At 39.2% G+C, this 72,089-nt stretch overlaps 1 long non-coding RNA gene across 1 annotated transcript; it reads right to left on the bottom strand.

Annotated features, from left to right (window-relative positions):
* Positions 1-31,329: 31,329 nt before the first annotated feature.
* Positions 31,330-35,906, bottom strand: LOC107780284 (uncharacterized). The gene is made up of 4 exons (XR_001646782.2): positions 35,230-35,906; positions 34,395-34,514; positions 32,717-32,846; positions 31,330-31,600 (listed from the first exon to the last, which is right to left on the bottom strand). It is a non-coding gene; the product is annotated as an uncharacterized LOC107780284 (long non-coding RNA).
* Between the last annotated feature and the right edge of the window lie 36,183 nt (positions 35,907-72,089).

Here is a 72,089-nt window from a genome sequence, read left to right as displayed (position 1 = left end):
TTTGTTAAATGGAAGGGGGCTAATGTGGTGGCCAAAGGTAGGTTTATTCCTTACCTTAAGGCCACAAAGATGATAACAAGGAGTGTATCTATCATTTGGTCCAGGTCACGGACACCGATGTTGAGACACCTACACTTGAGTCTGCGCCTGTTGTGAATGAATTTTCGGATGAGTTCCCTGGGATCCCTCCAGACAGGGAGATTGATTTTGGAAGTGATGTGATGCCAGATACGTAGACTAAAACTATTCCACCTTTACAGAATGGCATCGACAGAATTGGAGGAGCGAAAGGAACAATTGAAGGATTTGTTAGAGAAGGGCTTGATCCGACCGAGTGTGTCACCTTGGGGCGCACTGATTCTCTTTGTAAGAAAGAAAGATGGGTCGCTACGGAAATGTATTGACTACTAGCAGATCAACAAAATTACAATAAAAAATAAGAACCCACTACTAAGGATAAATGATTTGTTTGATCAATTACAGGGTTCTAGGTACTTCTCAAAAATTGATTTGCAGTCCGGGTATCACCAATTGAAGATCAGGGAGCAGGATATTTCCAAAAACAACTTTTAGGACCTGGTATGGTCACTTTGAATTTTTGGTAATGTCTTTTAGGCTAACAAATGCCCCGGTGGCTTTCATGGATCTTATGAATCGAGTCTTCAAGCTTTTTCTTGACATATCTATGATAATGTTCATTGACGATATTCTTGTGTATTCATGAAGTCGAGAGGACCATGGCGATCATCTCAGGGCAGTTCTGCAGACTCTTCATCGGCACCAATTGTATGCGAAGTTTTCAAAATGTGAATTTTGGCTTGAATCTATTACATTCTTGGGTCATGTCATCTCTAGAGAAGGAATTAGGGTTGATCCTCAAAAGATTGCAGCATTGAAGAATTGTCCTAGACCGACAACTCCAGTAGAGATTCACAATTTCTTGGTCTTACCATGGTATTATAGGAAGTTTGTGGAGGAGTTCTCTACTCTTCCCTCTCCGTTGACTAAATTTGCACATAAAGCGGTTAAGTTCCAATTATCTGATACTTGTGAAAGGGCTTCTAGGAGTTGAAATCAAGAATTACTATGGCACCCATGTTGACCCTGCCAGAGGGTACATGTGGCATATTGCGATGCTTCAAGGATCGGGCTTTGGTATGTATTAATGCAACATGCCAAGGTTATAGCTTATGCTTCCAGGAAAGTCAAGAATCATGAAAAGAACTATCTAACACAAGATTTAGAACATGCGCGGGTAGTTTTTGCATTGAAGATTTAACGTCATTATTTGTATGGAGTCCATGTGGATGTATTCACGGACCACAAGAGCCTTCAATATATTTTAAAATAGAAGAAATTGAATTTGAGGGAGAGAAGATGGCAAGAGTTACTCAAAGATTACGGCATCGATATTCTATCACCCAAGAAAAGCCAATGTTGTGGCGGATGCTCTTAGCCAAAAATATATGGATAGTTTGGCTCACTTGGAGACATATCAAAGGTCGTTGACCAGGGAGGTTCATTGTTTGGCTATATTGGGAGTTCATCTTGCATACTCTAGTGAAGGTGGGGTGATTGTGCAAAATAGGGCTGAATCATTGCTTGTGGTGGAGGTCAAGAGAAGCTATGCAATGATTCATTGTTGGTGCAGTTGAAGGAGGGGATTCATAAATATAAGACCACAACGTTTTTTTGGCATGGATGATGGTACACTACACTACCAAGGGAGACTATGTGTTCCAAATGTAGATGGTCTTCGAAAAAAAAAACATGGCTGAAGCTCACAGTTCTATGTATTTCGTGCATCCGGGTTCTATGAAGATGTATCATGATCTCAAGGAAGTCTACTGGTGGAATGACATGAAGAGGTATGTAGCGGACTTTGTGGCAAAATGACCAAATTGTCAGCAAGTGAAGGCCGAGCAACAAAGGCCCTGTGGGTTGGCACAGAACATAGAAATTTCAATGTGGAAGTGGGAAATGATTAACATGGACTTTGAAGTGGGATTACCATGAACTCCGTGCAAGTTTGACTCAATTTGGGTAATTGTGGATCGACTCACGAATCATCACACTTCTTGCTGGTTAAATCTACCGACACAGGGGAATAACATGCTTAGTTGTATATCAAGGAAATAGTCAGGTTGCACAAAACTCCAGTTTCTATCATTATGTATCGGGGAGAAAAGTTCACAACTAACTTTTGGAAGAAATTTCAGCAAGGGTTGGGTACCCAGGTGAATCTTAGTATAGCTTTCCATCCACATACCGATGGGCAAGCAGAGGGGACCATTCAGACGCTTGAGGATATATTGCGTGCTTATGTTCTTAACTTCAACGGTAACTGGGATAATCATTTTCCACTCATAGAATTCACCTACAAGAACAATTATCATGCTAGTATTCAGATGGCACCATTCGAGGTATTATATGATAAGGGATGTATATCTCTCATTGGGTGGTTCGAGATTAAGAAAGCTGGATTGATAGGACCAGACCTCATGCATCAGGCTATGGAAAAGGTTAAGATCATTAAGGAGTAGTTGAAAACTGCTCAGAGTTGTCAGAAGTCCTGCTTGGATGTTTGTCGTAGGGATTTGGAGTTCAAAGAAGATGATTGGGTATTCATTAAAGTCTCCCCCATGAAGGGTATAATGCGGTTTGGAAAGAAAGGAAAATTGAGTATGAGGTATATCGGAATGTACAGAATCATTCAAAGGATTGGTCAGGTGGCATACAAGCTTGAGCTACCACCTGAGATGTCATTAGTGCACCAGGTATTTCATGTGTCTATATTGAAGAAAGTAGTCGGAGATCCGTAGCTTATCGTGCTAGTTGAGATTATTGAAGCTAATGAAGAACTGTCATATGAAGAAATTCCAGTTGTATTCTTGATAGGCAAGTCCGAAAGTTGAGGAATAAAGAAATTGCTTTCGTGAAAGTGCTATAGTGAAACCAACAAGTTGAAGAGGCTACTTGGGAGGCCGAGAAAGAGATGAAGAATAAGTATCCTTACTTGTTTGAATAGTTGTGTAATCCTTTTTATGAAATTATTGCCTATGAATTTCGTATCACTTGTTCAGTTGATGTAAATGTGTACCTTTTGGATTATATGTTGCTTATGAGGCCACAGTTAGTGTTTTGTGTTATGTTACATCATCAGATCATGAATATGTTGTGAGGATGTGTTCCTGGGGTTTTCTGATAGGTGGATAGGCCCAGTTACAAAGAAAAAATTTTGGATCAATTCGCAGTCCATTATGAGGCCGCACAACGATTTCGCGGGCCGCACACCGACCGCATATTTAGCATGAAATATTTGTTGGAGGGATGTTCTGCAGCGCATTATGCAGCCACAAAATAGGTCTGCGGACCGCAGACTAATCACAGAGTGAAGCAGAAAAAGCCAGTTCTGGAGGGCCATTATGCAGGCCATTTTGCGAAATAGAGAAGCATGCGACCTTAGACATGTGTCGGGGCACCTATTTTTCTAATTTTTGAACCTGAACTCATTCTAATATAACACCCTTGGGGATCATTTTAGAAAGAAAAAACATGCACTTTTAGAGAAAGGGAGTGTTTGAGTGAGAAAGGGAGTTCCTAAGATCCATCCACCAATTCTTTCTCAAACATTGGAAGATTATCAAGTAAAACTTACTAGGTCTTCATCCTAAAGGTAAGATTCTACACCATAGCCCTTAATTCCGAAATTTAACTAAAAATGGGTAATTAGCAAGTTAATTCTTGGGCACGAGAGTTGTTTATTTTCCATGCATGTGTTAACAAAGGGTGTAGGAAGATTGTGAGCTAAAAATGGCAAATAATGGGTTGTGGGATGATGGAATCCTCCATAGAAAGGGTCTTGAAAACTTAATGCACACCTAGTTATTGATAAAATGCTCAAATAAGCTAGAAGCAAGATCATCTTCCTAATTCTAGTTCAATTTGTTATATTTCTAAAATAGATTGAAGTTGCTAAGAATTCCGGAACATTTTAGAGTTTAAAGAAGCTCAATTAAGGCCTATTGGCTAAACCCCTTCTTCTTAGAATTGAATCCCACGGTGTTCATGTAATTGGTGTAAGTCCTAGATTAATCATTATTGAATTGACTATTTCGAATACGCTTGTGTTGAAAGATATATGTTCAATATATATTCCAAATGCTTTTAGCATGTTATCTTATCATTTGAGGATGTGTTTAAAATATGGGATGTGTGCTAAAAATGTTAAGACTTCAAGTCAAGTTCAAATGAAGTTTGTTATGCCAAATTTTGTGAAAAGTCTCTATGTGCCTAAGATTCTCAATCGTTCACATGTGTAATTATAGTCTTGAATGGAAAGCCTTATTGTTGTTCATGATGATAATGATGTTTGAATATGGAAAAAGGAACTTGAATTATGAAATACGGCAAAGTGCCAAGAATGAATTTACAATTGTGGCCACTAGTGCCAATGAATTAAAAAGAGATGTGAAAGAAGAATGAAGTGAGATGATTGATAGAAAAGGGTAATGTCTCGGGTGAGACGGCCTAGCCGGCCATGATCGGACGCCATGCCGCACAAATGGTGATGACTATGCTGGAAATATGTAATTGAAATTGTGATTGTGGTTCATGTCTTGAATGAGGCAGCATATCCAATTGGGCCACGATCGAACTCTGTGTAAAAGTACGATGCTATTGTGAATGATGGTATATCGGTACTAAAGATCTTCCAACCTAAAAACATGGAGATTTACTTTAAAACATATGTGGTTCTTAACTTTGATGTTTTGATGTTGTTTGAGGCTTCAATTGATTTCATGATTATTCTCCCATGTATTACTATTCATTCTATTGAGATGGTGTTTAGTTATATATACTAGTACTATTCGACAGTACTAACGCCCCTTTTGTCGGGGGTGCTGCATCTTTAATGGACGCATGTGGTTTCACAATAGGCATCATTGATCAGTGATAGCAGTACACCCTCCTCCCAGCAGACTTGGTGAACCCCACTTCATTCCGGGGTTTTACATCTTTTTTTATCATATTATCATATTTTGAGGTATAGTCGGAGCCTTGTTGCCGATGCTAATATTGTACTATTTGTAATTATTAAAGTCTCCATAGATATAGTGTGGGTTGTATGTCGGTATTGGGGAAAGTCAAACAATTCATGTTATGTGAGAATCACTTGTTCTACTTCAGACCATGAAAGTGCGTGTATTTCGAGATACAAAGTGAAGCAACTAATGAAATGATTTTGGTATTGTATACATGATCTCCCTACTGTCTAATTAATGAAAATATGTCTTCTTTTGATTATAGGTGAGTTGGGTAGAAAGTATCTAACAGGCTTGCTTGACACTTATGGACCAAATCTTCAAATTGCTTACATTCAACATCTAAGGAAAAATCAATCTAGAAGCCTCCAAATTCGAATTCAGACATACGATTAAGTGCAAAATAACAATACGAACCTATTCGAACAATCAAAATACCAATCCGAGGTCATTTATGCAAAAGTCAAACCTTAGTTATCTCTTACAACTTAAGCTCACTCATGCAACTAAGTGTTCGAATTCACTCCAAAACCTCCCCAAAATCAGACCAACCATCCCCACAAGTCGCATAACACCAAATAGAAATATGGGAAGCACAAATAGGGGAACGTGGCTAAAATACACAAAACGTTCAGCCTAGCTGTTACTATTCCATATTTAAAATCAACTCAAAATCATCCATATGAACACACAGAAGATCAACTCTAGTCTCATAACCTCCAATATTCACCACATAAGAATGATACAGACGATCAGCCACAATAGAATCTCCACCAGGTGTAGATACATAAATACGAATATCCATAGAATCACAAGGCATATCTAAATATGACGCAAAATAGGATGACACATGGGAATAAGTAGAACCCAAATCAAATAACACTAAAGCATTTCAATTGCATAACAAAACAATACATGTAATGACTACGTTTGGTGGAACCTCCTCAGGCCTACTAGAGAAAGCATAACAATGGGTATGCCATCCACTTCTAAGACAACCTCTACCCACTTGTCCTCCACCTCTAGCTGGTTGTGCAGGTGGTGTAGCTACTAGCTAAGGGATCATATTTTGGTTACCCTACTAAGGTACACTTGTCCTTATGTACCTCAATTCACCATACCCAAAACAAGCTCTCCGCTGACATGGCTGCTGGTATTGAGCCTACCCCGGACGGCTAGAATAACAACTATAAGAACCACGTGTGATAGGTGCAATGAATGATGACTTTCCTTGACAAATGCTTTGAAATCTATGGCTAGCTGGAGCACCACATGGAATCTGAAGTACTGAGTAAACTGGTCTACTGGAATAGCATCTATCATGATAACCCTTGCCCCCTGAGTAGTCACCACTACATAGTACTACTTATTAACCACCCTGTCCTCAGTCTCTAGTTTGGTAATGTATACTTGATATATATATAGCCTAATTAATGGTAGTCCTACTCTCTATCTCTCATGCCATCCTAAACCTAATACTTTAGCTGAGTCCTTCAAAAAATCTACAAACTCTCTTCTTCTTAGTATGAATAATAAAAGCTAAATACCGTAACAATTCTGTGAACCTCATCCCATACTTGGTCACAGTGATACCCTCTTGGCCTAAATTCTCAAATTCACTAAGTAGCTCATCCCTACGAGTATATGAACTAAACTCCTCTAAGAAGACAACTGAGAAATGAGACCATGTGAGTGGTGTTGTGCCAACGGATCTACTCGATTCATAAATCTGCAACCATTTGTATGTTGACCCAGACAATTAGAAGGTATTAAAGTCAACCATGTTCATGTCCACATGACCCAAAGTGCGATGACTCCATTGACACTAACCAAGAAAATCGTGTGCATCCTCAGTAGGATCTCTATTGCATTGGGGACTCAAAGTGTTAAGAAAATTTCCATCATCTTCTGCTCCACAGTAGTCAAGGCTAGCATAATCTCGGCTGAACTGCAATGACTGGCCACACCGGCAGAACCCAAGGTGTCATATAACCACGAGCCACATGATTGGGTGTGCGTGTTATGGGAGTCTGATCTCCTCCCCAAGCCTTTAAATTAGCAGACGTAGTCGAGATCATTCCCTCCTGGGTCAAACTCTCAAACATGCTTAAAACAAGGCATCCTGAACGGATGGCATAGCAAATAAACCCTAGGGAACCTGAGCTGGTCCCTTCAGCTCAACATAATCATGAATCTAATCCTCAACGGGAGCAACCGATAGATCCACTTTGGCTGATATAGCAGGTCCCCTAACTACAATGCATGCTCCACCTCAGCCTCTTCCTGGGCCCTGATCTTTCGTGGCTCTAACCTAGGGTACCAACGCCTACTAAGCTACTTAAGAAGAATGTGTAATCATCATCTGTGAGAGAATACAAGAGCAAAGATTCAAAATTCGAGATAAACAAATCCGCACTATAGGGAATGAAAGAAAGAGAAGTTTTTCTAATAGTCTTGCAGCCTCTCGAAGAAAGGTACAAATGTCTCTGTACCATTCTGCAAGACTCTACTAGACTTGCTCATTGACCCGTAGAATCTATGAACTAGTGCTCTAAAGAAACTTTGTCATGACCCAAAATCCCATCAAAGGTCGTGATGACACCTAACTTCAAAGACTAAGTAAGCCAAATACATGGATACCATAACATCATATAAGATCAAATCCTAGGTAAGCCAAATAATCTCGTTACCTTGCTACATCGCTTTCCACAATTTTCAATTAGACAAATAAGTTCAAATCCTAAGCGGTATTCTCTCACACAAGATTAGATAAGATACTTACCTTAACAAGCCCAAATAAACTTTCCAAAATTTCCTTTCCCTTAGACATAACCTCTAAACAGCTCGAACCTAGTCAGTATGACTTAATAACATCAAACAAAGTTATAGGAATCAATTACAGAAAATAAAACTTCAATATTTAATCAATTCTCAAAAAGTCAACACATGGTTAAAACCCGAGCCAATAGGGTTGATCCTAACAATCCATAACCCCACGAGTCCAAATACAGACTTGGTTTTCAAATCCAAGTCCAAATCATAGCTCAAACCTCAATATTCACTTTTTAAAGTTGTAGGGAAAAACCCCAAAATTTCATCCTAAAATTTAATGTTTAGGTGTTAATAATCATGTAGATTCTTGAAATAATATAAAAAATAAGTATAAATTACTTACCCCAAAGTCTTGTATAAATATCTCCAAGCAAAATTACTCATCTCCAAGTCTATGAGAGAATTAGCTAAAATTCCAATTAATAAACCAGCAACAGATATTGCATTTGTTACCTGGTGCTTGCAAAGACCCTCGCAATTGCGAGCTAAACCCCTCACCAATAGAAGTCGCAAATGCGACATAAAATCTCCCAAATCCGATACTACCCTCACAAATGCGACACTCCAATCACATGTGTGATTGTCGCAAATGCAACACCAGCTTGGCAATTGCAAAGATGGACTTTCCAGCCCCCTATTGCAAATGCGATCTCAAGTCTGCAAATGTGGACCTTGTATTTGCAAGTAGAACGTCGCAAATGCCATGACTACAGCACCAGTAAATCCCAAACATAGCAAAAAATTATATACCAATTTGAAACAAACGCTAGCCCCTCGGGTCCCATTCGAAACATCAACAAAATTATATCCATCTAACATCTACAATAAAAAATCAAGCATCAATCCACAAGTTTCACACCTCTTAAGTTCAAGAACTTCTTCAAATTTAGCGTATGATTCATGCCTAACCAATTCGAATCGCAACCAAACCTCGCACACAAGCTCCAAAAAAAAATGAACCTCTTCCAAGTTTCGGAACAACAATCGAAGTCTGATATCATCAAAGTCAACTATCGGCCAAACTTAAGAACTCACCAATTTTTTAAATTTTCAACTTTCGTCAAATAGGCTGAAAACGTCTAGGGACCGCCAAATCAAAATTCGAACATACGCCTAAGTCCAAAATCACCATATGAACCTATTGAAACCATCAAATCACCAATCCGATGTTTTAATCCAAAAATCAAACTTTGCTTTCAACTCTTCCAATTTAAGGCTTAAAAATAAAGCTAAGAGTTCCAATTCACTCCTAAACCCCGTGAAGACCAAACCACTAATCCCCACAAGTCAGAAATCACCAAATACACATATGGGTAGCATCAAATAAGGAAATAGGTCTCAAAACATTCGGTCAGGTCCATATATTTAACTAGAGGATTGGTCGAATGGGAAGTAACCCATAGGATTTTGTATCGCGACTCAGGTGTCAAATTTGTGTCATAACGGTTTCTTTAAAAAGATTTTATTTCATTTTGAGAATTTTTAATGCTTTTTAACCCTGACCATTTTTTTCTAATAACTCTTATGTTAGGATGTCATGTAACTCCACCGTTCATTTTTAGCGATCCATTTTTTACTTTGCACTCCTTTTTGAAAAAAATAAATGAAGTATGTTTACCCTAAAAAATGGATAGCAACTAAATTTATACGCAGTGTTAAGGATACATGATTTAACTTGATACAAAGTGAGAAACAGTTTAATATTGAAATCAATGACAGAAAAGTGAATGCAAACCACACAAATTGAACAGTGTTAGTTATGAAGGTTGGTCACCCTCGAGTCAAGAAATGCCTCAATCGAGAACAAAATAACAAGATAACAAGAACTAGAAATAATAGTGTATTTCTTTTGGATGCGTATTACAATGTGTATTACAAAGAATCAGACCCCCTTTATATAGTAGGGGAATACTACTTTAGGTACAATCCTATAAAAGTTAAGGAATCTCATGATTTGTTAATTAATTTGTACTCCATTGATACGTGCTGAGATTCCCGCCGTGATATCAGACCGGTCACATATATTTCAACCTACAGTTACTTGGTGCAATAATGTTTCCTCGAGATTAATTGAAATCAGGGTCGATTGTGGAAGCTTCCAGGGGCTCAATGGTTTTTGCTGACGTATGTTTTTACTTCGTACTCATGTTCACTGGAACCTGAGGTTAATCTACAATCCATCATGCCTCGGTCTCGATTTGTCACGCAATAGATGAACCCGGTCCCGACCGTATATAGATAGTCCTCTTATTTTTTGGAGAGTAAATGAAGAGAAATGATATGACCCCTCGATCTTCGTCCTGATACATTGCGCCAAAAAATGACAAAATTGACGGAATGTCTAGCCACATCTTAATGACATTAAATGTGTGTCAGTTGTCAGTCGGCCATTACAGGTTTTTGAACCATCGTTTGGAAATTATAATTACCTCCTCATTCATTCATTGAAACTTTACCTTCCTAGCTTTTTCTACTCTTGTTCTTTAAGAATCTCTTCACTCTCCAACTCTCGTACCCAAATTTCTTGAGCTTTTTGCAAACCATTAAGAGTAATCTTCCCACTTCCTCTTATTTACCTCTATTTAGAAAAAAAATGGCGAAAACATCTAAATAGTTCTACAAAAGGAAACTACTTCATTATCACAGTCGGCCGGCGACGAACCAGTGGCGGAGCCTCCTCTCGAGGAGTTTATTCCTTGTGGGTGCTCGACCGGTGCTGATTTCAAGGTCGAAAAGAATTCCTCGGTGCTGGGTCGATGCGAGCCGATCTCGAGATACATATGTTAGATCACCGATAGTTTTCTCTCCAAGGTCAATGAGGATTGGAACTTGGTTGATAATCACATGGTGGTTGATGCGCCTAAGGAAATGATTACTACACACGTGGAGGATTTTTTAAGTGTTTACACTTATCCCGTCATGTTGGGCCCCTTGGGCCTGGTCATCATAATCTTTCGTAAAAGGTACGAGGTGGCCTCCGTTCAAATCCATCCTTCTTTTTGGAGGATAGTAATTCTCCTCCGCGTCTTTGTACGCAAAATTGAGGGGTGTTCCTTCACCCTCGACCATTTTATGCGCCTGTACAGTCCCCGACTCTACCGAGGGGGATTAATAAAACTTGTCGGTCGGGCCAGTAGGGCCCCATTCTCGAGTATAGACGAGGACTAGGACCGAGGCTAGTTGGGCCAATTCATTTATATAAGGACCTAGGACTTAATTCCGACCGAGGACATGCCATTTCTCGAGAAATGGAACATGAAACATAAGTACATCCTTGCCTTTTTGTATTAAGTTTCCCTTTTTCCCCCCTTCTTATCAGCGTTTTGTGGTGCAACTATTGCTCAGATGCCGGAAGCAGTTCCTTGAATCAAGGAGTGGGTTGAGGCCTCGTGTCATAGAATCCATATTCCGAGCGTGCGGGGAGAGTACTGTCAAAGGGGCGGTGGGAGGCCCGTTCTCATGGTAAGTTTTCTTTTTAAATTTAATATTTTTTGATTTTCTCCTCGTGTTGTCGAGTTCTCATAAGTTCTGTTTTCTTTTGTAGGTCTCCCCAAGGATCTCACTTTGAGGCCTCCATCCAATGACGAGGATGCACCTCTCGAGTCCCCTGCTCCAAGGCATGGTGGTGAGAAGAAAAGGAAGAGGGCCTCGAGTTCTCTCATCTCGAAAAAGAAGAAAACATAAAGAAGCCTGGTGCATAAAACTAAGTGTAGTACCAGTGCTCTGGTACCCTCTTCGGACTCACTCCATCGTCTGAGGGATGAGTTAGAAGAAGAAGAAGAAGAAAAAGAACTCTTTGAGCTGGTGGCTCGTGTAGGGTCAGCGCTGGAGGTATGCATGATCCCCGAGCATGTGAGAGCTAAAACCGAATTGCCTCGACTTGGGGCGGTCGATGAGGGAGCTTCAACCGAAGCTTTCTAACTAGAAGGAGGCGAGGCCTCCTTGGTTTGAGGTAGGGAGGCTGATAACAAGATCATAGCTGGGTCTTTATGGTCAGCGGATAACGCTCTGAAGGGAATACCTAGAGTAATAGACCTTTCCAGTTTGTCATTATTTATCGAGTCTATGATTATCAATGCCCTGCTGAGAGAACGTCCAATCAAAGAGCCACAAGGAGCGATAAACTCCATTCAAAACATTTTTGATGGTGTAGACTCTACTGCTATGGAGGATGTTACCGGGTTGGGTGATATACCGGTACCAAAGAGGAGTACATCATCGGGGATGAGCGGACCTACCTCGAGCCCAAAACTACTCAATCAGTTCCCAACCCCGAGTTTGAATTCTGACCCGAAGTGGTCGGTCGTCATATCCATCCCGGAAGATGCACGAGTTCTTTCTGCGCATGTGTGGTTGGCCAATTACCTTCGAATCTTAGTGACCGAGGAGGATTAGGAAAAGATGATGAACGAGGCAGAGATGCCCTGCCTGTTCAATGAATCTCATCAGGAGGTAAATCGGTAATTTCAGACACTTGTTGATAATTCTTGGTTTATACTTAGATTAGTCTATAGGTGACTATAACTTCTTTCTCTATGTTTGTAGGCCGCAGTAATCCATCATGAGATGTTCCTCCGCCATCAGGAAAAGGCGAACCAGTATGAGGTCGAGGTTTAAGAGCTCACCGAGAAAAAAGACACTACCAAGATTCTCAGTGATCAAAGAGAAGATGAGGCTAAGGGCCTTTGGGCTAAGTTGGAGGTGGCTCAGAAAGAGCATGCCGACTTGGCCAAGCAGGTAAGAAGCTTTTTTGCAGTTAGTGATGATGAATCAGAAATGGTGACTAACGGTCCAAACCCGCAGGTCTAACAAAAATCGACAAGATCGAGCAGCTCCGTGAAGAGGTAGATGTGGTAAAGGCTGGGGCCGAAGAATGGAAAGAGACTATGAATCGCCTGGCCTCAGAGAAGGAGATTTCCCGGGCTCAACTGACTTCGGTTGAGGTCCAGTTTTGAGGTATAAAGGAGAAGTCCTTGGCACAAGCCAAGAAGATCAAGGAGCTCCAGTCCCAATTGAGTTCGGCAATCTCTGATGGGGAAAGTCTGGCCACAGAGCTTGAAGTGGCCAAGTCGGAGGCAAAAGTAACTAAGGCCAATGACGATGAGATGGTTGTCGTTTATAAAGCCGATGGTGAGGCGGATCAGGTTTGAGCAAAATACATCACCAAGCATGCTAAGTGGCAAACTCGGAGGGAGGCCCTTGAGGAAATCCATGCTTAGGTTTTGACCTATCAGTGGAGATCAAGAACGCCAAGGAGCTCAAAGCCGAGGCTGAAAGGTTGGCTTATCTCAAGGATGACTCCGGGGGTTTAAGCTAGTCCGAAGGCGGGGAAGATCCCGAGGGTGAAGATGCTTCCCCCGATGAGGACCAAGCCACTTAGGCCTTTAGATGTTTTTATTTCTTATTTTTTGCAATTTCGTTGAGGCTGTTCGGCCTTTGTAAAAAATTTTATTGGGCTGTTTGGCCCTTGTAAAAAGAACTTTATTATAAATATATATAAGGCTTTCTTTCCCTTTCTCGGCTTTCGAATTTTCTCTTTGCTTTCTTATTTATATTCACAAAGATCAAAATGCCTTAGCACGAAATAATCAGGTTATGTTTAAGGGTTTAAACAAATTGTGCCTTTTCAATAAACTGTTTTAAGGCATTTTGGGGTTTCGGTGTTACCAAAAATTTCCTCCCAAAGTAAGTAGCTGAGATTGTAGTTCACCGAGGGAAGCCTTTAGAACCGATTATAAAAAATTTCTTTTCGAAGGCCTTGTTTTTATTACGGGTTTTGGACGTTTCCGAGCCATGTTGATGTGGTCGTAGCTTGTTAGTTCGTGTGTCGTCTAGTGGGCTCGCTTTCCCAAATTATCCAGGCTAGCCTAAGATAACAGTCCCCTAGTAAGGATGGCCCTGGCCTTTAAAATTTGGGGGTTGCCTAATAGGTCTTACGCCCCCGATGTCTAATAGCTTGAACCGTTCGAGTTTATTTTCTGACGACAGTTCCCGAGTGAGAGAGTAACTAATCGATCTCAGGTTAAAGTGGCCCTTGGGCTCCTTACCTTTAGGGGATCGGAAGAAGGGAATTCCTTAAGAGATGTAAATAAGAATTATTTTGAAAGACAAGATGATTCCAAGGAAGATACTTCTCCTTATTCTTGTGTAAAACAATTATAGATGCCTACATGCTTTGTACTAGGGCACAAGCAATTTATGCGGCATAGTTCATTTGACCGTTTTGCTCTTACAATAAATCCTACCTATTGGCCCTTCCGTCACAAAGTGATTTCCTTGCTAAAGTCGATATTCGATGGTAATGCCCCCCAATATTCGAGGTTGATTATAAAGAGAAGCCTCAAATACTGTTGATGCGATCCTTAACATCAATTCATGATCGGTCTTCCATTCTAAGTTAGCATGATCCATTGTTGCCTCATTAAAAACTTGCCGAAAAACTCATTTAGGACAAAATTGGTTCAAGGAAAAAAGAGTGCAATGCATGCTTTAAGACCTAAAACTTGTATGGCTCCTTGTCAGTCACCTACAAGTGTTAGTTCAAAATGAAATAAAAGAAAACGAATGGGGTCGTACCTTAGCAGTAGTATCATTTTAGGTGAGTTACATTCCAATTTCTCGGTAGTTGTTCTTCATTCATCATTTTGTAGGATCCTTTCCCGGTTACATCGAGAATTTGGTACAATCCTTCCCAGTTCGGACCCAACTTCCCTTTGTTCGGATTCTGGGTGTTCAATGTGACCTTCCTTAGAACTAAGTCCCCAATATTAAAGTATCAAAGGTTGGCCCTTCTATTGTAATACCTCTTGATCCGTTGTTTTTGGCCAGCCAACCAAACAAGGGTGGCTTCGTGCCTTTCATCCAACAGTCCCAAGCTCGTATTCATGGCCTCGTCATTTGATTCCTTTGTTGCTTATCGGAATCTGATACTTATCTCACTGACTTCGACAAGTATTAGAGCTTCGACGCCATAAACCAATGAAAACAGAGTGGCCTTGGTACTGGACTTCGAGGTTTTACGATATGCCCATAGGACTTCGGGTAGGATTTCCTTCCATTTTCCTTTGGCATCAGTTAACCTTTTATTAAGGTTTGGAGTATGGTTTTTTTGGTCGATTTGTCTTGTCAGTTCCCGCTAAGGTGATAAGGCGTCGATAACATTCTTTTAAACTTATGATCTTCGAGAAATTTGGTCACCTTGCGGCCAATAAATTATTTCCCGTTGCCACATAAAATTTCAGAGGGCATTCCGAATCGACATATGATGTGGTCTCAAATGAAGTCGATGACTTCTTTCACCCTGATCTTCTCGTACGCTTGTGCTTCGACCTACTTAGAAAAATAATCAGTCATAAATATGATAAATTAAGCCTTACCTGGTGCCCATGGAAGAGGGCTAACAATGTCCATTCCCCACTTAATGAATGGCCATAGTGACAGGATCGAATGTAGCAATTCCCTAGGTTTGTAAATCATTTGAGCATGTCTTTGACATTCGCCATAGTTTTGTACAAACTCCTTCGCATCTTTTTCCATGTCGATCCAGTAATAGCTGGATCTGATTACCTTTCCAACCAATGATTCGGCACCCGAATGATTTCCGTAGGTGCCTTTGTGAACTTCCCTTAGAACGTACTCGGTATCTCCCGGTCCCAAATATATTTATAGTGGGCCATCGAAAATTTTTCTGAACAAGATTCTATCCTCCGACAAGCTGAATCGGGCTGCCTTTGTACGCAGGGCCCTCGATTCTTTTGGATCTGAGGGCAGTTTCTTGGTCTTAAAATACTCTACGTATTTATTTATCTAATCCCCAGTTAGGCTTGTGGAATTTATTTCGGCGTTACCTTTTTCTACTACCGATCTCATGAGTTGTACGACTGCCCCTGAGTTGAGCTCGTCGTCTTCGACCGACGACCCTAACTATTTTGATCTCGAGGTATGTGCTGCAAAGTCCATTCTTTGAACCGATGTAATATACCTACAACTTATCAAGGTAATGTTGCATTCGTTCTTCTCTGACTTCGAATGTTCCATTAACTTGGTTCACCACAAGGAGGGAGTCCCACATAACTTCGATCATCTCCGTCCCCAAGCCTTTGGCTAGTTTGAGACCTGCAATCAAGGCCTCATATTCAGCCTCGTTGTTAGTCAATTTCATAGTTGTAATAGATTGTCTAACTACATTGCATGTGGGTTGTTTTAGTACGATGCCAAGCCCTAACCCCTTTACGTTTGAGGCACCGTCTGTAAAGAGCGTCCAGATTCCCGAAGACATCCCTGCATTTACCAACAACTCTCTTTTAACCTCGGGTATTAGGTTCGGCATAAAGTCGACCACAAAATATGCAAAATTTAAGACTTAATGGTTGTCCAGAGTCGATACTCAATATCGCACTCGCTGGTTTTTACGGCCCATTTGGCCCATCGTCCCGAGAGTTTGGGTTTATGTATTATATTTTGCAATGGGTAAGTTGTCACAACACATATAGGATGGCGTTGAAAATATGATTTCAATTTCCCAGAGGTGCTTAGCAAAGCGAGATCCAATTTATCTAAGTGAGGATATCTAGTTTCGGCCTCACCTAAGGTCCTGATAACGTAATAAATTGGAAATGGCATAACTTGTTCTTCCAAAACAAGGACTTTTCACTTACTGCTATCTCCGATACTGCCAAGTATAGGTATAATTGTTCGTCTACCTTCGGTGTGTGGAGCAGTGGTGGGCTCAGTAGATATCGCTTCAGTATTTCCAAGGCCCGTTGACATTCCGAAGTCCATGTAAAGTTGTTTTTCTTCTTTAGTAAAGAGAAAAATTGATGAGTCTTATCGGTGGACCTCGAGATGAATTGCCCCAGGGCGGTAATGCGCCCGACTAGCCTTTCAATGACATTCGTTGTCTACTACCATGATATACTCGATAGCTTTGATCTTGTCCAGGTTGATCTCGATTCCTTGGTTGGATACCATGAACCCGAGAAATTTACCTGATCCGACTCCAAACGCACATTTTTTTGAATTCAGCTTCATGTTGTATTTCTTCAATATTTTGAAGGTTTTCTGCAAATGCTTTAAATGGTCCTCTGCTCGCATAGACTTAACTAACATATCATCACTGTAAACTTCCATGGATTTCCCTATTTGTTCTTCGAATATCCGGTTTACTAGGCGTTGGTAAGTTGCACCGGTATTTTTTAACCCAAATGGCATTACATTATAGCAGTATGTGCCATAGTGATGAAGGAGGTCTTTTCCTGATAATCTGTGTTCATTCATATTTGGTTATACCTGGAGTAGGCATCGAGAAAACTGAGGATCTCATGGTCGGCCGTGACATTGTTCATGCGATCGCTGTTAGGAAATGGAAAAAAGTCCTTGGGACATGCCTTATTTAAATCTTTATAATCTACACACATTCTCAGTTTGTTTCCTTTTTTAGGGACTACTACTTCCTTTGCTAACCATTCTAGGTATTTGAATTCCCGAATGGAACCTATTTTTAGGAGTTTGGTTACCTCGTCCTTGATGAAAGCATGTTTGATCTCGGACTGGGGCCTCCTTTTCTGCTTGACCAGATGGAATTTCGGGTCTACGCTCAGCTTATGAATGGTGATATCTAGTGGGATCCCTGTCATGTCGAGATGGGACCAAGCAAAACAATATATGTTATCTATGAGAAATTGAATGAGTTTTTACTTAGCTCGGGAGTTAAACCCGTGCCCAGGTATACCTTCCGATCGGGTAGACACACGATCAATGTGACTAGCTCTTCGACCGTATAATTTGTAGCATCAGAATCATCAGGTACCATAAAAGATTTGGGAACCCTGTAATTGCCATCTTCATCGATCCCTTATCTATCCGATTGAGTCATGGTTGGTATCGATAGTTGCTATTTAGTCTCCTGTTTCTATTCGAACTTGGTTCCTTCGATGTCGTCAGTATTGGTACCGGAATTACTTCTTCGACTACAAACATTTCTTTTGCGGCTGGTTGCTCCCTGTAGATCATTTTAATCCCCTCTGGTGTTGGGAATTTTATCACCTAGTGAAGGGTCAAAGGCACTGCCCTCATGTTGTTGATCCATGGTCTCCCGAATAAGGCGTTTTACCTCATGTCCCCTTCGATCACATAAAACTTGGTTTCCTGGATGGTTCCGGCGGCATTTACAGGTAATGTTCTCCTTTAGTAGTTTCACAAGCTATGTTGAATTTGTTTAACACTCGGGATGCAGACATGATTTGGTCCTATAGGCCGAGTTGTTCTACGACCCTCAATCGAATGATATAGGCTGAGCTACTTGGATCAATTAACACACGTTTAACTCGAGACTTATTCATGGGTACAGATATTACTAGTGCATCGTTATGGGGCTGCATGATTCCTTCTGCATCCTCATCGTTGAAAGACAAAGTTCCTTCTGGTATGTAATCTTCGGTCCGTTTCTCCATCGTGATGAGTACTTTGGTGCGCTTTAACATCGGACCTTGAGGAACATCGACCCCTCCGATGATTATGTGAATGATGTGTTGAGGCTCTTCTTGGTCGGTTTGTTTATTGGAGTCCCTATTTCTGAAATGATTCTTGGCTCGGTAGCTCAAGAATTCTCGAAGATGCCCGTTCTTGAATAATCGGGTTACCTCCTCCCTCAATTGTCGGCAATCTTCTGTTATGTGGTCGTGAGTGCCATGATATTTGCACATTTGGTTTGGGTCCCTTTGGGCTAGGTTAGATTGTAGAGGTTGAGGCCATTTGCTATTTTTGATGCGTCCGATAGTCGATACGATAGCAGCAACATCTATGTTAAAGTTGTATTCTTACAACCACAGTGCTTATTTGGGTCTGATAGACCCATTGAAACCATTCTTGCTCATGAGTCCCCGGTTACTTAGGCCTCTGTCATTTCTTCTTTCATTTTGTATAGAACTCTGTCGGGACCCATTGCTTCTTCGAACTTCACTGTACGACTGATATTGATCCCTGTTCGACCTTGGTTCACGATCAATATCTCTCTTGACTCTATCGACAGGTCTAACAGGATAAATGGACCCGGAAGGAGCCCCAAGTTGATCGTCTTCGACTCTGATCTTCGATTGATATCGATTATGCACATCAGCCCAAGTGACAGCCGAATATTCTATCAGATGTTGCTTCAACTATTGTAAAGCCACCGAGCTTCGAACATTGAGTCCTTGGGTAAAAGCTTGAACGTCCCAGTCATCAGTGACCGGCGGCAAGTCTATCCATTGCATTTGGAATCGAGATGCGAACTCTCTGAGTATTTCATTATCCTTTTGCCTTACGTTGAATAGGTCCAATTTCCTGGTTTCGACCTTGATAGCTCCGTTTGCCTTCATAAAAGATTCTACAAGCATAGAAAATGAGTCGATAGAATTAGGGGATAAATTTTGATACCATATCATGGATCATTTTGACAAGGTCTCTCCAAATTGTTTTAATAAGACAGACTCGATCTCATCATCCTCCATGTCGTTTACTTTGATGGCGCATGTGTATGAAGTGACGTGCTCGTTTGGGTCAGTCGTTCCATTGTACATAGGAATCTCGGTCATGCGAAATTTTTTAGGGATCGGCTTTGGAGCTTCTGTACAAACTTCTTGGAGTCCAAGCTTTTCAATATCGGAGGCGCTCCGGGATCTGGTCAACCCTACAATTATAGGTTTCCACCTTTTTGTCGTTTTCTTTGATTTTCTTTTCCCCTGATTCTATTCGTTTTGTCAGTTCCTCGAGCATTTTTATGATCTCGAGGTTACTACCCGGCTCGTTCCAATTCGACCTTTCCGCGACCTGTTCCTCCCTGTGAGTGATCTCACGAGATGGGTATGGCTCGATCCTGCTCGGTGCGTGGCTCTGGTTTTGTAACTGAACTATTGCCGCATGTTGAGCCTGTAACATTCCGAAGATCATCCGTAGATTAGCCTCGTCTCCTTCATTGTTTTGAGTATTCTGTGCCGCTGATCGGGCTCCACCACGAATGCTATTCTCGGGGTCAGCAGGGAGGCTTGTGTCGATAGAAACATGTGAGTTAGCATCCAACGGGTCCGCAACGGGCGGTACCTTGTTACCAGCGCTATGTTATTGTTTTCACCGTGGTGACCAGATTCATCGTCAGTATGTAGAGGTGCTAATTGTGAGTTTGACATTTTGACCTTGAGCCGAAAATCAAAGACACTTCAAAGAACAAGTGAAAAATAGTGTGTGCTATGGAAATTCGTATCAAATAACCACTATTAACCTTAGCCCTGTGGTGGGCGCCAAACTGTTTACCCTAAAAAAGGAGAATAATTGAATTTATACGCGGCTTTAAGGATACGTGATTTAACTTGATACAAAGTGATAGAACAGTTTAATATTGAAATCAATGACAGAAAAGTGAACGCAAACCACACAAGTTGAACAGTGTTAGCCTTGAAGGTTGGTCACCCTCGGGTCAAAAAATGCCTCAATCGAGAACAGAATATTAAGATAACAAGAACTAGAAATAATAGTGTATTGCTTTTGGATGTGTATTACAAAGAATCAGACCCCCTTTATATAGTAGGGGAGTCCTACTTTATGTACAATCCTATAAAAGGCAAGGAATCTCATGATTTGCTAATTAATCGGTGTTCCATTCATACGTGACGAGATTCCCGCCGTGATATCCGACCGATCGCGGATATTTCGGCCTTCAGTTACTTGGTGCCATAATGTTTCCTCGAGCTTAATCGGAAACGGGGTCGATTCTGGAAGCTGTCATAGGCTCGATGATTTTTGACGACATATGTTTTGACTTCGTACTCATGTTCGATGGAATCCGAGGTCAATCTTCAATCCATCACGCCTCGGTCTCGATCTATCACGCAATAGATGAACCTGGTTCCGACCGTATACAAAGTATGTATTTTACAATTTTATCCATAATAATGACATCAATTCAAAAAGTCTTGAAAAATGATTTGAACAATGAATTGTTAATGATAAGGGTAAAATTAAAAAAAAAGAATTATTTTTCTCTCTATTTGCCTAATGAAAAAGTAAAAGTGATAATATATTTTTAAGTATATAAAATCTACGAGTGCACTATTGCTAGTGCTAGCTTGCTCCATATATATCTGCATGGTCATATACCTCCGCCAGCTCAGATTTATATTAAAGGTTCTTTGGTGGGAACCAGGTTGATCATCAATTGACGTATGCTTATCTTTTTCTTTCTATCAAATGGCCCAATTAATTTTCATTAGTCGCTATTTTAGTATACAAACAAATAAAATGAGGAATGTGTCATAATGCGTGGTATCTGGACGGCGGCAGATCCAAAAATGTTCGCGACTTTAGTACTTGAACTCGCACAGTTTTTGGTACAATATATTTGTGAAAAAAATAGCACATATAGATTTAAATATTCAATTTATACAAGAATGTTTGACTGGATTTATAATTTAAGAAAAAATACTTTTATAATTTGCGGCCTTAAAAGTTTAAGGGATAAAAGATTTATAAGATCATAATATTCGTGTGAATATAAAATTTCTCAATATGAGTTTAATAGATGTTTACCCTCAAAATCGGATAACAATTAAATTTGTATGTGGTTTTAAGGACACGCAGATTAATTTGATACAAGACGATAAATTGAGTTACTATGAACAAATAAAGGTATAGTAAATTCAAACCACGCGAAGGGGATCATTCCAACCTTAGTGTAACGTTCACCCTCAGTCCGGGCTCACAGTGGCCGATATTGATGAACAAGAAAAAGAGCCTTTGATAACATTAAAAATTGTAGTATATTGCTTTTGAATACGTGTTACAATGTGTCTCATGAATGATAAGGCCTCCTTCATATAGGGGAGTCCTACTCTCGGTACAACTCTATAAAAGATAAAAATCTTCTGTTTAACTGATTGTCGGATCTTCATTGATATGTGCCGAGATCCACGCTGCGATATTCGGTTGGTCGCGAATATTACGGCCTTCGGTCGGTCGTGCTTGATTGCCTGACAATGTTCTTCGAAGTCTTTCGGGGTTTGGACCGATCCCGGGATGATGACCCCGATATTCTCTAGGGCGGGCGTTATGCCCCCGAATTCTTACTCGATGAGACCCTTTCCTTGATTCCTGTCCCTCGTCATCATGCCTTGAACTCGGTTTATCCTATCGGAGATCGGAGTGTACCATGGGCCTGGTTTTAGCCGTATACAATCGACAAAATAAAAAACTTAAATTAAATTACTTTCAAGTACAAAAATATGTCATTATTATTGCAACATATTAATAAAGAAAGTGTGTCATATAAATAGGATTGATATAACATATCAAACAGTGAATATGAAATAACACCAACTAATCCTAGTGTAACTAATCCCAGCATAAATTATAGCATGTTTGGTCAAGCTAAAAAAATTAGCTTATTTTGAAAAGTGATTTTTCCAAAAGTGCTTTTCGAAAAAATATTTTTGGAGATAACCAGTTTGTGTTTGGCTAATTAAACTAAAAAATACTTTTGAGCAATAATTTTTGTTTGACCAAGCTTTTCAAAAAATATTTTTAGTATCAAATTACAACTAAAGACATTAATAGGTTTACTTAATAGTTAATATTATAAGTAAACAAATAATCTAAAAAATTTATTGTTAAAGGCAATAATTAAATATTTTTATTTTATTTAAGTAAAATATAAGAATAAAATTAAAAAGTACTATAATTCTTTTAAGATGATTTAAATACACTAAAAATCATTCAACCAATATACGAACATTCACCCCTTAAGTCACAATATATTTGAAAGCTATACAAAAAAGAAAAAAATACATATATTAATATTCTAAGTATTAGGTTTAAAAGTAAGGATATTTTGGCATATATTATATCTTGTTAATGGTATTTTTGATAAGAAAAAAAACCAAAATTGAAGTTACTTTTTTTTGCTTCTCAGAAACAGTTTCCGTTTCTTTCCAAAAATATTTTTCTTCCTTCAAAATGCTTGGCCAAATACCGTAAGTTGAGAAAAAAAAAAGTATTTCATGGAAAAAATACTTTTAGCCTTTGAAAAGCTTAGCCAAACAGGCTCTTAGTCTTCAAATCAAACGACCGTATGTTTCATATTTTGTTCTTCTTTAAATATGTGATTAACATTATCTGGTTATCATCAACATTATCTGATGATGTCACACCATTTATAGAATCCTTGAATGCGTAATTACTCTTTCGTTCTATTTTGTGTTCTCATCACTTTATCATGAATACGTTTATCAATCATAATCCAATGTGACTTCATCCTAACAGTAACTGGATTAGAGAATTAGAGAGGATAAGAACTTTTCAGCCTGAGAATTATGCATATGTTTCTTTAAACCATGTGGTGGCTGACATGGAAGAATAATTAGCAGTGGTGGCCATTGCTCAATCCATTCATACTTTCAGATTATAAAAAGAAAATCTTGGATATTTTGTCTTTAATTTAGTCGTCATCCAACGCGTGCTAACAAATTTGGACTTTGTTCAGCAGATTTTTTCTCTTTGAATTCTTACATTGTGTATCCTCTTATAAGAAGTGTAAACTCGAGCCGAAATCGCAGAATTCTTTGCTTGGTGAAAATAGGAAATATTCAAATTAAGAAAAGAATGCAGTGAAATCAAGTTAAACTTTTTATTTAAAGGAAAATTACGTTCCTGTTCATGATATGTGAAAAAGAGGCAAATACAAAAATAAAGAAGATAGAGATTATCAAATTTAACGTGGAAAGCCCTTCAGGTCGAAGGTAAAAATCACGGATCATGATGATCTAAAAAGCTCCACTATAAAAATTAGAGGGTTACAATAATTCTCCAAATTAACTAAATAACAAGTGTCACACAAGGAGCAATAATAGTGTCACGACTCAAAAATCTGACCGGAGTCATGACAGCGCCTAACATCGGTTGCTAGGCAAGCCATCAATTAATAAGCAGAACAAACTTAATTCACAGTATTAAACAGTCTCAACAACGGAATAATCATGAATAGCGGAAGTCAAAAATATTAGGCTCGGCACTTATAGAGTACATGGGTCGGTGGTAATCATACTATACTTTTCACTGCAGATCACAGAGTTGGTCCTAGAGGCACATAATGGAGATCGCTCGGATCAGATCTATCTTATAGACTTGAGGTAGAGCTGCACAACATTCGTAGACCTTGAAGTCCCCTTTCCTTATCTTGTTATACTGTTTATCTTGTTTCGAAAGTTGTATTTTATATTAACTATATCTGTAATATTCTAGTCGCTCAAGTACTTGTGACTCCGGATTTCTGGGATTAGTATAGACAACATTACTTATGGAATTATTTCATGTATTTAAGAGCACTTCATCCTTTAATTAATAATATTTTGCTTTTAAAATCGTTGAACCGGTTAATTCTTTAGCTAATGATGGCTTGCCTAACAAGCGAATGTTAGGTGTCATCATGATCCCGTAGTTGAATTTTGGATTGTGACAAGTTAGTATTAGAGCACTAGGTTTCCTAGGTCTCACGACTCACGAGCAAGCTTAGTTGAGTGTTGAGGTTGTACTGAGACTTTTGTACTTATCTTTTATAGGCTATAAGGCATTAGGAAAATTTCACTTTCTTTCTTTATTGTGCAATTTTATTTTGCCGCCAAGGTTTGAATCATTATTCTCTTAATCTCTTGTAGATGGTGAGGACACATAAAATATCTGTAGCTGATCAGGAGCCGGAGTAGTTGCAGCCACTACAAGGGGTAGGTGCCGGGGCCAGGGTAGAGCCAGAGGCAGAGGCAGAGCTCAGCCTAGAGCATGCGCAGCAACACTAGTTGTCGAGTCTTATACCGAGCAGAATGACAAGATCTTTGTTCCGACCGTGCCATTTGGACTAGCTTAGGTCCTAGAGAGGTTCATTGCTACCCCAGCGCTTGAGGACGCCCTAGTCCGCTTGGTTGGTCTTATAGAGAGTGTGGTCCAGGCCGATGTGTTCCCTATGGCACCAGCCGTCTCTCAGGTTGGGGAGGAGCCTTGACTCCCGCTACTCACACTCCAGAGCTGATGGGTCATGAGTATTATACCCCAGAAGTTCTACCAGTCTGTACTACTCAGCTTGTTGTTGCAACACAGCCTGAGGAGAGGCCCACGATGTCAGCTGAGGACCTGCATAGGTTGGACAAGTTTAAAGTTGTTTCCCCTCGGTTTAGTGGTTCACCTTCTAAGGATCCCCGGGATTTCTTAGACCATTACCATGATATATTGTAATATGGGTATAGTGGAGACCAATGGAGTTGATTTCACAGTGTTTTAGATGACTGACTCTGCCCAGAGGTGGTGGCAGGAGTATGTTCGAGGTAGACCAGTAGGTTTACCTCCTCTCACTTGGACTCAATTCACACAGTTATTCTTGGAAAAGTGTATCTCCTACAATCATAGAGAGGACCTCCGTAGCCAGCTTGACCATCTTCAGCAAGGTAGCATAACCATTAATAAGTATGAGAACAGATTCGTAGATTTTCCCGCAATAAAGCTATCTTGATCGCTACTAAGAGGGAGAGGGTGTGGAGCTTTATAGATAAACTTCCTTATGGTACCATGCTACAGATAGACAGAGAGACCAAGGATGATATTTCGTTCATTCGAGTTTTTGAGATTGCTAGGCAGATCGAGAAGATTCGTGCCCAAGGTAGAGAGGGGACATCTTAGAAGAGGCCTCATCATTTCAGTGGTTTCAATGGTGCCTCATCTAGAGATAGGGATTCATTTGGTAGAGGCCATCCTATCAAAGACCATTTAGTCAGCACTTCAGGTTTCTTATGGTTTTTTAGGTAGTCATGGTGTGTATGGGTCTTGTTCCGAGCAACCAATATTCAATGCACCTTCAGCTCTTATTAGTCCACCACCATTACAAAGTTACTATGATGTTCATTCAGGTCATCAGGGACCGTCTCTGACTCAGAAGTTATGCTAGCTGTGTGGTTACTTTGCGTATGGTGATACAGGTCATATCAGGAGGTACTTTCATAGATTGAGGAGCAATAGGCCACAGCAGAGTACTCGTGCCATGATTACGATACTGCTTACTCCACCACCTGCTCAGCCAACTAGAGGGGGGTCAGGTAGCCTGAGGTGGAGGATAGATAGCTCGAGGTGGAGGCCAATTAGTGAGAGGCCGTCCATGAGGTGGAGATCAGATTGGTATGGCTTAGGCGTGTTGCAATGCATTTCTAGCTGGACTTGAGGCGGAGTCATCGAATGCGGTCATCACAGGTATTGTTCAGGTTTTCCATAGAGATGCATCAATTTATTTGATCTCGGTTTCACTTATTCGTATGTGTCATCCTATTTGGATATGTCTAGTGATTCATTGGATACTCCGTGTCTACACCCATTGGGGACTCTTTTGTGGTGGACCATGTCTATCGCTCTTGTATGGCCACTATTAGGGGCTACGATACTGTAATTGATCTTGTGTTGTTAGATATGGTGGGATTTTGAAGTTATTCTTGGTATGGATTGGTTGTTCCTGTATCATGCTATCTTGATTTGTCAATCCAAAACCGTGACATTATCCATGCCGAGGATGCATATGGTGCAATGGAGAGGGATCTTGGTCACTACACTAGCAGGGTCATTTCATATATGAAGTCTTGGCGTATGGTTGAGAAAGGATGTTTGGTGTACTTGTCTTATATCCATGATTCTAGTACGGAGGTTCCTTCCATGGATCTAGTTGCGGTTGTCGGGTATGACACCCGACTTTTGCATTAACTTGGTTCCGGGCGCTTAAGACATTTCTATTCCTTCATATTGTATGGCTCTAGTTGAATTGAATGAATTGAAGGACCTGTTGCAAGATTTGCTTGACAAGGAATTTATTAGACCTAGTCTCTCGCCTTAGGGTACACCGATGTTGTTTGTAAAGAAAAAGGAAGGATCAATGAGGATATGTATAGATAATTGGCAGTTGAACAAGGTCACTATCAAGAACAAGTATCCGTTGCGGAGGATTAATGACTTATTTGTCTAGCTTTATGGTGCCAAGGAGTTTTCCAATATTGATTTGAGGTCCGGCATCGAATGTCTCTAAATAGAATTTCAAACTCGGTATGGTCAATATGTGTTCTTGGTTATGTCATTTGGCTTGACTAATGCCCTAGCAACCTTTATGGATTTGATATATCAGGTGTTCAAGCCTTATCTAAATTCCTTCGTGATCATCTTCATTGATGATATTTGGGTTTACTCATGCAGAGGAGAGGAGCGTGAACAGCACATATGGATCATACATCGAACTTTGAAGAATTGTCAGTTATAAGATAAGTTTTCGAAGTGTGAGTTCTGGTTGGACTCGATTGCCTTTTTAGAGCATGTTGTCTCTTCTGAGGGTATCAAGGTGGATCCTAAGAAGATTGATGCAGTTCAGAACTCGCTTAGACCTACATCAACTACAAAGATACGAAGCTTCTTAGGATTGGCGGGGTATTATTGCCAGTTCATTGAGGGATTTTCATCTATCTTAGCACCATTGACCAAGTTAACCCAGAAGGGTGCTCTTTTCAGATGGTACGATGAGTGTGAGGTGATCTTTCAAAAGCTCAAATCTGCATTAACTACAACTTCAGTTTTGGTTTTGCCTATAGGTTCAGGATGTTACATTGCGTATTGTGATGCATCGCGCATTGGACTTGGTGAGATATTAATGCAGGACAATTTGGTGATTTCCTAAGCATCTTGTTAGTTAAAGGTTCATGAGAAGATATACAATGCGCATGATTTAGAGAGTTGGCAACCATTGTTCATGCACTGAAGATCTGGAGGCACTATGCATACGGTGTTCTATGTCAGGTCAATACCGACCATCGGAGTCTCCAGCACTTGTTCAAGCAGAAGGACCTAAATTTACGGTAGAAAAAATAGTTAAAGTTGTTGAAAGGCTATGATATCACCATATTATACCATCCGGGTAAGGCCAATGTATTGGCCGATGCATTGAGTAGGAAGGCAGAGAGCATGAGCGGTTTGGCATATTTATCGATAGTGGAGAGGCCACTGCCCATGGATTTTCAGGCTTTGTCCAATAAGTTCATGAGGTTGGATGTGTCCGAGCCTAGCCAGGTTCTTGCTTGTGTTGTGGCATAGTAATCGTGGTTGGAGTGCATCAAGGCTCGCTAGCTTGATGATCCTGACTTGTTGCTTTTGAAAAACACGGTATAGCGGGATGGTGCCAAGGAGGTTGTGATTAGAGATGATGGTGTTATGCAGCTTCAAGGTTGGATTTATGTCTCGAATGTTGAAGGGCTGAGGGAGCTGATCCTTGAAGAGGCTCACAGTTCACGCTATTCCATTAACCTAGGTGTCACAAAGATGTACCGTGACTTGAAACAACACTATTGGTGGTGGATTATAAAGAAAGATATTGTTGATTATGTCTCTCGTTGTTAGAATTGTTAAGAGGCAAAGTACGAGCATCAGAAACCGGGTGGGTTGACTCAGAGATTTGAGATACCAGAGTGGAAGTGGGTGCACATCACTGTGGATTTTATGGTAGGCTCACCATGGACCTTGAGTAAATATGACGCAGTTTGTGTTATTATGGACTGGTTGACTAAATCCGCACACTTCATTTCGATGATGGCATCCTATTCTTCAGAGCGGTTGGCTCAGATTTATATCCGGGAGATTATCCGCCTGCACGGTGTGCCCATTTCCATCATATCTGATCAGGGCATACAGTTCACATTGCATTTTTGGAGAGTCGTGTAGCATAGTTGGGCATGCGGGTCGAGCTGAGTATCGAATTTCATCCTCAGACGGATGGAGTGTCCGAGCGCACTATTAAGATATTAGAAGACATCTTGCAGGCATGCTCTATGAACTCAGGGGTCAGTGGGACCAATTTCTACCTCTAGCGGAGTTTGCCTAGAACAATAATTATCTATCAAACATCTAGATGGATCCATATGAGGCCTTGTATATGAGACAATGTCATTTGCCAGTTAGTTAGTTTGAGCCTGGTTAGTGTAGATTATTGGGCACTGATTTGGTTCGTGATGCTTTGGAGAAGGTTAAGGTGATTCAGGAGTGACTTCGTACAGCTCAGTCCAGACAGAAGAGTTATGCAGACCGTAAGGCCTGAGATGTGGCTTACATGGTGTGTTAGAAGGTTCTTCTTCGAGTTTTTCCTATGAAGGGCATGATGTGGTTTTGGAAAAAGGGCACTTGAGCCCGAGGTTTATTGGCCCGTTTGAGATCTTGGAGAGAGTTGGTAGGTTACTTATTGGCTTGTATTGCCTCCTAGCCTAGCAGGGGTACATATGGTATTCATGTCTCCATGCTCTGGATATACCATGAAGATAGGTCACATGTTTTAGACTTCAGCACAATGCAGCTTGATGGGAATTTGACCTATGAGGAAGAGCCGATGGCTATTCTAGACTGGCATGTTCGAAGGTCGAGGTCTAAGAGTTTTCCTTATGTGAAAGTGCAATGGAGAAGTCAGCCGATCGAGGAGGCTACGTAGGAATCTGAGTCTGATATGAGGAGAAGATACCCACAACCTTTTACCAGTCCAGGGTCCAATATGTGATGACCGGATAGGTCATTTTGAGTACTAGCCCCTTTTTCCATGTTCTGAGCCCTCTCATAGCTTAGTTTGATGATTTATTGACTTTTGTGCATAGTCCGTGTGGATTTCTAGATATGTTAGATGAGTTTGGGTCCCAATGGATCTAAACAATTTTATTTTTTTGAACATGAAGAAATAAAGAAGCTATTGCAATTGCTGGAAAGACTAGGCCTACTAACGACACAAAAATAGATGGAAGGTTCAAATTTGTCATAGAAGGGGTACCTCGATTTACTATTTGTATATGTTATTATGTTATTATATAAATAAAGATATCTTGTAATAATTATAATTAAATTAAGAATTTGATTCTAATTAATAATTAGAAATTTGAATAATTTGAAATTCTTAGTATAGATCTAAGTATCTATATGTCGATTTCCAAATGAGTTGACCTTGTACAACGTTTATGGTAAACAAGATCTGATTGGTACTTGGACAATTCCGGTAGGTTTGTATGATGTTTTTGGACTTGTACGCATACTTTGTTGGGGGTCCCTAATGACCCAAGGGCGTTTCAGTGCGTAATGTGAAAGATTGTAAAATTTTGTTTTGAACTTGAAATCCTTGAGTTTTGATGATTGATTCATGATATTTGATGTTGTTTTGATTATTAGAGTGAACGAGCAAGTTTATATGATATTATTACACTTGTGTGCATGATTGGATTGGAGCTCGAGGGGATCGGGTGAGTTTCAGATGAGTTTTGGTTGATTTTGGATCTAGTTGTGCAAGTCTGCTGCTGGTGTGAGTTGCATGTCTCGCATTTACGAAGACCTGATCACAACTTCAAGGCTCGTATTTGTGATGTCAGGCTCGCAAATATAAAGTGAGGTTGCGGTCTGGTCTTCACTTTTGCGAATAATTAATCCCAATTGCGATCTAGAGTTGGTCCACATTTGCGACCTTGCTTTTGCGATGGCTAGGATTTTTGGACATCTTCGCAAATGCGAAGCTTGCACCGCATTTCTGATGGCTGGATACTTCGCAAATGCGAGGTATATGTCGCATTTGTGACTTTTAAGGAATTTTGTCACTATTTGCATTTGCCGATAGTTGTTCGCATTTGCGAGCATCCCAATTACGAACAAGTGTTTGCAGTTGGGTAAAAGGTGGGGAAATCGGGACTTAGCTCATTTTACACAATTTTTCAGCCCTAAGCTCTTTAGAGGCGATTTTTGAAGAGGATTTTCTTCCCAAATTCATTGGTATGAAACTTTAACTAGTTTTCAATCAATTTCAACAACATTTCCATGAATTTTAATATCAAATCTATGAATTTCAAAGTAGAAATTGTGGGGTTTAGGTAGAATTTAGGAATTTTGTAAAATTATGATTTAGACCTCGAATTGAGGTCGGATTTTAAAACAAATCATGTATCAGGGCACAGGGTGAATATGTAATGGGGATTTGGTCAGAATCTCGAATTTCGACCACGTGGGCTCGGGGTTAACCTTTTTTGTTCGTAGGTTATTTCTAAAGCTTTATTTGGATTATTTGAATAATATTTGGCTACGCTCGGTTGGTTTGGAGGCTTGTTTTAAGGGAAAATCTGTGGTTGATTGTTGATTTGATTCCGAAAGGATGTAAGTGTCATGTTTAGCTTTGACTTATGGGAACTATGACTTGTTTGGTATATTTGCTATGTGAATTATGTGTGGGAGTGCGTATATATAGGGTGAAGAGTGTGTCACGCCCCCAACCTGGGGAGGCGTGGATGGCACCCGGTATCGTAGTGGCCCGAGCAAATCACTCTGTAACTCATCTATTCCTTTTATAACTATCACGGGCCAACATGGACACAACTCGTAATGTACAATTGTAAGTGGGCAAATGTTATATCAATGAACCATCGTTCATAAAACATGAATACATATGGGCCGTCAAGGCCTCTGACATACTGTACATAATAAACTTGTGTCTACAAAGCCTCTAAGATTATTTGATATAAAATGGGATAAGGTACCGGCCTACCCATAAGTATGTAGAAAAACTCTGACACGATGACTTATAGACTCGACTGCACTCCGAATGAGGTGGAGTCTTACCGATCCTTCGCTGAATGCTGACCTCATCTACTATGAGGGCTTGTCGAACTTATTGTCTATACCTGCAGGTATGAATGCAACGTCCCCAACAAAAGGATGTCAGTATGAAAAATTTACTGAGTATGTAAGGCATGTAAATCAGTATATAAAGGACATGGAAGAAACATCGAGTAAAGGACTCAATCTGTAAATCTGGATAGCTCTTTAAATCATGAAATATTTATAAGGTCATGCATATTCGTGTATATATCATGTAACGCATAGGTCTGTACGTACATAATATCATCAAGCCTCTGAGGGCATTCCATCATATCATCTCAGCCACTGTGGGCAAAATCATCAACGTATACCAGCTGATCAGGTGGTGATGCGTATATAATGCTGTAATGTCTGAGTCATGGGTAAATGGACATGTATAAATGAATGCAATGTATAATGAAGTAAGTCAATATGATCTCTTGGAATGTTATGAGACCCATGTATAGATAATATAGTAGTAGGACATATGGGGAATTAGGAACATAGGCAATCTTAGTACTTCTAAGATTAGAATCATTTCTAAAACTTGCGTGCTTGCTCGTTTCGTTGTGTCATATAGATCAGATAATTATTCAGTGTATTCTTAGGTGGAAAATTTCCAGTAAGTAGATACCCTCTTGTAAAATTCAATATATAAGGATTATTCTATTAAAAAGACATGACCTATCCAAAAAGAAATAAAATCCTTTAAACCATTTTGTTTCGAACTACCAAATACATGATGCGGTTCTCCAACTTCCATAGAAAAGGAGAATGATATAGCTGAATTACAAAAGCTAGAAAGATTTTGTACGTCTGGAACATATTCTCCAGATACAACGACGAACTAGAAAATGAACTCAGCATTTTAGCAGCCAAAAGATTATTCACACTCCAGAACGTGTGGAGTGTGATAAGTACCAATACATAATCCCCACTTTTATATTTCCGTTTATGAAAGGGGAAGAATAGTTAAATCCAACCTACGTATTTTGAGACCCACGAACAGATGATAGAATAATATGACACATGGGGAATCAAGAACATAAGCATCTCTAATATTTCTATGAATAGAGTCATGTATGAAAATTTTGCATTTGCACGTTTTGTTTGTGTCACATGGATCATGCCAAAAGAAAGAAGGGATAGCCTTAACATACCTGGAGTAGGAAAAAATCCGTTTGATTTGTAGATTGAGTAAAACTTGATTGAGGCATCTTGGTATCAGCATAACCAACTTGAGGGAAGCCTTGAATCTCCAATGGAGGTAATGTGAACCTATGCTGCAACCTTGCACACGGTAATGCTATATTAACCTTAAATGGGGGATATGGCAAAGTTCCATAATTTGGAACGAACTGACTGTTGTTGAAACTTAAAGCTTCATTTGATAAATATTGCATATTCTACTTATCATCAGTAGGAATAGGAGTTGTAACATTCATTGGAGAGCCATGGACTGCCATGGATGATGATGATGATGATGGCATTGCATAATCATGAGATCTAATTTCCATATCATGATGATCACATCTTCCCTCAGAATAAATTTCAATGCTAGAGGATCTATCACTTGCATAATGGACGTCACCAGTTTTTGGACCATTTAAACTCCTCTTAATCACACGACAAAGTGCATAAGCGTCTATAGATATATCATATGTAAGTGCCTTATGGAACTTACTTTAGATAGCCACCTAATCAACAATTACTAAGAGTCATTTGTTTGGTTAATATCTTGGATAGAAAGCATCTGACGGGCTTGCTCGGACGAATTCACTCGGTTGAGCGCCGGACGCGCTCCCCGAGTTTGGGATGTGAGATGGCACGCATAACACGGAGAGTCTAGTGTATGTCATTAATAAATTCCTATGGGTCCTCCTCGGGCTTACTTCCCGTAAACACCATAGGATTCAACTGAAGAAATATGTTCACCCTAGAACTAGTTGTATCTCCTTGGTGGCTAGAGGAAGTAGACGTGTCATTCAATCTTTGGGCCTGAGAAGACACTATCTGAGTATACAACTTGATGGCTCCTCTAAGGTCCCTATCATAAACATTAGGACCGGAGGATGATGCTGGAGGTGGAACTGGAATATCTGTAGGAGGAGGAATCTGTACATTCTCAGCAGGAGTAGAAGAATTAGGAGGTTGTGTGGTTAGGGAATGTCCTCACCCCTTGGGTACTCACTCGCAACATTAGGTATTGTATCAACTGCCACTCTTGGGGTATTATTAGTCCTTTTGCCACTACTCGCCTTCTTCTTAGGCACCATGTACTGAAAAAATATAACAACACACAATTCAAAAAGTGACAGTCTTATAATCAGCTCTATTGCACGATCTCAAATATCAAAGAAGTGTGACATTCCTAAATGCCCAAGTAGCCTCCTAATTATATGTGTGGTCGACTTCACACCGATAATAAGGACTCTACTAGACACGGCTCCTAGATATCCTAGGACACTTTAAAACCTTAGGCTCTGATACCAAACTTGTCACACCCCGACATTTGGGAGCGGAACCAACGCTTAACCAACATATCCAGTCAAGCAAGCCTACCAGACGCCTTCTACCCAAATTGCTCGTGAGTAATTTGAGAATAAATGACATGAGGAAATCAATGAGAGGATCATTTTTCATTACTTAAAGAAGCTCCAGTGATAATAACCAAAAGATTACAAGTTTATATATTGAAGTGAAAACATCCGACAATTGCATTAACATTTTTTATTTATTTTTCCACATTCCAAAACACATTCCACAGCACGACTACGAAGCCTCTGAATGAAGAAGAAGAGTAGTATGAAAGTATCAGTGACAAGGCCCCGACTATACCTCAAAAGTAATGTGAAAGAAAGTGGTACCCCCTGAAACAGAAGAGTAGGGCTCACCAAAATCCGTTGAGTGGAGTGTATGATAAATTCAAGGATCAATGCCTGCCTACTGAGGTACCACCTGCATCCATTAAAGATACAACGTCCCCGACAAAAGGGACGTTAGTACATATGGAATATTACTAGTATGTAAAGCCAAATACCTTCACATGGAATGGAATACCAACTCAAGAAGAGAGAAACATTGAAGCAGTAAGAAGATCAATAATATTTAAATGCCAAGTTAAAATATAATCAACTTTCAAATAACCATTTACATTTTTAGTTGGGATATCATTAGTTACCGACAAACCACCATGCACGTAGCATCAAATTCTATGGAGGGGGTTTCGCCAACATGCCTTAATTAAGCTTCCTTAAGATGGCTACAATGTTCCACTGTTCCTAGCAACTTGAATCTACATTAAAATGGTCCAACTGAGCCATTACTAAAAGGATTCTTATGATATAAGTCTCTTAGGCATTTCGTCAAATACCAACTATGCATAGTCGACTACAAGGGTCTTTAATGGAAATTCTTCCACCCCTAAACCAATTCCAAGCAAACAATAAATCTGCAATATCCCTAAAACACCTAACAACATTCATTTGCACATCCATGCCCAATCGTTTACTCCCTACCCACAAGAATCACATCCTTCATTCTCCACATACACCCAATTTCAAAATTAATGGCTTATGGATTTCAATCACCATCCCATAAGCCCCGTCATAAAAAATTATTAGGCATAAATTCATGATAGAACATTGCATACGATCTAGGGATAAAGTCTTACCTCTTTAGTAGAAGACCTTGTGAACTTTCCTTAATGAATACCTAAAATTTGAGCAAGAATTTGAAGTGTGGAAATGATAGAGCTTATCCCTCTCTCTCTAAAATATTAGGTTATACCTTCTAAAATAACCCTCCAAGGCCTTATCTCAAAATAGAGTCGAATTAGGAAATTAAAAAAAAATAACCCCTCGATGTCAAATCTGCAACGGAACTGCGGTTAAAGGAACAAATTCGTGGTCAGTGGAACAACCCACAAAATGGTCTTTACAATCTGGGTTGGATCTGGTCAGATTCGCGATCGCATAATGCACCACGAAATGTCCATCAAAATTGTGTTGCTTCTAACTCATTCTGTGATGATATCGTAGTCAACGAAATAGATCTGCGGTCGTATAATAAGCCACAAAAATGCCATTTTATGCACAAAAGAATGTCTTGTACAGTCCAAAAATCCACACCAAGACTCAGAAGCTCGCCATGAAAATTATCTACAACCCTCCAAACACACTAGCTTACATTGTAACCATAAATACCTAAATCCTTGGCGAACCTTTATCGGGCCTTAGAATGAATCGAAAAATATAATTTGAAGCGGGCTGGTCAGAGTAAAATTTTGCAGCAAAAATACCATTTTTTCTTTCTCTTGATGGATGTTCTCTCAAAGAAATATCTATATGTGTTGAAGTCTTTCAGAGATTAATACTTATGAGCATAGAATAATTCTCCAAAGTTATGAGTGGTGGTTTCTCCAATCTATAAGAAATTTGAGGATGATCCAAAAATAAAAGTTGTATTTTAATTTTAATATCTAAAAATTAAAATCATTTGTCATTTAGTTATCTGTACAAAAAGTTATGACTATCTGAGTGAAAAGGGGCAATGTTATTATTTCTGAAAATCTGCACTGAAAATCTCTGCACTTGTGTATATAACCTTGTTTCATACTTGGGATTATTTTATTATTTTTGGATCTAGGGGATCTTGGATTGAAGTAATATTTCGAAGCGATTTTTACGTAAGATGATAAGTTAAGTATTTCTCACATAAATTTAAATTTATTATTTTAACATGAATCTATCATCAACTTTGTCTTAAAATCAAAGATTCAAAGGAGGAAAAGCAGGTTTTGATTTGAAAATTTAAAAAGTATATTTTTGAATTTTGAACACCGATTTGGACTCAGATTTAGAAACTAACACATAATTGGACTTGAGGTTTTCGCGATCAATAATCCCGAACAACGGGCCGTGTTGGATCCTAACCTCACTTACTAGGCAAGCCAACTCTTAACGGTAATAACAGATGAAGAATTAAACATCTAATAGTATAATATCATAAATAATGAATAAAAGCTCCAAAATTACATACTAATCTAAAAACATTAAAACTATCTAAACAACTCCTAAGATTGGTGTCACTGCGTGCATTAGCTCTAAAGAGTACTAAATACAAAGTCTAAATTAATTATAATATTGTCTGAAACAAGTGAATCGCAATAGAGACACGGGAAAGTGACTGGAACGCATGCGAATGCATATACAGTACTACCTCGAGTCTCCTAAGTATCCAAGTTAAACACCTCTAGAAACTCTGCTAGTACCAATACTCGAATCTGTACAAGAAGTGAATTAGTATAATATGGGTACTACCGACCCGACATACTCAGTAAGTATTGAGCATGACCTCGACAAGGGGGAATGAGGCTATGACAATACACTCACTTTATAAACCTGTACAAGAAATAAGTAAAAAAAAATAGTAGAGATAGCACTAACAATATGAGGTGCAAATGGAAGAACAAGCAAGCAACTGTTGCAAAATAACTTCATAAGCATAACCTTGTGAACCAATTCTGCCAAGAATAAACAATATACAATAAATAAGCACGAGATATCACACCCGTTGCATCATGCAACCTAATCTAATCTCAATACTGTTGCGCCATACAACCCAATCCAATGGTCATACCATTACAACATGTACTCTGGTCTAGTTATAATATTGTTGCGGTTCACAAACCGGTCTAATTATAACAATGTTTCAGTAGGCAAACCGATCCAACATACCAATCCATATGGTAATATTCGAGAAATAGTAATTCTCATGCTTACTAAATATGTGTATTAACCTAAAACTTTTAAAGTGCGTGAATTCAGGAGGTGAATAAACATAGTGTTCCATGAAAAGGTTAAGCAGAATAAAGGTTCAATAGGCAAATCACATTTCAAGATACATCTCGCTCATATCTCACAACAAGTTTTATAAATGATCCTCAACATGTGAATAACCAAGTAATTTCACAATCCATCATAGCATAAGACAATAATACATGAAACAGCAAGGCTTGAATTAGACTAGTTCTACCCGAGCATGCTACTACCCTGGAAAACGTGTATACATTTATCAACATGTATATACGTCGCACCCCAACACGATTAGCACATAGCAAGCAAGCCAGTTGCAACCTAATTCCCTCAAGCCAAGATTAACCAAGATACTTATCTTTTTCCAGAATAAGCTCAACACTCCAATACCGTCTTTCCTATAGAATCCTCCTCAAACAGCCTAAAATATGGAAAATAATACGTAATTAAGTCATAAAATTCAAATGCAAGAAATAAAGCTTCAATCTTTAATTATTTTTCAAAAAATCAACAAAAGTCAATTTGGGCCCACATAGTCAATACCTGAGTCTATAACTAGATCCCTTTAACCTATAATCCCGTGAGTCTAAATATATTATTAGATTTCAAATCCGGGTCCAAAACAGCACTCAAAACCTCAAAGTACCCTTTCTTAAGTTGTAGATAAAAATCCTAAATTTTATTTTTAAATTCTATGCTCTAAGTATAGAAATTCATGGGGAATCAAGCTATATGATCAAATCAAAGTGTAAATTACTTACCTCCAAGATACTAGTGAAATACCTCTTCAAAATTTCCTCCTCTCATTCTCCAAAACTCAAAAATAAAAAAAAAATAAAAAAAGGGCGAAATTCCAAAATTCCAACTTAAAATGCCCCTGCTAGAACTACCCTTTACGATTGCAGCCTTAGTCCATGAGATTGCGATGAACTGGCAAATACCACTTTAACAACACCCTTCATGTTCGTGACAACACCACTTGATCGCGAAGCTCTGCCAGCCCAACCTACGTGATCACAAACCACCCTACGTGTTCACGAAGTACAATCTTCTGGCCTCTTAGACTTTCTCTACGTGATCGCATACCATTTCTCATGAACGTGACCCCTACAAGACTCTCATACATGATTGCGACTTGCCATGCGCAATTGTGATGCGTACTTACCCTGGCCCCAAATTACACTACATAATCGTGATGAATACCCTAGACACCAGCAAAATCTGCAACATCCCAACATGCTCCGGCTGGTTCGAAATTCACCCTAGCCCTTTAGGGCCCTATTCAGTTATTCAAAAAAGTCTATAAACACTACCCGAGCCTATCCAAAGTGTTAAAACACATAAAAACATTACATTAAAGAATCGAAGGCCAAATATCACGTAGAACTTTCTTGAACTCATAAACTTCTATCCTTCTAACCAAATGTCTTATTCATACCTAGACATATCGGATCTCCACCAAACTTTGCACAAGTTTCATTCAACAACATCAACCTATCCTCAGTCCCGAAAAAACAATCGGAGTCTGATAATATCAACGTCAATTATTGGTCAAACGTATGAACTCTCTTTCATCAAATTGCCAACTTTTGGCAAATTGAGTCAAAATCCTCTAGAAACATCCAAAAAAATCTGAACACATGATTAAGTCCAAAATTATCATACAACCCTATTGGAACCTTTAAATCACAAATCCGAGGTCATTTACTCAAAAGTCAAACCTTGGTCAACTCTTACAGCTTAAATATTTCAAAATAGAAATAAGTGTTCCAATTCAGTTCCAAACCTTTACGAAACCAAGCCGACCCTCCCATGAATTAATAAAATATAAAATACCCATACGGAAAACATCAATTAAAGGATTGGGATTCTAATACTCAAAATACCTCATCGGGTCGTTACATTCTCCAACACTTAAACATGTTTGTCCTCGAACGGCCTTAGGAATATACTTGAGGTATCAAAAAGATGTGAGTATCAACTCTGCATATCATACTTAGTCTTCCAAGTAGCCTCATCGCTCTGTTTATCTCTCCAAAGGGCGATCTCCTTTGACCTAAGCTTTCAGACTCGCCTATCTAAAATGGCCAATAGATTTTCTTTATAAGCCAGATTGTCATCTAACTACACTGTGCTAAAAGACAAAACATGCGACTTGTATTCATGATACTTTCGGAGCATAGTAACATGAAAAGCTAGATGCCTCCTGAAAGACTAGAGGAAAAGCAAGTCTATAAGAAACTTCTCCAACTCTCTCTAAACCATAAAATGGGCTAATAAACCTCGAACTCAGCTTGCCCTTCTTCTCAAATCTCAGTATGCCCTTAATGTGTAAAATCTTCAGAAGTGCCTTCTCACCCTCCATATATTCCAGATCACAAACTTTCTGATCCACATAACTCTTTTGCCTAGATTGACTTATACGATGTTGCTCCTGAATCAAATTCACCTTCTCCAAAGCATCACGGATGATATCAGTACCCAACAACCTAGTTTCACAGGCTCAAACCAACCAATAGGATATCAATACTACCTACCATAGAGGTAAGCAAACTCCATCAATGGTAGAAACTAAATCCAATGGCCTCCGAAATCAATAACACAAGCTCTCAAAATATTCTCAAGAATATGAATAGTCCGCTAGGAATGACCATCCATTTGTGGGTGAAAAGCTCTGCTAACTTCCATATGTGTACCCAACTCATGTTGAACGGCTCTCCAAAAGTGTGAAGTGAATTGAGCACCTGGTCTGAAATGATAGAAATAGGTACACCGTACAAGCGAACAATCTCTCTGATATAGATATGAGCCAACTTCTTTTAAGTGCAAGAAGACATCACCATAATGAAATTTGTATACTTGGTCAATCTATCCTTAATAGACCAAATAACATCATACTCCATCAAAATCTATGGTGATTTTACCGTAAAATCCATAGTGATACGCTCCCATTTCCACTCTGATATATCTATCTTCTGAAGCAAACCGCCTGATTTTTTATATTCATACTTGACCTGTTGACAATTCAAACACTGCGAGACATGTCCAACATTATCCCTCTTCATCCTCCACCACTAATAATGTTACTTCAAATATCGATACATCTTTGTGACTCATGGATGGATAGAATACCTCGAATTGTGGGCCTCTTCAAGGATCAACTCTCTCAAACCATTAACATTAAAAATACAAATATGACCCTGAAGCCGCAAAACACCATAATCTCCAATAACCATCTTTTTGGTACCATTTTGATGCACTGTGTCCTTAAGAACCAATAAATGTGGATTATCATACCAGCGAGCCTTAATGCGCTCATACAAGGACAATTGTGCAACAACATAAGCAAGAATTCTACTAGGCTCAGAAATATCTCACATTCAAAAATCTGTTAGCAAAGGCCTAAACATATATATTCTAAGGCATCTCATTGGCCGGAATAAATGACAAACTCCCAATATTTTTTGTCGTTTTACTCAATATACATAATACCATATTCGCCTAACACAGATGATACAAGATAGTAATATCATAGTCCTTAAGCAAATCAAGTCATTGTCACTGCCTAAAATTCAAATCCTCCTACTTGAACAAGTGTCGTAGACTATGATGTTAAGTATTAACCTCACCCGACACAACATAAAAGTAATGACTCCAAATATTAAGTGATGCACAATAGCTGCTAAATCCAAATCATGAACAAGTTAATTCATCTCATGGGTCTTCAACTTCCATGACACGTAAGCAATCACCTTCCCACTCTGCATCAACATCGCACTTAGGCACATGTGTGAAGCATCAAAAAAATCATATAGGGCACTGAACCAATAGGCAACACAAAAAGTGAGGTTGTACTCAAAGAAGTCTTGAGCTTATGAAAGCTCTCCTCATATTGATTAGACATTCTATAAAATACACTTCAAAGTCAATTTGGTAAATAGGGCTACAATGGACAAAAAACCCTTTACAAAATGATTAGGGTAGCCTGCAAAATCAACAAAAAACTTTAATACAACCACTAGGCACAACATGACCCAAGAATGTAAATAAATATAACCAAAACTCATATTTAGAAAACCTAGCCTAAAGCTTGATATGTAATACCCCGTGCCTTTCGACATATGTAGGACCAAATTAAGGTGAATGAGACTTGGAAAATAAATGGGATAATTGGACAAATAAATGAGCTACTTGGTTACCCACCCTACTTGCTTGAGCTACTTTCTTACTTTTCCTACTTGTTTAAGCTACTTGACACATGTCTTAATTATTAAACGAGGATGAGACACGTGTTTAAAAATAAAATAAGAACGTGCATGTATCACCTATTAAGCAAGTAGGTTACAAGTAGGTGCATCACATACTTTCTAAATAGGGAAGGCCATAAATGTTTTTAAATAAAATAAGGGGGGCCAGCCAAAGGGACACTTTATAGGGGCTGAGTATCCTCTTTTATCTCACTTTATTTCAGTAAACATCACTCCCAAAGGCAGCCATTCAAGCTCTCTCCAAAGCTGGCCATTCCATGCTCCCTCAAGCCCTAAGTGATTTTCTTTTCTTTTCAAGCTCCACTTGGAGTGAAATCCTAAGAGTTTAAGAACCCAAATTGGGAGTTGATCTCTTCACCAATTAAGGAAAGTATACTTCTTTCTTCCATCCTATTTTCTTCTAGAAATGTATAGAAATTCGTTCCATAATAGTAAGAACTCAAGGGACGATAATCGGAAGCCATGAGTTCGAGTTGTTCAACTTGTAGTGAACTACTTTGGACTGTTCTGTGGGGTGTTTCATCTTGTTATTAGGTTGTCTTTTGTGCTACTATTATTTTGGATTTTGGAAGGGGAGAGGTTGTGTATAAATACCACATAATCGTGGGATGGTCGTTAGTCATTACATTTTCAGGTTGTTTGACACTGGTATGGTTATCATTTTGTGTAGAGTATGCTTCTAGGAGCTTATCTCGTGATGGTAGGCTAGAAACTCGTGTTCTAGCCGTAGTTTGCACTCTAATTACTAATTACTGTATTTTACATGTGTTTGAGCTTAAATGATAGTGAAGTATTCTTATTACGTGTTTTATTCCTTGCAGGAAGTGATTCCTAGTGAAAAAGATAAATTGGAGCTAAGTCGAATAATTTGGAGCTTTGAAGTCTAAGTAAAATCCCAAGATATTAAATTGTAATTGCGTTCAGGAGTCGAAGACCAAATCTGAATATCAAAAAATGACAAAAACGAATTACTCTGTAAAATATACACAACTATGCAGCGTGGGGCAGCACATGGGGTGGCGTGGTAGTGTGTTTTTCTGCTTCCGTCAGAAATTGCTCTCTGAACTTCTCCATTGGCACACTGCATGGCACAGCGTGGACGTGGTGCGCCTGTACAAATTTCTCAGTGTATTTTTCTGTATCGGCTTAGAAAGGATAGTTCATCCTGGCCCGCTCGTATATGGTACAAATACATAAAGACAATTTTGAATGGACTTTTGGCCTTGGAAGCTTGTGAAGAGTATTGGAGGCTACAAGATCCAAGATTTCATCATATTTCTATCAATTCAATACGAGAGTTTGGATTGTAACGTTAGATTGATGTTTTCTTACTCTTTAATTCTATCTATGATGACTTCCTCCATGATTATGGAGTAGTTCTATTAGGGTTCGACATAAATTTATTACTTGATTTTTATCTATGGAGTTGATCGTTGTTTAATTTCTTTAATTTATTGGAAGATCTTTAACTCTAGTTGTGATTATATTTATTATTGTATTTAATCGAAAGAGGAGCGTAATACTGAATATTATTGCAACGCATGCCTTAATTCATTGTGGTCCATCTTTAAAATAATTGAAATAGCTTTGTGATCTACTCTTCTGAATTAAGATTGAAAAATATTTGAGGGAAGTTTCTCGTAGACCATTCTTACCAATAGATTCTTGCAAGTTTCACTGCACTTCATATTAGCTTATTTGAATGGTCTAAGTTTAATGGAGATAGGAGGAACCTGAATCAGAATAATATGATAATAACCTGTTGAATTTGAGAGAATTAATAGAATATTAAGAGTGAAATTCAACAGTGTCAATTATAGAATAATAATCTCGCACTTATCATGTCATGACCCTTATTTCTCACATTGATAACAACTAAATTCTGCTAGTCTCTAGTTTTTAGCGATCAATTGCCATCTGCTTTACTTTTAATAGCTTGTTGTAGTTCAAAATCATTCCAAACAAAGTGTTAATCATCCTAAATAGCATATAAGGCAAATATTACTTGAACATTATATAAATCCAATCCCTATGGAGAATATAATTTTACTATACTATCTTTGACTATAGAGCATTAATTTCGTGTTATATTTTGCACTCATCATCTCGTTGTGACTTATCGGGGGGATGCTAATAAAGGTATGTATTGGCTATCCCATTTGATCCCTTTCAAAATGAATCCGCCTTAACGACAATTCTTTTTAAAGAAAAGTTTGATGAAATGTGTCGTCATAAATACTCCATTCATGATATCATCTAGGTTCAAATGTTTACCTTTGACGTTATTCTATTGGTTGATGTTCCATAGTATATATATTGAGTCTCAATTCGCTCTGGAGATAAAGGTATTGAAAGATACATCCATAATGTTGTTCAGCAAGCTAATAACCTTACGTCATTCTGAATAGTTTTCCACTGAATTGAGTAATGAACCTCAGAGCTATTCTTATGTAATATATATATATATATATATATATATATATATATATATATATATATATATATATGCACACGCGCGCGCACCACTATAGTTGGGGACGTTATTACATTGTATTTATAATACTGCAGTCGGAGAAGTTATTATTATTACTTATATACCACTCTAATTGGAGACGTTACTATATACACACACAACCCTACTGGTTGAGCTATGCTCAACCGAGGATTACCTTATGTGGATTATCTACTTTCACGTTGTTCCTTTCACTCTTCTATACTAACTGATTTTGTAATATGTTATTCCTGCCTTACATACACATTACATTATTTACATACTGACACCCCTTTTTGCTGAGGCACTGCATTTCATGTTGCTGGTCTAGGGAGAGAGTCTGATAGGCATTCCTAGTAGGTGGTTGCTCGTGTTCAATAATCGCTCAACCAAACATAGTTACAAGTCCAAAAATTATTATACGAACCTACTGGAATCGTCAAAATACCGATCCGAGGTCATTTACCAAGAATGTTGATCGTGGTCAACTCCAACAATATCAAAACTCTACAATCTAGATTTTATTACCAAATCACATCTAATATTTTCAAAAAACTAAAACTAACCATGCATACAAGTCATAAATCATCAATGATGCTATTCAAGGTCTCAAATCAAAGAACGGAGAGAAAGAACTAAAACGACCTACTGAGTCATTACACAATTGATGAGCAGGTTAAGGTACCTGCGTCAGATCAGATTCCAAATGGACTTGTGTTGGCCCAAGAACAGGTGAAGTTTTGAAAATTGACAAAAGAACTCAGACATGGACCAGGACCATCTTGTGAAGCACAGGCATGATCAACTTGTGCATGTAAGATGCACATGAAGGAGATAAATCTAACTGATTGGGAAGCAATATCTCCTTATCTGATCAAAAAGGTTGCATATTGGATAAGGAAAGAAAGACTCCTTACATGAAGAGAACACAGTATAGGAAGAAGATAGTGTTAGAGTTTGAGATCACCTTGAACTCTTCTACGTTAGAAGACTAGCATTTGAATCCCAGTCAATCTCTAATTATTAACCTATTAAATATCAATGTTGTTCTCGTTTACAGGTAATGCACATAAGCAAAAGTTAAACTTAAATTGAGAGCAAAAGAGCAAGGCGATTTTTCAAGCAATTTATGTGTGATTCGAGTGTGCAATCCTGAAGCTACTTGAACGAGATAGAAGAATCAGTTCCATGTGTCTATCTTTTATTCTAGTTCAATTGTAGTAGGTGATTTTACATTGTACCTTCCAGCTTTCATAGAAGCAATTGTATTAGGTACCTAGAGTGTTCAAGTTAGAGTTAACTTGAAATTGTCGCAACAGTTGAGGTTGTGTGCCATAACGGGATTAGAGTTAATCCTTAGGTTTACAAAGAGTTTTGTAAATGCTGTTTTGGCTCAGTGATTTTAGTGGAAGTTTGGGAAAATCCTAGTGAGTAGTAGGTCGTGATTTTTTCACCTTTTGAGCCAGGTGTTTTCCACGTAAAAATCTCTGTATTCTTTATTTTCTTTATTTATTATTCCACAAACAGTAGTAGTTGGAACACATAGAAGAACCAGGTCCTTCTATAGTTCAGTTAAGTGAAAATTGGGTACCACATAAATCACCTCCCCCCCTCTTGTATGGTATTGACGTTTAAAATTTCAATTGTTATCAGAGCGGGTTATTCTTTAAGAGGTTAACACCTTAGGAATAGATCAAGATGAGTGCACCACCTGAAAAATGGGAAGGGCAATCTACTGCTAGGCCTCCACTCTTTAATGGTCAGTACTATTCTTGGAGGAAGAACATGATGAGAGATTATATCATAGGAGAAGACTATGAACTATGGTACATAGTCAATGATGGTCCCCTGGCGACTACAAAGAAGAATGTTGAAGGAGTGGACGTACCAAAGACAAGAGCTAACTGCACTGCTGAAGTCTTAAAGAAATTGGAAAAGAATGCCAAGACCAAGAAATGTCTTGTGTGTGGACTGGGTCCAGACGAGTACAGCAGGATTCAAAGTTGTACCACTGTTGAGGAGATATGGGACACTTTACAAGTGGCTCATGAAGGAACTCCTCAAGTAAAGAGATCAAGAGGAACACTGTTATATTCTCAATATGAGAATTTTACTATGAAGGAAGGAGAAACTATTCAAGAGATGTACATAAGGTTCACAACACTAACAAATGAACTTAAATATCTTGGGAGAATTATCCTTGAAGAAGACAAGGTTGAGAAAATCTTGACAAGATTCTTACCAGTGACTTGGAAAAGCAAAATCACTGCTATTCAGGAATCAAAGAGCATTGCTACTCTCAAGTTAGATGAACTAATTGGAAACCTCACTGCCTATGAACTGAGAAGGCAAACCATGAAAATGGATGCACCCAAGAAGGAAAGGAGTCTGGCTCTCAAAATAGCTAAAGGTGCAGATCTGGAGGATGAAGAAATGGCCATGATCACAAGGGATTTCAAAAAGTACCTAATGAGAGGAAAGGGTTCTCCAAGAGGTACAACTTTCAACAAACCAAGGGCTCCTGAGAAACAGACCAACGAGGGTTGTTACAAATGTGGCAAGACTGATCATATGATCAAGAACTGTCCTCAGTAGAAAATTGAATGGAAGAAGGAAAGGGCTGAACGTAGGAACAGGAAGAAGGAATAGGTTCAACCCAAAAAGAACAAAGGATCAACAAAGGCTATGGTTGCTGCTTGGGGAGAAACATCAGATGAGGATTCAGAAGATGAAGCTCGAGATGAACAAGCACTTATGGCCATCAGAGAATCAGATGATAAACAAAAGGTAAGTGTGTTTCATCTTAAAGACAAGATTAAATTTCTGTTTAAAGAAAGGTTGTCTGAACTATTGCTGGACTTCATCGATGAGTCTGAGATAATTAACAATGAGAAGGAAGAGTTGTCTAGGCAGTGTGTGATCTTAAAAGCCAAGTGCAAAAATCTAGAATCTAGGGCTAATGAGAGTGACAGTAAAAATGCTGAGTTGAAGAACCAGGTTCTTTAACTTAATGTCAAAATCTACCAGCCGTTGTTTGATCCAAAACAATTGAGCACAACAAGAGGCAACAACAACATATTCAGCCTCAGCAGTGGATAAAGCCACTGAATCTTGCTTTTTAGTGGCCCATGACACAAGACATGAACCAAGAAAATGAGCCATACCTGAGATGCTCTTCCTATCCACAAGGAAACCTGTATAATGAGCATCAGCATATCCTACTAGATTAAAATTATTACCTTTAGGGTACCAAATACACAGATCAGTAGTTCCTTTCAAATATCTTAGTATCCTATTGATAGCAGTCAAGTGAGATTGCTTTGGATTAGCCTGGAAATGAGCACAAAGCCCTACACTGAAAACTATGTCAGGTCTGCTGGCAGTAAGATACAAAAGTGAACCAATCATACCCCTATACAACTTCTGATCAACAGATGAACCAGGTTTATCTATGTCTAATTTAGTGGCAGTTGCAATGGGGATGTCTATTTCCTTTGATTCATCCATTTTAAACTTTTTGATCAACTCTTTTGCATATTTCTGCTGATGGATCATGGTTCCATTTGGGTTTTGTTTGAGCTGTAATCCTAAGAAAAAGTTAAGCTCACCCATCATAATCATTTCAAACTCATTCCCCATTAATTTTGCAACTTAGTTTGTTAGTGGTTACCCCAAAATTATGTCATCAACATATATTTGTACCACAAGAATATCCTTACCTTTTTCCCTCAAGAATAGAGTACTGTCAATTTTACCTCTTTTGTAGCCATGTTCAAGCAGGAATTTGTACAATCGTTCATACCATGCTCTAGGAGACTGCTTGAGTCCATAGAGAGCCTTGTCTAATTTGTACACATGTTCAGGATATACCTTGCTCTCAAACCCTGGAGGTTGTTTAACAAACACTTCTTCTTTTAAGTAGCCATTTAGGAAGGCACTTTTGACATCCATCTGATGAAGAGTGAATTCCATGTGTGTTGCAAAGGCTATGAGGAGCCTTATTGCCTCCAGTCTTACAACTGGAGCAAAAGTCTCATCATCATCTATATCCTCCTCTTGGCTATAACCTTGGACCACAAGTCTTGCCTTGTTTCTTGTAACTGTTCCATCTTCATCAAGCTTGTTTCTAAAGACCCATTTTGTGCCAATTACTGATCCGTCCTTGGGTCTTGGAACTAGATGCCAAACTTGACTTCTCTCAAACTGATTGAGTTCATCTTGCATTGCATTTACCGAATCTGCATCCTGCAAAGCCTCAACAACATTTTTAGGTTCAATAAGAGATAGGAAAACATCAAAAGCACACAAATTCTTTAATTGTGATCTAAATTTAACTCCAAATGTTAGATCAATAATTATGTTCTCAATGGGATGAGAACTTTGATACTTGTGAGGTTTCACAACCAACTGATTTCTGCTTGATGTTTCTCCCATGTTCTGTTGCGGAGGAACAGGGTCATGAATAGGTTCCTTTAGGGGATTAGTTTCAGTTCCTCTTTGATCAGTTCCCCCTGTCAGGTTGCCCTAGATGGAAGAACCTGTTCCATCACCTGTTCTTTCTTTTGGTGCCACTTTAGCTTGAGCTGAGACTTCACTCAAATCTTTTACCAGCCCAATAGCTTTATCTTCAAGTTCCTATCTCTCAGAAAGAATGTTAGTTTCATCAAACACTACATGTACACTTTCTTCTACACACAAAGTTCTTTTATTGAACACTTTATATGCTTTGCTATGTGAAGAATATCCCAAGAATACTCCTTCATCACTTCTGGGATCAAACTTACCTAGGGAGTCCTTTCCATTATTGTGCACAACTCACTTGCATACTAATGCCCTAAGATGTGATATATTTGGTTTTCTCCCTTTAAGTAACTCATATGGAGTTTTCTCTACAAGAGGTCTAGTAATGCATCTATTTATGATATAACATGTAGTGTTTACAGCCTCAGCCTAGAAGCTATGGGGTAGTTTACTAGAAAGAAGCATAGTCGCCATATCTTCAAGAGTCTTGTTCTTTCTTTCAACTACTCCATTTTGTTGAGGAGTCCTAGGGGCAAATAAGTTATGATCTATATCATGCTCATCACAAAATTTAGAAAACTTAGCATTTTCAAATTCAGTTCAATGATCAGGCCTGATTGATACAAGTTAATTACCTAGTTGTTTCTGAGTTTTTCTAACAAAGGCAGTAAACATGTCAAATGCTTCATCCTTAGATGTTAAGAATAGTACCCAGGTAAACCTAGAATAACCATCAACAAGTACCATCACATATTTCTTACCACCTCTGCTCAATGTTCTCATTGGACCACAGAGATCCATATGACCCAGTTCCAACATCCTGGTTGTGCTTACCATTTTCTTGCTTTTAAAGGATGACCTTACCTGCTTCCCCCTTGCACATGCCTCACAAACTTTGTCTTCCTTGAACTTGATGGTAGGTAACCCTATCACCAAATCCTTGCAGACTAATTTGTTGAGTTGATTCAGACTTGCATGACCAAGTCTTTTATGTCACAAGAGGGAATCATTGTCTAGCACAGTCAAGTAAGTGAGTTCATTTTCTGAGAGAGTGGACAAATCTACAATGTAAATATTATTAACTCTTTTTTCCTTGCAAAACAATCTTTTCAGTGGTAAGATTAATCACAAAGCATTTGGTAGAGGTAAATGCTACAAGGTTACCTCTGTCACACAGTTGTGATACACTACTTAGGCTATATTTCAAGCCATCTATCAAGTAGACATTCTCAATGGAGTGCGAGTCTGTCTTACCTACCTTTCCAACCCCAATAATCTCACCTTTATTCCCATTTCCAAAGGAGACATTACCTCCTTTTAAGTCCTCAAGTGAAAGGAACTGGTTCTTGCTTCCAGTCATATGTTTTGAGTAGCCACTATCCACGTACCATATTTGGCTACTTCCCTTCACTTGGACCTGCACAAAGAAATTAAGGGTTAGTCTTAGGAACCCAAACTAGTTAGGGTCCTTTTCTATAGGCAAAGGGGTAAATTAAATTTCTTTTAACCCACCAGACAACCTATTTTTCTCTTGGACAAAGGTTTTGTTCTTTTGACTAGCCTTTTCTTTTGCATTACATTCATTTTTGTAATGACCAGTCTTACCACAGTGTGTGCAGATTTTGTTTTTAAGAAGAGTGAGGTACTTGCTTTTGAGGTCCCACTTAGGTGCTTGTGCCCCATAGCCAAGTCCTCTTTTGTTGCTACTATGATGTTTTTGGAGCCAGGATAGTGCATCAGAAGCCTTATTTCATTTGCAAGTTCTGTCTAGTTCATGCTTTACCTTACCTAGGTCTTCTTTTAAGACTCTTATCTGTTCATCTTTCCTATACAACTCATCCTTCATTTTTCCTAGGTTTTCTTCTAAAGTGAGATGTGCGTGATCAACTTTTTTCTTATCTGTTCCTAATTTTAGTTTTAAATTTTCAGACCTAAGTTCTAGGACACTAGTGCTATAAGTATGACAAAGAATCATGTTCATCATAAGAAGACTAAGCACATAGATGTTAAACACCACTTCATAAGAGACAAGTATGAGAAACAAGTTGGAATTTGGGATGATTAAGATCACCTAATAGGACCAGCTCAGAATGCACAACGAAAAGAAAATGATGGAAAAAAAATGAAAAAAAAATTTTGGCCAGGAAATCTGAACTTGTGTAAATATCTAGATTAATTTTTACTCAGCTTCATACTGTAATTAGTATACTCCTGTGACATGTGTTAATATGAATCACTGATATCTTACAAAATTTTCTCTATTATGGTAAATTGAGGCATGGTCAAGAGAATTCTAAATGAAGAACATGGTTCATCAGTATGGGTTCATCTAAAAGCTAGGGTATGTTTTCTATACTCTGTACAATTAGAAATATAAATATTTAAATCATGAGCAAAAGTCCTACAATTGTTCAACTCCTTAGAAAATTCTATCTGTTCGTTTTGAACCAGTTCCGCCAGCCTTAGAACTCTAAACCACAAAAATTGCCTAAAATTATGGAAGCCTAACTGTTCATTCAAACCTGAAATTTCAGGTTGAATAGACCTCTAATTGACCACTGCTAAGGTTGCCGTTATACATTAAATGTGTGTTTCTCTTTAAATACACATCATTACCTCCTGCCATCTCCATAATTCTAAACCTTCAAAAATCCCTCTTCACTTCCACTTGCTTTCTTCTCCAAAATTCTAACTCACCAATTCTCCCAAGAAAGCAGCAATCATGACAAACCCACAAGAAATTTTGGAACTTCTCCACCACCCACTCCCTCTAATTCATCTACCCCTCCTCCACTTAGTACATCTCCCAAACCCAGGTTGAGAAGCGTGAAAATGCTTGCTCGGAAAATAGTAGCGTCTAGGGCTCTCTCAAAGAAATTAAATGACAAATTAAAGGCAAGCCAGGTCCAAGACTCTAACTCCAACTCTGGTTCTGAGTTATACAAATCCGCTAGTGAGGAGGAAGGACCTGGGTCTTCTGTCTCTGAGAAGTCTTAAGAATCCCCTTCTAATGTAAGTTCTTCTTTGACTGAAAATCTAAAAACTAGGTTTGTTATGGTTGGGCCTATCAGGGATGTAGAATTACCTGAGCTACAAAGGAGTGGAGGTAAAAAGAAATCTAAAAAAGAAAAAGAGAGAGAGGGTACATGTGGTGAAGAGAGGGGAAATGTGAAAAGAGTGGTTCTAGTGAAGTTGTTGAAGGGTTAGTTAATCTAAGCACATAAGGAGATGAACCTGGTTCATCTATTGAAGAGACCCTAGCAGACCTGTTGAAAAAGATTGGGGCAAGTTATGATCCAAAGAAACGAAGAACTCTCACACCAAAAGCCCCCAGTGTTTCTAAACCCTCCAAGAAAAGAAAGGATTCATCCCCAACAACTACTAAAATTTCATTACCAAAGGGAAGAGCTACAAGAAGCAGGGTGAAACAGAGTGAGAGCGATCTCCAAAAGGCTCTAGCTGAGATTAAGAAGAAAAGGATGTCTAAAGGAAAAGGGAAGGTTGCAGAGTTCTCAGAGGTTGTGGAAGTTGAGGAGATGGAACAGGTCCAGCAGGAGGAAGTTCCAACAGTGGAGGTTCAGACCCCCAAGCCCAAAAACCCAAGACTTCTTCCAAGAAGTCTTCCTCTATGTTTGAGGCTGTTGAACCTTAATTAGCCAAGAGGACAAGGTCTGCAGTGAAAAGTAAACATGTAAGAATTTCTGAAGATGAGGAATGGAGTGGAGAAAAAGAAGAAGATGAGTCTGATGGTGAACAAGACAAGTTTGCCATGTTTGGCAAAAGAAAGATTTTAAAGGGTAGATTGTTGAAAGACCTGGTGGAACCAGGAATGATGAGACTGGTGGATGCCTTAGCTGCTCCGGGGTGGAAGGACATGGTCCTTCAGATGGATGGAAGGCTAGCTAGGAATGAGATCATTGAGTTCATGGCAAATGCAGAGGTTCAGGATGGCAAGGTTAGCAGCCTGGTGAAAGGAGTTCAAGTGTCCTTTGATGCAGAAAAACTGGGAGAGATCCTTGATATACCCTCTGAAGGGTTTGATGACTATACAAGGCAAAGGTGGTCTTGTATGGACTCCCTTCCTACTGCCCTTGAAATTACCAGGAGGTTTTATGATGCTGAAGATGTGAATGAGGCTAGGGCTATTCAGAAGAGTGAAACGAGGCCACAGTACAAAGTCTTGTTTGAATTTGTCAACAAGTGCCTATTGCCCAGGCAGGAGAGAAGGCATATTGCAAACTATATAGACCTAGTTCTTATGGAGTTTCTGGAAAGTGGAAGGAAAATTAATTGGCCTGTATTCTTCATCAAGTTGCCGGACAGGGTCATCAATGGCTCCAAGGCTCATGTTACCTCCTATGGCTTTATTTTGACTACGATTCTGGATAGGTGCAATGTGCCTCTGAAGAAATGGGAAATGGCCTCAAGCAAGGATCACTTTGGCATTAACACTCTGATTGCTTGTGACTATTTAGTCAATGCCATCTCAAATGAACTTGGTTCATCCAAGAAGACTCCTATCAACAGTAAAGTCAGGGCTTTTGTTCAGGAATGTGAAGCCAAGGATGCTGAGATAGCTAGGCTCAAGGCTCGTGTGGCAGTGGTGGAATCTGAGAGGGATGCTCTCAGAACTGAGCTTACAAAGGAAAAGGAGAAGAATGGTGGAATTCTCCACAATATGTTGAATCTTCTCCAAGCCCCAAACCAACCCTCTAGCTCCCCCAAGCCTTAGGAATTCTATACTTTGTCTCCTAAACCTATTTAGTACCTTCAGTGACCCAGATTAAGGATTTTTCTATCTTTTTTTGCTCATGATTTAAATTTTTTTGCTTTCTGGTTGTGGATTGTGGTAGCAACATATCCTCTATCAATGATATCTACTATTTTTGCTCTTGTTCAATGTTAATCTTTCCTTGATAGTTTAAATATGTTTGCTTGATTACTGATGATTAAACGATGATTGCACTTACAGTTGCCCCAGTGGCCATGAGTACTTATTAAAATCTGGGACTCACACTTTGTATGAAACTTTTCGATGATGCCAAAAGGGGGAAGAGATATTGTGCTTTGCACATCTGAATAAATGATGTTTATAACTTAATTAACCTAGTCCTTGATGATAAGTGAATTTTCTCATCTTTGTATTAATGGTTAAGCTGAGTTCTTACAGGATCCAAGTAAGTAAAAAGCACAGAGTTTATCATCATCAAAAAGGGGAAATTTGTTGGACCAAGAACAGGTGAAGTTTTGAAGATTGACAAAAGAACTCAGACATGGACCAGGTCCATCTTGTGAAGCACAGTCATGATCAACCTGTGCATGTGAGATGCATGTGAAGGAGATAAATCTAACTGATTGGGAAGTAATATCTCCTGATCTAATCGAAAAGATTGCATATTGGATAAGGAGAGAAAGACTCCTTACATGAAGAGAACACAATATAGAAAGAAGACAGTGTTAGAGTTTGGGATCACCTTGAACTCTTCTACGATAGAAGAGTAGCATTTGAATCCCACTGAATCTCTAATTACTAACCCATTAAATATCAGTGTTGTTCTCGTTTACTGTCAATGCACATAAGCAAAAGTTAAACTTAAATTGAGAGCAAAACAGCAAGGCGATTTTACAGCAATTTATGTATGATTCGAGTGTGCAATCTTGAAGCTACTTGAACAAGTTAGAAGAACGAGTTCCATGTATCTATCTTTTATTCTAGTTCAATTATAGTAGGTGATTTTGCATTGTACCTTTCAACTTTCATAGAAGCAATCGTATTAGGTACCTAGAGTGTTCAAGTTAGAGTTAACTTGAAGTTGTCGCAACAGTTGAGGTTGTGTGCCACACCGGGATTAGAGTTAATCCTTAGGTTTACAAAGAGTTTTGTAAATGTTGTTTTGGGTCAGTGATTTTAGTGAAAGTTTGGGAAAATCCTAGTGAGTAGTAGGTCGTGGTTTTTTCACCTTTTGAGCCATGTGTTTTCCACTTAAAAATCTATGTGTTCTTTATTTTCTTTATTTATTATTCCGCAAACAGTAGTAGTTAGAACACATAGAAGAACCAGGTCTTTCTATAGTTCAGTTAAGCGAAAATTGGGTACCACACAAATAACCCCTCCCCCCTCTTGTGTGGTATTGATGTTTAAAACATCAACTTGTGGCCACACCAATTCTTAAGGAGGCTATAGCCAAGATGGTGGGTTTTATTGATAGTATGGTTCTAGTTGAAGTGGTCCCAATGGCCCTAGATATTTCTCAGACTATAGGGGGAATCCAAACCCCCAGTGACTTTACAATCTTCAGCTCAACCACTTGTTAGGCAAGTAATGTCTACTTATGAGCTTAAGAGGATGGACAATTTTTAGAGATTGTACCTTCCATATTTCAACAGTATGCCTTCAGAGGATGTTCAAGAATTCTAAACATATGTCATGGGATTCTGTGCAACTTGGGACTAGTAGAGTCCAATGGTGTTGATTTCACTGTCTTCTGGATGTAGGCATTGGCCAAGAGGTGGTGGCAGACCTATGAGCAGGGCGGACCAGCAGGATTATCTCCTCTTACTTGGGCCCGATATTCACAGCTTTTCTTGAAGAAGTTTGTTCCGCTCACTCAGAGGGATAACCTACACAGCCTGTTTGAGCATCTACAATAGGGTAGTATGATAGTTACTTAGTATGAGACGAGATTTGCTAATTTTTCTCTCCATGTAGCTATCATGATCCCTACAGAGAGGGAAAAGTTACGGAGGTTCATCGAGGGGCTTACTTATGGCATTAGACTTCTGATTGCTAGAGAGGCCAAGGCTGAGGCTACATTCACCTAGGTTGTAGAGATTTCTAGGAGGATTGAGTGCATTCATGGCCCGGGGGGAGGCATTGAGTGACAAGAGGACATGTCAATTTGGTGGGTTCTGTGGTGTCTCATCTGGAGGCTGGGGTCATTTCGGGAGAGGTTATACTATTAGGCCAGTTCAATTTCATGTTTCATGTGGTATCCTGCGGCCATAGTACTTATGGTTCTTAATCAAGGCAGACATCATATTGTGCTTCTACGGCTTATTTTTCCCTTAGTGCACCCTAGTGTAGAGTACATTTGTTGGCTATTCAGGTCGTCAAGGGCAGGTTCAGATACAAAATCCATGTCAGCAAAAACATTACTTTGAGTGCAGAGATTTTATTCACATTAGGAGGTATTACCCCATATTGTGGAGTGGTATGCCACGGTAGGGTACCTAGCTCAAGACTCCAACACCAATGGTCACACAACTTTCCCAATCATCTAGGGGTGGCGGTCATCTAGCTAGAGATAGAGGTTAGCTAGTTAGAAGCCATTCTAGGAGTGGAGGACAGGCTGGTTGGGATTAGGCTTGTTGTTATGCATTCCCTAGTAAGCTTGATGTGGAGTCCTCTGATGTAGTTATTACAGGTATTATCTCTATCTATCATAAAGATAATTCGATGTTATTTGATCCTAGTTCCACTTATACATATGTGTCATCATATTTTGCATCACACTAAGTATGTCTCGTGACATATTGGCATTCTTATTTCAGTGTTTATGTCGGTAGGGAACTCTATTGTAGTTGATCGAGTGTACCGGACTTGTGTGGTTACCATTTATGGTTTGGCTACCATGGTTGATCTCTTGATGTTGGATATAGTTATTTTGAGGTGATTCTTGATATGGTATGGTTGTCCCCATCGCATGCTATCTTGGATTATCACGCCAAGACTATGAATTTAACTATGCCAAAGTTGCCTAAACTAGAGTCGAGTAAAGTGATATCATTTTTGAACAATACCTAAGGGAAATATATAAACTTACAAGATATCACGAGGGGAGTATTTACGACGAGACATTTCATTAAGACTTTCTTTAGAAAAATTGTCATTAAGGTAGATTCATGAAGAAAAAGGTTCAAACAACATAGCCATTACATACTTTGATTATCAGCCTTCCAATAAGATACAACAAGAGAAACTCATGCAAGTTTACTCTTCACAAAATGATAACCATACTAGTGTCAAACAACCAAGAAATGTAATGACAAATGGCTAGCCCACCACCCCACCATTATGTGGAGTTTCTCCATGCCATTTCTCCTTCCCAACTCTTCAAAAATTAGCACAAGATACAACCCATTAACAACATGAGACAACCCATAAAACAATCCAAAATAGTCAACTACAAGTTGAACAACTCGAACTCAACTTCCCAAGTCATCTCTTCGACATTTTGATTCCTCCAAAGTATCTTTATTGAGGCTACTTCCATGGTTTGCATCTTGCAAATGTGACGATCAATAATGGAGGTAGGAACTTCTTTGTAAGATAAATAATCTTTGATCTGAACATCTTTGAGCATCTGAATAGTGTGCTCCGACTGCCCGTTTGTTTGTGGATGAAATATTGTGCTGAGGTTCAGTTGAGTACCCAAAGCTCTATGAAAAGACCTCTAGAAGTTTGCTATAAACTGAGTGTGCCTATCAGATATAATCAATATCGGAACACCATGAGGTCGAACTATCTCATTTTTATACAACTTTGTATAGTCTTCGGTCGTATAGGTGGTCCTTACCGTTACAAAATGAGCCGACTTTATAAGCCTTTCTACAATCACCTATAAAGAATCATAGTTATGATAAGAGCAGGGCAAAACTCTAATGAAATCTATGTTAATCATCAACAATTTCCACATCTAGATTTCTATGTTCTGAGCTAATACTTCAAACTTTTGGGCTCTATATTGACTTTCTGGTAATTAGGACACTAAGCAACAAACTACGTATATTCATTGTCATATCATTTCACCAATAAACTTCCTTGAGCTCATGATACATCTCCATCAACCCTAGATGATAGAATACCATGAATGATGAACATCTGCCATTAATCATTCCCGAAGCTTCTTCACATCTAGAACACACAATCGGAGTAGATATCTAAGGACTACATTTTCCTTAAGCTCTAATACCAGCTTGTTTTGTTGTTGAATTTCCTCTCTCTCCTTTACTAGCTCAGGATCTTCATATTGCCGCTCTAATATAACAAGCTAGCTAATGAGTGTCTTGGGCAAGAGCATCGCAATCGTGCAGGTGAGATCGTGTCCGTTGTGGTGTGAAATCAGGCGGGAGGCTTTCCTTTATATTCGCGTGGATGTTTTCACGTTTGCATGGAGGAGAGGTCTGGCTTGGGAATGTTGTCATTCATGTTCACGAATGGGTGCTAGCATTCATAGAGGGTTCACTGGTAGGGTTTTGCGATCGCAGGGCTTCAGAAGCGGTGACGTATAGTACTTTTGGGCAGCCAAATTTTTGTGCTTCACGATCGCGAAGCTTTGGGCCCTGATAGAAAAGGGTATGCTTGAGTAGACCACGTATGTGATTTATTTTGAAATTTGACCCATTCTCCCATATTTTGGACCCTAGCCTTGGAGAGCAAGAGATTTTGAAAAGCCATTTCACTACTACCTTGGACATATGGAATTCTAACTTGAATGTGGTTATATATCTTGATTCCTCTTCTATTTCTACACCTAAAACTTGAAAATATAAAGTGAAATATGGTATTTTCACAACTTGAGAAGGTGTATTTTGGGGACTTGAGGGTCGATTTGGACTTGGCTTTGGAATCTAATCACATATTTGGATTCATAGAGTTAAGGGTAGTTGAGATCTACCCCTTCACTCAGGTTTTGACCATGTGGGCCTGGGTCAACTTTTGTTGACTTCTAGGGATTTTATTGAAGATTAAAGCTTTATTATTTGGAGTTAATTCTTATGGTTTTGTTTGACTTTATTGAGTTGTATTTAAGAGAGGGAGAATATATGACCAAACTGGTCATTTTTATCATTTGCACTTCTATTCGGTGGTTTGAGGTCGCGAGTAGTTTTATGTGATGTATTATGATGTGTGTATACTCGATTTCGATTTTTAAGCGGTTCGTTGATTTGGAAGAATTATTCTCATTTTAGAAGCTTTAAATCGGTAAAGTTAACTAAGTTTCACTTTTTCTTATTTGATCTCAGATTGGAGTTTTGCTGATTCTGTTAGTTCCGGATGGTATCTTTGGATTTAGGCATATGTCCAGATGTAGATTTTATGGTTCCTACGATGTTTTGGCTGTGATTGGAGAAAGTAGGATAGTTGAAGGTTTGGAAGATTGATAGGTTTAACTGAGAGTTAACTTTGTTGATATCAGGTTCAGATTGTGGTTCCGGGAGTTGTTATAGGTCCATCGTGTCATTTGGAACTTGCATGCAAATTTGAGGTCATTCCGAGCTGATTTGATATGGTTCTACATGAGTTTTGAAAGTTGGAAGTTCATTAGTTCATTAGGCTTGAATTGAGTTGGGATTCGTAGTTTTAATGTTGTTTGGTATGATTTCAAGCCTCGAGTAGGTCCGCGTTATATTTTGGGATTGGTTAGTATTATTGGATGGTGTCCTTGGGACCTCGGGTGTGTTTCGGATGAGTTTCAGATCATTTTCACTCATGCTTGAGCTGCAGATTTTGTGGTGTTCTACTATTAACCGTGATCGCGGAGTGTTATTTTTGTTACTGGCCAATTTCTCTTCAAGTTTGCGAGGAGGTTGTCGCGTTCGCGGAGCCTTGGGTGAAATTTCATCATGTTCGTGTCCTATGTGTCGTAATTGCATAGAGGAAGAGCTAGAAGGGGCGCCAGTGGTTGGCCTTCACCTTTGTGTGTTGGGGTTCGCGTTCGCGTAGGCCAGGGTCGCATTCGCGGGGCCCAGATCGCATTCACGAAGAAGGTTTTGGCTAGCTTGTGATTTGTGTTGCGTGATCGTGAAGTAGGTCCTGCGATTGCGAAGAGGACCTCTTGGCCATTTTATATTATATTCATTTTGAGGGTTTTCAGTTATTTTATCTTATTTTGAGTTATAGAGCTCAAATTTGGGCAATTTTGAAGGAGAATTTCACGATTTCGATTGGATTAAGTATTTTTGACTCGGATTTGATTATATTTCATGATTCCATCCTTATTTTTGGCATTTGATTTATGAATCTAACTGAGGGAAATTGGGGGTTTTAGTAAAAGTATTCCAAATATATTTTAATGATTTGAAGGTCTATTTGAGGTCGGAATTGGATGAAATTGGTATGGTCGGACTCGTATTTTAATGGGTGTTCAAAATTTGTGAGTTTTGACGGGTTCTAGGGTGCGAGCTCTGAGGTTGAATTTTTTGGTTGACCTTTTTATTCTTGTTTAGGATCGAAGCTTAGTTATTCAGAATTGTTTTTTATGGCTTTTATTTGTGATATTAAGTTATTTTGGCTAGATTCGAGTCGTCCAGTTGTAGATTTGCACGGGAAGGGCCTATTAGTTGACTGATTTAGCTTATTTGAAGTAAGTATCTTACCTAACTTTGTGTGGAAGAACTGCCCCTTAGGATTTGGCTTAATTACTTATTTGTGGCTAGTGTAAATGATGTGTACATGAGGTGACGAGTGTGTACATGGTCGTATGTATGGTCTCTGGCCGGATTGACCCGAGGTTGTTCTTATCGCTTTTTTTAATTAAGAGGTCTCTAATTTACATGTTTTCACTTTGGTTGTTTACTTGAGTTTATGTTACATGCTAGAGATCATGCTTTCGAATTTTAATTCCTTAAAATTGACAAACTTGGGCATTTGTGAGATTTATTGCTAATTTGACTTAGCTTTCATGCTTATATGTTGAACACCCTTCCACATTTCTTTATTGAATTGTCCATGTGCACTGTGTTGGCAGATTGTGAATTTATGTCTTGGTGACAAGTTTTGGTATGTTGTGTTGTTATGATTATGGCACTTGTGAACTTGTTGAGCGGATTGTTGGGGTATTTGCATGAGGTTTCTACCATGCTATTGTTATTATATACATATATCGGGTTTGCCTATGTGGCGCGACAAGATGGGATGATTATTAAATTGCGTGGGGTGAAACAAGGCGGGTTTTTGCTTTACTATTGTGTATGTGGTGAGATAAGGGTGGCTATGTGAGGAAGATATATGATGGCCTGGGGGCTGGTTGTTGATGAAATATGGAGTATTCTTGTTTGTGCTTAGGACTTCCTTTTGTGTGTCATGCATATTATGTGATTTGTTGTGTTATTCTCTAATGTGCTACTCTGTGTCTCTGTTATTACTTAATAATTTAGCTGGCAATATGGATTTACCTACGTAGAATTATTATCTCATATTCTTTTGAGTTATTGATAACATAACGAATTTAAATAAAAGAAAATTTTTATCATTCTTTGCTTGATTTGATTCTTGATGAATTCCTCATGAATGTGTTATTGGTAATTGGCACGAGGTCTTTGCCGTACGGTTGTGGTATATGTTGAGGAACGAGGTCTTTGTCGTGCGACTGTGACGTATATTGAGGCACGAGATCTTTGTCATACGACTGTGACTTATATTATGGCACGAGGTATTTGTCGTGCAAGTGTGACTTATATTGTGGCACAAGGTCATTGCCGTGCGAGTGTTACTTATATTGTGACATGAGGTCTTTGGCCTGTGGGGTATGTCTTATGTTGTGGCACGAGGTCTTTTCCGTGCGAGGGTGATTGATAATGTGGGCATGAGGTGCCGTGTGTATGTGATTCTATTTGATGACTCATTGTCAAAACGAGACTTTTATTTGTTCTATATAGGTATCGCTTAATTTGATGAGATTACAGTTATTGCTTTATGTTACTATTCTTTTTTGTCGATTTTTGATTTGTTGCACATGTTATTTGACTAGTGAGTGTCTCGACTTGAACCTCGTCACTGCCCCATCAATGTTAGTCTTAATACTTACTGGGTATCGACCATAGTGTACTCATACTACACTTTTGCATATTTTTTTGCATATCCACGTGTTTGAGACAACGAACCTAGTCAGAGTTATCTCTTGATTGTGATGGCTCAAGGTAGAGCTGCTTGATTGTCGCAATCTCTTAGAGTCCTTTTCTTTCATTTATACTATCAATTCTCTATCCGAACAGCATGGTATTTGTTGTTTGAAATATTTCTATATATTCAGTTAGAGTTCGTGACTGTGTACTACCTAGTCTTGGGAATTTGTTGTGATTATCGTCGTGTTGTCTTGTATCACCTTTATTTCCACATTTATATTAAACTCTTCTTCATAATATCATGTTTTATTGGTTTAACTGTTGTAAGTGATCGACTTACCTAGTTCAGAGACTAGGTTCCATCATGATCCTTAAGGTGAGATTTTGGGTCATGACATCGGATTAGACTCTAGGCCTCTACTATGCCTTCATTTGATTGTTTGCTCTCCATGAAACATGTTAAATTCTTATATGACTGTGCGATCTTACCTTTTTCATGCTTGAGATCATGTTTTAGGATTTGAATATCCTAAATGAGCAAGATATGCATTTATGAAAATATTGCCAAATTGATTTGGTCGTAGTCATACTTTATATGATGGAACATTTATCCGCATTTTATTATTATCATGTTATTGAATACCTTGTTCACAAATTGTGAGCATATGTATTTTGATGATAATTTGGCATATTGTTTATTATGATTATGGCACATGCGGACATGTTGGGAGGATAGATTAGGCGTTGGCATGAGGCTTTGTCGTGCAAATGTGATTGATACTGTTATAATGTAGGGTATGGAGAGATAAGGGTGGATATTGTTAGTGTATTGGGGTATGGACTGGTAAGGATGGATATTATTATTGTATCGGGGTATGAAGCATAAATAGATAGATATTGTTATTGTGTCGGGGTATGGAGCGATAAGGGTGGATATTGTTATTGTGAAGAAATGTGAAGTACGAGGGTGACATATGCCTCTAATTCTATTTGATGATTTGTTGAAAAAAATAAATTTTAATACATTGATTTGTTATCACATGCTTTAACGAGATTGTTGTTATTGAACTCTGTTATATATATTCTTGCTGCCAGTTTTTTGGTATATTGCATACGTTCTTTGATTAGTGAGTATTACATAACTTGAACCTTGCCACTACTTAACTAAGGTTAGTCATATACTTACTGAGTACCGATTGTCGTGTACTCATACTATACCTTTTGCACAACTTTGTGCAGATTTAGGTGTTGGAGGTAGCGGACCTTGTGAGTGAGCTTGTGTCGAATCAAGAGGATTCAAGGTAGTGTTGCATGAACGCACGTACAGCCTTGCAGCCTTCTTCTCGTATTTTTATATTTACTTCCAAATAGTATTATATTTATTGAGACTCACTATGTATTCTTTTTAGAGCTCAGGACTTAGTATTACCTTGTTTTTGGGAGTTTGACTTATGAATCTATGTTTGGATTTATTGAGGCTTTATTTTGCAGTTTATGTTAGTTCAGAGTTATTACATCTCATTTAGATGTTTTGTATCATTGTATTATTGGTTTATCTTGTAACGATCCAGCCGGTTGTTTTGAGTATTTTAGCCCCAATCCCTTATTTATTGTCTCCTCTATGCTATATTGTGATTATGTGACTTGCTGGGGTGTTTGGTTTTGGTTTCGGGTGAGTTTCGGAGTGAAATGGGACACAAAGTCCCTTATCACGATCCTAGTTCGCCCTCCGTAAACTTCCATGAAGGCACCTAGTGTCTACGACTAGGTAAGCCTAACAAATGCAGAAAATAACAAAACTTGCGGAAGAAATAATTAAAAGCCAAAATAACCGAATGAAACAGTATTTAAAATGTCGTTCGACATATACAATACAACTTCTCGAAAACTAAAAACATTTCTCAAAACCTGGAATCTCATGAAGCTACAAGCCTTGTAATGTCTACCAGTGTCTAACTCAAGAATATTTAACAAGGAAAAGAAAATACAGAATGGCTAATACAATAGGGAGAGTAGAAAGGGACTCCTCGGTCTGCGGACGCGGCAGATATACCTCGAAGTCTCTGGAACAGTCGCCTCACCTCAAGGGTGATAGGACTGAGTCAAAGTACCTGGATCTGCACATGAAAAACATGTGCAGAAAGGGCATGAGTACACCACATCGGTACTCAGTAAGTGCCAAGCCTAACCTTGGTCAGGTAGTGACGAGGAAGGTTAGGGCCCTACTGAGGTTCAATAAAATATAAAGTTCGACAGTGTAGAATAGATCAGTATAAATAAGTACAGCCGTAAAAGTAAGAAAGATATAAAAGGGCAACAACAACTATTACGGAGGCAAGGTAAACACAGAAAGAAATACGGCTCAGCACCAAAATAAGTTGTTGGAATTAAGTGATTTAGGCTTAATGAATTATGTGAAATGGTAAAAAGAAATGGGGCATCAAATTAGTTATTTATTTATTTTAATTTTTTTTTTCTTTTACTTATCTCGCACATCGCTAGTATGCTTTAAGCGCGTTGTTTTAATAATATTACCTTCCTAAACTCGGGTGCGTATTTATGTGACCCAAATCCAAATCTCAATAATGTTAAAATATGTCAAAGACTACGAGTGCATTTATGTGATGCGGTTCAAGACATGTTTTGAATAACGTTGAAATTTTCCCTAAAAGATATAATTGGATAAAAGTGGTTAAAGAGTTAAAATTGTACCATAGGTTAAAACATGTACTAAAATCAGATAATGGGCCAATTATAACAGTTGAACGACTGTTCTAGAACCACGGAACTCGGGAATGCCTAACACCTTCTCCCGGGTAAACAGAATTCCTTACCCGGATTTCTGTGTTTGCGGATTGTAATACTGAGTCAATTTTTTCCTCGATTCGGGATTTGAACCGGTAACTTGGGACACCATAAATTATCCCAAGTAGCGACTCTGAATTTTAATAAAATATTCTCATTTCGATTGTCACTTCAAGTGGAAAAAACTCTCTTATACACCCTTTCTGGGGGTATAGGTAAAAAGGAGGTATGACACGGGCCCGAGGGGCATTTTGGTTATTTTACCTAATTTCGTGTATTAGCTTAGAATTTCTTTGTAGAATCAGTTACTTGAAGTGTTATTTATATTATGCAATTGAATTGAATAGATTTGGGTCATTTGGAGTCGAGTACTCGTGACAAGAGCGTGGATTCAGATTGATTTGAGCTGGTTCGAGGTAAGTGGCTTGCCTAACCTTGTTTGGGGAACTTTCCCCTTAAGATTTGGTTTATTTGGTAATTGAGATGCCTTATACATGAGGTGATGAGTGCGTACTTGGGCTAATTGTTGGAAATCTGGTTTTTCATTAAGTAATTACTAGTACGTTTCCTTTCTTGTTTTTATTACTTGCACTATTAAGTCTGTTGTTAGTTTAGGAAAGCATGTCTAAGTGATTTAATTGTTGTATTTGCTCAAACAGCCTTACCTGAATTCTGTGCAGCACGCTAGGCTAGAATTACTTGTTTTACCTTAATATAAAATTTGACATTTCTGAATATTTTCCTGTTGCTGCTGTGTATTTACATTGGGACTACGGATGTGGACGGTAGCCCCCCTTGTCTATTTATATATGGGACTATGGATGTGGGATTCCGGTAGATCCCCCTGCACAGTTATATGGATCTACGAGAATGCACCCGGTAGATTTTCCCAGTACTGGTGTTTACATTTGGGACTACACAATGGGATTCCGGTAGATCCCCGCGCACTATGAGTTGGACTACGGGATGGGATCCCGGGAGATCCATTGGATATGTATATTTGGGGCTACAGGACGGTATCCTGGGAGATCCCCGATTGTATTGATTCTTGTCTTATCCAATTCTACCCACTGCCAAACTAATGCTCACGATCATTTAGATGGCCTAAATTCGCCTCGTGATTTGCAGATTATTTCCTCAACATTTTTTTTCTTCGTGAGCTCATCCTTTCAATTCCAAGCTAACACAACTAAATGGGTTCATGCCAATATAACCAATCCAATATCCCTTTTAATATGAACCAACACTCAAATTTTATGAATAATCTTAGCACAAGTTGAATTGTAAGCAGATTTTATAATTCAATGAGCATCAACTGCGGAAATTAGTCCTTAAAATAGACTTGAGAAAACTATCTTATTATTGACCACTTTGGAGTTCAAAAGGAAGAAGCATTAATATCTTAAGCTAAGAAAGCTAGTAGGGAAGATACACACCAACACAGTATTCAAATGAATTGAGTCAGAACACTCAAGAACATAAGCTTTCTCCATTGTTAACTATGAAATATATGATAGCACAACCGCAAATAACAGAGGGGAGAAACAAGATAAACCTAAAATAATCTTTTGACTAACGACAATTCCAGCAACTACACAGATGAAGTTCACCGTGGCTATGACCGGATCTTGAAATTGTAAAAATCCAAATAGAAACAGGATCGGAAACCTTGGATGCAACAACCTAGACGGAGCCGCAAACCTGACTGGAAACCTCGATTAGTAACTAGCAACGACGAATTCGAAACTCGACTTCGAACTTCGACTGGGTTAAAACAAGGCAGAAGCGGGCTGTTTAGGTTGGTTTTTGAGATTGTTTTTCATGGCTGTGTTGCTGCATTTTCTAGCAGAGATTTTTGTGCCTTTGGCGTTATGAAGATAGGCGGTGTTTGGATGGTTTCTCCGGCGCTGTTGATTTTCATAAGCAAAGTGTCATGGCTGCTTAGGTCTGCGTTCTCTCCATCGAGAAAGAGAGATGAGAGCTCGTTTTTGTTTAAGGTTTTTCGGTTCCTTCTCTAGGTGAGTGTGTGTTGGTTTTGTTTTCTGAAGATGATAGAGATGGGTCATTCTCTGTTCAAAACGCTGAAGAATATGCAATGCTGGGGTGGGGTTTTTCTTTAAAAGCTGCGCAGCTCCTTCTCCCAGTCCTTTTCACCGTTTTTTTCCAGATTTTCGTTAGGTCCTTCTTATTTTAGGTTAAGGGGTATGGGCCTAGGAATTCTGGACTTGGGAATTATGGGCTAGGTCCAAAATTAGGCCTAAAAATGGATTGCTAGAGTCCAAGCTTTATTCTTTCCCTGCGAACGAGATTAAAAATACGGTCACATTTATTAATTAATCCTATTATTCAAATAATTACTAAAATAAAACTAACCATTAAAACAAACCTATTTTTGGTATTTTCGAATATCATATTAAAATAAAAATACGATACTATTTTTTGTATTTTTTTTAAGATTAAAAATGACTATAAAACATTAATGAACCTATTTTTATAATTTTCGTTTTCTTGTAATAAAATAATGTAAAATAGTAAAAATGAGATGAAATAGCTATATTAGGCCTAAATTAAATATTTTACGCTAAAATATAAAAAATCTTGGGGAGGGTCAAAAATCACATGTCTACAGCCCGCAGCTCGAAATTGGGTAAAATTTACATTTCTTGAATCCTAACACTCTCACGAGTTCAGTCATACCAAAAGTACCAAAATCGGACCTCAAATGGTCTCTCAAATCCTCACTCAAAAGTCTCTTAATTAGTCAAGCCCTAACCCCCAATTTACCACTAATTTTCCTTAATTTTTCATGCTTAAATTGATAAAAATTATTCCAATAACGAGTTTAGGGACTAAAGACCTTACCCCAATGAACTCCTCTGAAAATCCTTCTTGAAAAGTGCTCCCCCAAGCTTCTTCTCGTTTGAAAAGAGGTGAGAAATGGCGATATTTCGCGAAGGCAAGTATTTATATGTTTCTTCCCTGCGATTTCTGCATCTGCAGCCCTGGGACCGCATATGCGGCCCTAGAACCGCATCTATGGTCCCGCTTTTGCAGACCAATGGTTGTATCTGCGACAATCACTAACTCAGCCTGATTCTGTATCTGCGACTCCCCATCCGCAGATATGGTACCGCTCTTGCAGAAATTCTACCGCTTCTGCGGCTCCTGCTAAACCTCCCCATTTCCGCTTCTACAATGTCAAATGCTGCTTCTGCGGCTCCGCACCAGCGGTCCCATACTCGCAGGTGCGATTATGACAAAAAACCAGCTGAAGCTGCAAGCCAAACTCCAAAATCCTTTCGTCAACTATCCGAAATCATCCCGAGGCCCCCGGGACCTCAACCAAAGGCACCAACAAGTCTAATACCACTGTCCAAACTTATACCAAACCTTAAAACACCTAAAACAACATTGAAACGATGAATCAACCACAGATTTAAGCCTAAAAATTCCAAAACTCTAAAAATACGCTTTCGATCAAAAAGTCTATCAAACCTCGTCCGAATGACCTAAAATTTTGCACACACGTCACATTCAACACTACGTAGCTACTCCAACTTCCGGATTCCATTCCAACCCTCTGATCAAAATCTCACTATCGAACCGGAAACTTCAAAATTCGACCTTTCGGCATTTCAAGCCTAAATTAGCTACGGATCTCCAAAACACAGTCCGAACACGCTTCTAACCCCGAAATCACCTCACAGAGCTAACAGAACCATCGGAATTCCATTCTGAGGCTATCTTCACGCTGTTCTGACTACGGTCAACTTTCCAACACTTAAGCTCTCATTTAGGGACTAATAGCCCATTTGGCCAAGCTGCAAAAATTAGCTTATTTTGAGAAGTGCTTTTTTTCAAAAGCACTTTTGGTGAGAAGCAGTTTGTGTTTGGCTAATTAGTTTGAAAAGCACTTCTGAGAAGCAATTAGTGTTTGGCCAAGCTTTAAAAAAACTGCTTCTAAGTGTATTTTTCTCAGAAGTGCTTCTCAAAAAAGTGCTTTTGGAGAGAAGCTATTTTTTTGCTTCTCCAAATCTGCTTTTGCTTCTCCTCAAAAGCACTTTTTTTCCTTCCAGAAGCTTTGCCAAATACCTCAAATTTTGGCCAAAAGTGCTTTTGGCCAAAAAAAGCACTTTTGGCCAAACAGGCTATAAATGTCCCAGAACTCTCCGAAACTCAAAATCGAACGTCCCAGAAAATCAAAATAGCAGAAATAAACATGGAGAAAGCAGTTAATAGGGGATCGGGCCGTTAATTATTAAGACGAACGGTTGGGTCGTCACATTCTCCTACACTTAAACATTCGTTCGTCCTCGAACGAGCATAGAGACATACCTGAAGTAGTGAAAAGATGAGGGTAACAGCTGCGCATATCCTGCTCGGTCTCCCAGGTCACCTCCTCGACCGGCTAACCCCGCCACGAAACCCTCACTGATTCAATGTTCTTTGACCTCATCTTTCTAACCTGCCAGTCCAATATTGTCAGTGGCTCCTCAACATAGGATAGATCCTTGTCTAACTGGACTGAACTGAAATCCAACACGTGTCATGGATCACCGTGATACCTCCAGAGCATCGAAACATGAAATACCGGATGAACTCCTGCCAAGCTGGGGGGTAAGACGAGCTCTTATGCAACCTTCCCAACATGCCTCAATATCTCAAAAGGGCCAATAAACCTCGGACTCAACTTCCCTTTCTTCCCTAATCTCATGACGCCCTTCATAGGTGAAACCCGAAGAAGAACCCGCTCTCCAACAATATATGAAACATCATGAACCTTCCAGTCGGCGTAGCTCTTCTGTCTGGATTGGGTTGTACGGAGTCTATCCTGAATCACCTTGACCTTCTCCAAAGCATCCTAAACCAAGTCTGTGCCCAATAGTCTAGCCTCACCCGGCTCAAACCAACCCATCGGAGATCTACACCGCCTACCATATAAAGCCTCATACGGTGTCATCTGAACTGGATTGATAGCTGATGTTGTAGGCAAACTCCGCCAATGGCAAGTACTGATCCTAAGACCCTCCAAACTCAATCACACATGCACGGAGCATATCCTCAAGAATCTGAATAGTGCGCTCGTATTGCCCGTCCGTCTGAGGGTGAAATGTTGTACTTAACTCCATCCAAGTACCCAAATCATGCTGAACGGCTCTCCAAAATCGGGATGTGAACTGAGTACCTCTATCTGAAATGCTGGAAACTGGAATACCATGCAGACGAACAATCTCCCAGATATAGATCTCCGCCAACCGCTCCGAAGAATAAGTAGTACACACAGGAATAAAGTGAGCGAACTTGGTCAGCCGATCCACAATCACCCAAATAGCATCGAACTTTCTCAAAGTCCGTAGGAGCCCAACTACAAATCCATGGTGACCCTCTCCCACTTCCACTCCGGAATCTCTATCTGCTGAAACAACCCACCCGGTCTCTAGTGCTCATACTTCACCTACTGACAATTAAGGCACCGAGCTACAAATCCAACTATATCTTTCTTCATCCGCCTCCACCAGTAGTGCTACCTCAAATCCTGATACATCTTCGCAGCACCCGGATGAATGGAATACCGCGAGCTATGGTCCTCTTACAGAATCAACTCCCAAAGCCTATCAACATTGGGTACACAAATCCGACCATGCATCCTCAATACACCGTCATCACCAATAGTCACATCTCTGGCATCACCATGCTGAACCTTGTCCTTGAGGACAAGCAAATGAGGGTCATCATATTGTCGCTCCCTGATACGATCAAATAAGGAAGACCAAGAAACCATGCAAGCTAGAACCCGACTGGGCTCCGAAAGATCCAATATCACAAACTGGCTGGCTAAGGCCTAAACATCTATCGTCATAGGCCTCTCCGATGCTGGTAAATAAGCCAAACTCCCCAAACTCTCTGCCCGGTGACTCAAGGCATCGGCTATCACATTGGACTTGCCCGGATGATACAAAATAGTGATGTCAAAGTCCTTCAGCAGCTCTAACCTCCTCCTCTAGCGCAAATTTAGATCCTTTTGCTTGAACAAGTGCTGCAAGCTCCGATGATCAGTATAAATCTCACAGGGAACCCCGTATAAATAATGGCGCCAGATCTTCAAGACGTGAACAATGGCAGCTAACTCTAGGTCGTGGACTGGGTATTTCTTCTCGTGAACCTTCAACTGTCTGGACACATAGGCAATCACCCTACCATCCTACATCAAAACCTCTCCAAGGTCAATCCTCGAGGCATCACAATAAATAGTGCAAGACCCCAAACCTGTAGGCAATATCAAAATTGAGGTTGTAGTCAAAGCTATCTTGAGCTTCTGAAAGCTCGCCTCACACTCTTCCGTCCACTAGAACGGAGCACCCTTCTGGGTTAGTCTTATCATAGGGGCTGCAATCGATGAAAACCCCTCAACAAAATGATGGTAATAACCCATCAAGCCAAGAAAACTACAAATCTTTGTAGCTGAGGATGGTCTGGGTCAACTCTACATGACCTCTATTTTCTTCGCATCCACCTGAATACCCTTACTCGACACCACGTGGCCTAAGAATACCACAGAATCCAACCAAAACTCACATTTCTAGAACTTAACATATAACTTCTTTTCTCTCATGGTCTGGAGCACTGTCCTCGGGTGCTGCTCATGATCTTCCCGACTCCGGAAATACACCAGAATATCATCAATAAAGACAATGAGGAACGAGTCAAGATACGGCTGGAACACATTATGCATCAAATGCATAAAGGTAGCTGGGGCATTGGTCAGCCCAAATGACATAACAAGGAACTTGTAATGATCATACCGAGTCCTGAAAGAAATCTTCGGGATATCTGGCTCGCGAATCTTCAGCTGATGGTAACCTGAGCCCAAGTCAATCTTAGAAAACACCTGTGCGCCCTGAAGGTGGTCAAACAGATCTTCAATACGAGGCAAATGGTAACATTTCTTCATTGTAACCTTGTTCAACTAGCAATAATCAATACACATACGCATAGAACCATCCTTTTTTTCATAAAAAGAGAAAGGAGCACCCTAAGGTGATACACTGGGCCAAATAAAATCCTTATCAAGCAATTCCTGTAACTAATCCTTCAACTCCTTCAAGTTAGGAGGAGCCATACAATACGGAGGAATATAAATGGGTTGAGTGCCCGGCAACAGATTAATGCCAAAATCACTATCTCTATCAGGCGGCATGCCTGGAAGATCAGCTGGAAACACATCGGAAAAATCTCGTACTACTGGACTGAATCAACTGAAGGGGTATCAATACTGACATCTCTCACATAATCTAGATACGCATCACACCCCTTCTTAACCATACGCTGAGCTTTAAGAAAAGAAATAACTCTACTGGGAGTGTGATCTAAAGTACCCCTCCACTCAACACGCGGTACACTTGGCATAGCCAGTGTCACGGTTTTGGTGTGATAATCAAGAATAGCATAATGGGGTGAACACCAGTCCATGGCCAAGATAATATCAAAATCTACCATGCTGAACAACAATAAATCGGCTCGGGTCTCAAAACCACTAAGAGCAACCAAACATGACCGATAAATGCGGTTCACAACAAGAGAATCTCCCACATGTGTAGAAACATAAACAGGGGAACTCAAAGAATCCCGAGGTAAACCCAAGTGCGGAGCAAAATAAGAAGACACATAAGGGTAAGTGGAGCCTGGATCAAATAGAACCGATGCATCTCTATGACAAACAAGTATAATACCTATGATGATAGAATCAAAGGCAACAACCTCGGTACGGGCAGGAAGGTCATAGTAT

Source organism: Nicotiana tabacum, chromosome 16, assembly GCF_000715075.1.
Source record: "Nicotiana tabacum cultivar K326 chromosome 16, ASM71507v2, whole genome shotgun sequence".
Lineage (NCBI taxonomy): Eukaryota > Viridiplantae > Streptophyta > Magnoliopsida > Solanales > Solanaceae > Nicotiana > Nicotiana tabacum.
Note: the sequence above shows the minus strand (reverse complement) of the source record. Positions and strands in the feature narration are given on the sequence as shown.